Consider the following 72089-nt stretch of genomic DNA (forward strand, 5'->3'; position numbering starts at 1 on the left):
GCACAACAACTGGAAGCCGTTTCTGCTTGCACATCCCTGATATGAATCTCTTGGGCACAATAGGGATTATTTTCTCTCCTGAAAGAGCTCTGGCTGTTCCTAGTTCTGCTGTGCTGGGAGTATTCCGTGAGTAGGCCGGTGTTGCTGCCACATTGCTGGAATCACAGTGTGGCTCTCACAATAGGAAGGCAGTGGCTTAGAGAGTGCATAGGAAAGATGTGTTTACATCTAATAACCAGGAGGGATTAGCTCAGGACTTTTATGACTTCAAACTAAATCAAAATTAAATTGGCTGCTGCTCACACACAAACTATTTTAAGCTCCTAAGAGTAAAACAAAACTTGGCCCGGGGGAACAAGACGTTGATTTCGGTGCCAAGGACTACAAATAAAGCAAAAGCCAATTGCAGTGCAATCTAAATCTGGAGTAAGTGCAAGCGCGCAACATCGGCCGAATCACCTTATCACCATTTTACACTCTAGGGAGACATCAGGTGTTGTTTTAGCAACAACAATGGAAGCCTGATAACACGTGTGGCTGAGGAGCCACACACTTGGGGGCCCATTAGTGCTCTGAGATGGATCCCGACTCTGGAGATGCAATGGCAGCTCCTGTAAATGGTCCAGATCAATTATTCATGTTCTTTGTGTGAAGCCCTGATTGTTTTGGATTTGATTTTCTAGTTTTGATGGAGGAATGATGATGAGAGAACCTTTACACAGATTCAGACTTGGGATGGATCTGGAGAACTTCACAAGGTTTAGACAACCCCTAATCTTCATGCAGAAGGGAACAGACTTTATCTTGAACATTTGATAAATGTATAACTTTATGTTCCAGATGTTCTACTACAGTCTTGAGCCAAGATTTTTCAATTATTCACCCAATGAGTCAAGACAGAGTTGATTCCTTCCCTTGGCCATAAACAGTGAGTGAAACAATTCCTCCTAAGAGGTCCTAAAGAGGTCCTTTTTGAATCTTCTGCTGGTAGACCATAGAATAGGGACCATAACTTGGCCATGACGTACAACTGATATAGATATATATATTGTAGTTCTTCTGAGAGGTCCTAAGGAGGTCCTTTTGAATCTTCAGCTGGTAGACCATAGAATAGGGAAGACCATACCTTGGCCATGCCATATAACATAGAAATAAATCGGCAACCTGAACTCCAACTATCATGGAGATAATGGAGTGGCGAACCAACAAAATAGCCCGACAGCAGTTCAAAACACCACATGTTGGCCGCGAGGATGGCGTAAAACATCTTACTGTGATGAGCCTACATATATCTGTTATGTCAGTATTAGCCATTGACACAAGTCGTTTGGAAATGAAGGCTCCCTAAAAGACTGATGCTGGTAGACTCAATATCGAATGGCTTATTCTTAGCAAATTTTCATTCTGACTGCCTGTATTTACTAACATACCAAATGTATGGAGAAGGGAAGGAGAGTCACAAGGCTGCTCCAAATCGTGTCAGGAAAGGGCAGCGGAGATCACATTTCCCTGTGGTGCTGGTGTCGTGCTGATCTGGGACAGAACAAAACTTTCCCAGAGTTCTTTGGAAGGACGCCAACCCCTACACTCAGCATGCCTTGAAAATACATAAATGTCACAGAAACCTATAAATGTAAGAAATTCTGCAAAAAAATCAGATTTGCAGTGTCCCAAAGAAACCCAACTAGATTGAAGGAAACACAATCGGAAACAATTCCCGTGTCTCGTGTTAAAACTGAAGAAGCACCCAGACAAATCCCACCACTCTTCGCAGGACTCCAATATGGCTGAATCCTAAGTGTTCTGCAGAAATGGATTCTAAAGCTCTGGATTTCAAAATGAATGCAATTTTTTCAGCTCAGTGACATTTGCTATGAATATCTGCCTTTTGTGCACTGTAAATATCACCTTTAATGTTCATTAAAGGAGCAGTTCAGTATAAAAATAAAAACTGGGTAAACTGTGCAAAATACATTACATTTTTGGCTAACTATATTAGAAACATTTTTTATTTTGCACAGCCTATTTACCCAGTTTTTATTTTTACACCGAATTAATGAATTTAAAAGGAGCAGTTCTGCAGGTTCCATTTGGATAAGAAGGTTGAACGTGATTGATGCGTGACTTTTATCAGCCTCAGTTACTATGATATCAATTTCTCTGTCTGGACAATAGGAGATGACGATCAAGAGGGGAGAATCAGTGGAAAACATTTCTCCAGGCTTAAAAGTGAAAAGGAGGTGATGCAGTGCCGCCTAGAGTCAGACAACAGGTACTTTGAAAAGTGACTAAATCGAACTCCCTGCAACATCGGCCAAACATTACAGCAGAAAAGTGGTGGAGCAAAAATAGTCTCCGGAGTGTTATCATATAGGGTATAATAAATCTGTACCTAGACACAGACAACCGTTAAACTAGAACTCCACAAGGTTTTTTTTAATTAGAAACCAGACTACAAACTAAATTGTATTTACAGCTTCTCAATTGTACAAGGGGGGTGAAAATACTAATTAATAAAAAAAAAATCCCCAAACATCACAGAAGTTAATATTCACAGCAACATAGTAACAATATTAAATAACGAGGATCTACAGTATGAGGAATATAAACGACACGCCTATTATAAAAGCAATTGGTTACATTCCCTAAATTCTTCATAACAGGGATTACAATCTGCTCTGTTTTTTGGAACCCACAGCAACCAATCATAAAGCTTAACTTTTACTGGTCAGCTGTTACCAGGATAGTGTATGCAACCGTTTGATTGGCTGCTGTAAGTGGCCAGGGCAATTTTTATTTGGTATAACTCCAACAGCCCATTGTGTTTCAGGCTTGATGCTGGGTAAACAAAAAGGGGAATTTAGGAAAGACGTGAAAGTGAGAGACCAACAAATATCCCCCCAACATAAGGATTCTCTTGAATCTAGTAAGCGTTTCTATGCAGGTAAGAGAGCCAGCAAGCTTGCATGCTTGTGGGAACATCATTATCCACATTGCATAAATATTCTGTGCACCTACGAGGCCGAGGCTGGAGACACTACATTGAATAGACCAGAATATGCAGGACGAAGAGCTTGCACTTCAGCTGCACACGGCCAATGGGCAGTTGTAGATGTGGGCGACTGTGCAGGCTACAGACAGAGAGACGTGGGTACAGCTCTCACAGGGTCCATACATTATTGGACTAAGTATAGGATGTAGGAAGCCAGTGTCCCCCCCCAGTTGTTTCCCGGTCTTTGTTCTGCCACCAACAAATGGGCAAGTCCCTCCCATATGGGGTAAATTATTGAGAGTGAATCAGTAGCCATATTTCTCATTCAGATGTGTTTTCCCATCACCTGTTTGACCTGGGAGAAAATTGAAATAGATTCATTAATGAAACCAAAAATTTAATTATTTCTCTAGATCCATTATCCGAGTACAGAAGGATTTCAGTGGGAATTAGCAACACTGCTGTATGTAATAGCTGCATGTAGTACAGACAGGGTGTGGGGTACAAACAGGGATGTAACCCTATTCCCTTGCCTTGCTACCCCAAAACTCTGGTATAACCTAAATACCTGTAGGAGGCATCCACACGCAGTAATCTGGGTCGTCCTCTGGGTAGTGGGTGGTGGACAGGACACCTGTTGGGGGCTGAAAAAAAAGAAATATTTAGGGGAAGATTTATTAAGGGTCGAAGTGAAAATTCTAATTTTTTTTTTTTTTTTTTGGTCAAAACTCTACAATTCGAATTGTGAGTTTTAATTCGAGTTTTGAGATTTATCATACTCTGGCCCTAGTTTCTATTTGGAATTTCATCGAAGTTATGAATCATTAATGAATTTACAACATCAGTGATCGTTTCAAACAATCAATGGATATACGTCCTCATTAGCACTTTATACTCAATTAATTGGTCCCGATTAATTTTATTTATTAATGAACTGGATTAACTGCACTTTAATTCAAATTTTCTTTCACTTTATACATTTCTAAGATATTGAAGCAGGTATACATATTTCTTTCTTTATTGAGGTGCGATAAATTATTACTTTTTCAGTGATTACGTGATATTTGTTTGTTAGTTACAAATTGCTGTATAAGTCAATGGGAGAGGTCCAGGGATCATTTTGGTGATGTTTGCAGTAGAGATGCACCGAATCCAGGATTCTGTTTTTTTGAGGAGGATTCGGATTCGGCAGAATCCTTCTGCTCATCCGAACCTAATCCTAATTTGCATATGCAAATTAGGGAAGGGGAGGGAAATCACGTGACTTTTTGTCACAAAACAAGCAAATAAAAAATGTTTCCTCTTCCCACCCCTAATTTCCATTGCAAATTATTCGGATTCGGTATTTGGCCAAATCCAAACATAGTGGATTCGGTGCATCCCTAGTTTGCAACCTTCCTGACATTCGATTTTTTTCTGAGAAAAAAAAAAACTTGAATCAAGTTTTTTTAATTCGAATCTCATTCGATTTTGAGTATTCGGGTCGATCAAATTCATCCGAGCCGAGAAAATTCGATTTTAATTTCGACTGGTCGAATTTCTTGTTTATGGGAGTTTTAAAAAAAAACTCACTGAATTCAAAATTCGACCTTGATAAATGTGCCTCTTAGTGTGCCATCAATCTGCTCTGAATGCAATCAGTCACGTTGGTTATTATCATCAGGAGAACTGAATGGGGGCAACAAGTCTCACTTAGTGTATAGACTATACTGTCTGTCTCCTATGATGGGGCAATAAACAGATGTTGGACTTGCTGTTCCCTGGCTCCAGTCACTTGAGGCCAGATTCTAGACTAATAAAACGGCTGTTTGGCAGGGTCTTCCCACCACATTTAAAAGGGTTGTTCACCTTTGAGATAACTTAGTATGACGTAGAGAGTAAAATTATGACACAATTTGCAATTGGTTTTCATTTTTTATTATTTAAGGTTTTTGAGTTATTTAGCTTTTTGTTCAGCAGATCTTCAATTTATATTTTAAGCAATTTGGTAGCTAGGGTCCAAATTCCCCTAGCAACCATGCATTGATTTGAACAAGAGACTGGAATACGATTAGGAGAGGCCTGAATAGAAAATTGAGTAATATAAATCAGCAATAATGTACTTAAAGCCTTACAGATTTGTTTATTTTTTATTTATGCATTTATAACATACAAATATAAGACAACATTAAACAATACAACATTGGTTCCTTGACTTTTTGCATTCTCATTCCCAAAATATCTCAGATACATTGATTTAGTTGAAGATTAGCAGTTAACATGTGACATCATCAAGAATCTGGAGTACCAGGTACAGTCTCCCTATTTAGTCACAGGGGGGAGGGGCAACAAGATGTTAGTTTAAAGCTTTCACCCAATCACCCCAAACCTTATCATATTTTTGCGGGCACCCTCTTGCCATGTAAGTAAGCTGTATCAGTGGGAGATTCGCTCTCACTATATTGAGCCAACTGGTGAGTGTTGGAGAAGAGTGGGGCATCCACTGTAAAAGGATGGACTTGGCATAGAAAAGAAAGGTTCTAAACAGAGTACGTGCTGCAGAGTCTAAACCAATATCATCTATGATACCAAAAAGGCATGTCTTGGGTGCTAGTATTTTTGGCAGGGATTTTGTGTTCTGGATGAAGTTCAGAATTAGTTCCCAAAAGTGATAAATTTGTGGGCATAGCCATATTAGATGGAGGTAGTTAGCCTCAGAGTCTTTGCATTTAGGGCAGCGGGAGGAGTCACGAATCCCCATACAATGTAGTCGTAGAGGGGTCAGATGGAGTCTATGAATAATTTTGAATTGGATTAGCTTGTCTCTTGTAGAGATCAAGTAATCATATGCTTTATCCGTAGCCTCCTCCCGGTCCTCGTTGTCTAACTCTGGCAGGTCCTGGTGCCACATAGTGTAGGCTGTGGAAAAGGGGGACTGGAGTCTGGAGAGAAGCATAGAATACAGCGTAATGACCAACTTTTTGGAGGAGGGGTTCCGGAGAGTAATTTCAATGTTGGCGAGTGCAGACGGCACTAAAATTCTCTGTAATTGCTGCCGAAAGGTCTGCTGAAGTTGTAAGTATGAGAACCAGGGGAGTAGCTCTCCAGTTCTAGTGTGATTGATTTGATCTCTGGGCAGCAATTAGGGTTGCCACCTTTACTAAAAAATATTACCGGCCACTGGGGGGCGGGCACCAAAAGGGGGTGGTCTGTGATGCAAAAGGGGACGTAGCTACAAGGCGTGCCACAAAAGGGGCGGAGCAACATCGCAGCGATGTCCACAGCGCTGGAAAACCGGTAAGTTCTGTGCGAATGGGGGGCAGGCCAGGGGCTTTTTTTAAAGGGTATTACAAATTACCGGCAACTGCATTGGAAATGGGGCAGATAGGAATTTCTCCATAGTGGTCGGCCTGGAGATAGTGCAATTGTACAAGTTGAAACCACCAATTCTATCTTCTGCCATACTTTATAGGGGGTCATGATAATTGGATGATCCGTTTGAATTTCAGATATCTTACGGAACGGTATGTATTTCAATGACTCAATTGAGGTGGCTAGGGTTGCCTGTAGTGGAACATTTGGGTTAACGGGATCGGGGGAGAACCACCATTGAACATAGTACACCTGCGCTGCTAAGAAGTAAAATTGCCAGTGTGGGAGGCCTAGACCTCCCTCTGTAATTGGTGCCTCGGGCTTGGCTCTAGCAAACCTGGGGGGGGGGGTTTATTGGCCCAGAGGAAGGCGGTCTGCGCTTTATCCAAAGAGGTAAAAAATTGCAGTGGAATGAAGATTGGTGAGTTGTGGAAGATATAAAGAAATTTAGGGAGGAAGATCATTTTCAGCAAGTTAATTCTTCCCCAGATAGAGAAGGGGAGTTTAGTGAACATTTGTTTTTAAAAGCAGTCGGTGACGCCCAATTTAAAGCTGCAAAGTCAGAAGAAAAAGGCAAATAACCATAAAACTATAAATAATGCAGACCATTTGAAAAGTTGCTTAGAATTGGCCATTCTAGAACATACTAAAAGTTACCTTAAAGGTGAACCACCCCTAAGAGTTTCATATCTGTACTTCAATAATCAGTTACCATGGTCACTTGAAGTACCTTTAGAGCTTTGCTTTGTGGCAGAGGGACAAGTTTAACCCCACAATCAGAGAGGGCTCAAAGGCAAAGCATTAAAGGAACAGTTCAGCGTAAAAATAAAAACTGGGTAAATAGATAGGCTGTGTAAAATGTATTATTTAGGCAAAAATGTAATGTATAAAGACTGGAGTGACTGGATGTCTAACATAATAGCCAGAACACTCCTTCCTGTTTTTTAGCTCTCTAACTCTGAGTTAGTCAGCGACTTGAAGGAGGGCCACATGGGACATAACTGTTCAGTGAATTTGCAATTGATCCTCAGCATTCAGCTCAGATTCAAAAGCAACAGGTATGACCCATGTACCCCCCTGAAGTCTTTGATTGGTTACTGCCTGGTTACCAATCAGTGGAAACCAAGAGAGCTGAAAAGCAGGAAGTAGTGTTCTGGCTATTATGTTTGTTATTTTGCAGCCTTTATACATTACACTTTTGCCTAAATACTGTAACTATATTAGAAACATTTTTTATTTTGCAGAGCCTATTTATTTACACAGTTTTTACTGTTATACTGAACAATTCCTTTAATGCTGCACAGTCAATAACCAGAATGAACTTGGAAAAGCAAAGCCTGCATGGTTAGCATTTGTTGAGGGCTGGGTGGAGACAAAATAGACAAATAATGCACAAGATTTCACAATTCAAGCTTAGAGCTGAGATTTTAGCTTTGGTGACAGAATGGCTGAGAAACCCATACAATCAATTGACTTTTTGATTGTGTCTGTGATTCTACCACAACCCTGAGTGGTGCCTCAGTGAGCACAAATAACTGAACAGACAACTGGAGACCCAGCAGCATTCTGGGAAGCCTTACTTACCCTGCTTGGGCCATGTATCTTCCTTGTCTTAACTGCTCCCTCTTTTTGTTTGTCTTCTTCCTTCTGGGATACTGTAGGAACACAAAATCCCTTAATGAAGTCTCATGGAAGCTCCCCTGAGGCATTGGCAGCGTTGTAATATCACAGTGTGGTTTACATACAGTCTCTGCTGACTTGTTGTGACCATGCTACAAGCCATACATCAGTCGGGCCCCTTACTTATACCTGACTATACCGCTAAGCACATGCCTTGCTCTGCTATGTCTGTGTGCTATAGTCTGTCACATGCACATGCTCTGCAATATTCACTCTGAGCAGCTACCAACCGTATGTTATGGCTCTAGACAAACTGCTCTGTGCAGCTGCTGAAAATACTTATGGTTAATATTTTAAGGATTACAGAAAGAAAATGTATCTTCTTAATAATAACTCCCCAATTCAAATGGAAGGAGTTCTGCAGCCCCTAGCGTTTAGCTTCTGGCAGAGTGGCTGGGTAGAGGTGTAGTAAGCTTCCCTACATCTGCAAGACCAGACAATACATGTGTGACACAACGCAGAGAAATGATTGGTTGTACTGCTCACCTTGGGGACTTCTTTTGCCAGGGACTGGAGTATCGTCATCTGGCTCTGAATCCTTGGTCATCTTTGGTCCCGAGTGAGAAAGTTTTTCTTCCATTTCTGGAACTGTGTGCATAATAATGTATATAATTAAATGGGTAGTCCTTTATTATACTGAGCAAGACTGTGCTCTCTGCATATTATTATTCAAACATATGGGTAGGAGGTGCCATATTGTTTCCTAGACAGTACAATAGCAACTAAGAAGGAAAAGGCACCAGCATAAAGATCTGTTCCTGGGTTGCAGGGCACACAGCTAGGGTCATCCATACAGACAATATCAGAAATAATTGACATGTACATTTAACGCTAGTGAAGGTTGCTTAAAGGAGAACTAAACAGTAAAAATGAATATGGCTAAAAATGCCATATTTTATATACCGAACTTACTGCTCCAGCCTAAAGTTTCAGCTTGTCAATAGCAGCAATGATCCAGGACTTCAAACTTGTCACAGGGGGTCACCATCTTGGAAAGTGTCTGTGACACTCACATGCTCAGTGGGCTCTGAGCAGCTGTTGAGAAGCTAAGCTTAGGGGTTGTCAATTATCAAGCAGAAAATGAGGTTTGTCTGTAATATAAGCTGATGATACAGGACTGATTATTAAATTCTGATGCTAATTGCACTGGTTTCTGTGCTGCCATGTAGTAATTATCTGTATTAATTACTAATCAGCCTTATATTGTGACATTTCTATTCTATGTGTACTGTATATTGTGAGTGGGTCCCTAAGCTCAGTAAGTGACAGCAGCACAGAGCATGTGCAGTGAATCAGCAGAAAAGAAGACAGGGGGAGCTACTGGGGCATCTTTGGAGACACAGATCTTTACTGCTAAAGGACTGTGGTTGCCTTGGGCTGGTACAGAAGCACAAAACATAATGAACAACATTTCTACCTACCGTACTTCTTTAGTTAGGCTTTAGTTCTCCTTTAATACATTTAATAGCAGCCACAGATTATGTCACAAAAAGGTAAAGATTGGAGACACCATAAAGCCGGTTCTGTATTTATACTGGCACTGATGGCCCAAGAAACATGTGTGAATAGTTATCAAAAAGTATACTTTGAATATACTGCTGGGTTGTACAACTGTTGTATGTGGGGTTATATACATAAAAGTTAATTATTTTGCAGCCTCTATGGGAAAAATATATAAAGAGGAAAGCACTAGTGACTGGGACTTAAGGTGTGGTTAATAAGGAGTGACCAAAAGAAGTAACTTGCACTTGCTGCACCTACTTCCAAAATCAGATAAACTCTGCTACATACCTGACTTGCCATCAGCAGAAGATGGGGGTGAGCAGCCAGTTGTTTGAGGGGATCCTGGATCAGCTTCATTGCTCTGTGCTGGTTTCTCCCCAGAATCCTTTTCAGCAGCCTCCTGTTTACTTTCCATCTGCATTTCTTCCTCTTCGTCTTCTTCCACCTCATTCTCGTTGCCTTTCATATTAAAAAAGTTTTCTGGAATGTCTGTTCGCTTTGGAGGCAGTTTCTGTGGGAAAATTATAACATTTTACACCTACCTATATACAGACAGTCCCTCAGGCTATACTGTAAGGTGAACACTGCTTCGTGATTAAACAGAAAGAACTTACCCCAACTGTTCCAGTTTTCAGTTTAAATTTACTTCCTCCTTTCATAGCTCCGAACATTGGCAAGTTAGGCTTTTTCGATTTGGAATCTGGTGCCACTGGACTGAAAGAAGAACATTCAGCAACAAAGCATAAGATTTGACTGGCAGAGAGAAATAAGAACAGAAATACGATGATTGCACCCATCACGGTCGGCAACCTGAAGTCATATCGTGTCCACATGCCACTAAAATGATAACTGATTTTTAGCATTTGTATCTGGGGGGGGGGGGGGGAGTTGCAATTGCATCAGGTTTTATTTGGTGAAACAGTTCACTCAGATAGACTCTACTTAGAATAATGTTGGTCTTAGAAGTTAAAAACCCACCTGAAGTGAGCCCTTGTATCTAAACCTGACCAAAAATGAGCCCTTGTACCTAAACCTGACCTAAAGTGAGCCCTTGTACCTAAACCTGACCAGTGGCGTAACTAGATATTACTGGGCCCCACAGCAAATTATTTTTCAGGCCCCCAAAATGTTTAGAGGTTGACTTGTTTCTCCAATATTTATTGAAATTGTATATGAATTAGGGCCTCATGGGGCCCCTATACCTCCTGGGCCCCCCTGCAGCCGCAGGGTCTGCTTCCTCTATAGTTACGCCCCTGAACCTGACCTGTATCTAAACCTGACCTAAAGTGAGCCCTTGTATCTAAACCTGACCTAAAATGAGCCCTTGTACCTAAACCTGACCTAAAGTGAGCCCTTGTATCTAAACCTGACCTAAAGTGAGCCCTTGTATCTAAACCTGACCTAAAGTGAGCCCTTGTATCTAAACCTGACCTAAAATGAGCCCTTGTACCTAAACCTGATCTAGCGTGAGCCCTTGTATCTAAACCTGACCTAAAATGAGCCAGTGTACCTAAACCTGACCTAAAGTGAGCCCTTGTATCTTAACCTAAAATGAGCCCTTGTACCTAAACCTGACCTAAAGTGAGCCCTTGTACCTAAACCTGACCTACCTGAACAGAGTCCCAGGACCTAAACCCCGCCTGAATGGAGTCCCTAGATCAGTGATCCTCAACCAGTAGCTCGTGAGCAACATGTTGCTCTCCAACCCCTTGGATGTGCTCCCAGTGGCCTCAAAGCAGGAGCTTATTTTTGAATTCCAGGCTTGGAGGCAAGTTTTGGTTGTATAAAAACTAGATGTGCTTCCAAACAGAGCCTCAATGTAGGTTGACAATCCACATAGGGGCTACCAAATAGCCAATCATAGCCCTTATTTGGCACCCCAAGAACATTTTTCATGCATGTGTTGCTCCCCAACTCCTTTTACTTATGAATGTTGCTCACGGGTGAAAAAGGTTGGGGATCCCTGCCCTAGATGTAAATAAAATAGCAGTAACAATGAATTCCCTAAGGCATCCATAAAAAGGCATCGGACTCTGTGTCTGTCTCAGTGAAGGCTCTGTGTGTCCTACACAATAAGAAATAAATAGCCGGTGGCTCTGTGTGGATCCAGTGAAGGCTGGCAGAGAGAATATAAATATATGGGAAACATGCAGCAGTTTATAGGAAGGATCTCGCAGGCTTGGGAGTAGAGCGCTTACATCCGTAGCGCATGTGCTATCACAGGCAGCTCCCATCTGCTCCTCAATTTCAGATTTACTGCCCCCTTCAGAGTATCTGTAAATCTGAGGTTTCAAAGTCCAGGAAAGCATGGAGCAGACTGACACAGGCATTATTTTATATGAGCCAACTGCACTGGTGAGAATACGCATGACAGTCTGTGTACTTTGCAGGCAGCTGCTGTTCCAGGCAAATGGGAATTAATAAAGTAAGTGTTCAGTACTTTATAACCCTTCAGAAATGGCCTTACAGGCGATAAATATGGAGGGACGATGTCATGAGCATTTCCCGGGGGTACCATCTGGCTTACTGCTTTCTAGAAATGCATGTATGAAATGTTAAGGTTCAGCTCATCTACTTGCAAATTGGTCTACTTTTTTTTTATATTTGTTTTGTAGCTCTCCAGTGTAACAATTACATAGTTGTGAGGCTCACGGATCCTAGCAACGAGGCATTGGTTTGGGACACTATGGAAGATTTAAAGAAAAGAGAGAACCTGAATATTAAGAGGGCAGCATGGTGGCACTGTAGTTAGTATTGCTGCACCGGGGTCCTTTGTTCAATCTCAGCCAGGGCACTCAAAAATTGTGGATTTTAAGTATGTACGTGACGGTGATAGGGACATTGGATTATAAATTCCACTGCAAATAACCTACTGAAGTCTCTAACGCAATCAACCAAAGAGCAACTCCAACACACTGAAAGTTCATTTACTAGTACTTTTCCCCTCTACAAAGTTGATCCATATGGGTTTCCATGATTTCTGACCTGAGTTCCGGAAGTTTTGTTGGCTGCACAATCTTTATCAGCCCTTTCAGTCTCTGCTGTTCCTTCTTTAGCTCAAAAGAACGCAAGTGGAGCTTCTTGCGGGCAATGCTATCGAGTGTGGTTGCAGATTTTATTTCTGTCATGAAGGCATCCAGTGAGTCCTGAGCTGAGCTCTGAGAATCAGCTGTGGGGGAGAGAGGAAAATAAGAACAAAGCCATATTAAATAATGAAAAACGAAAATAACAGGTTTACCACAAATACCATATGGTCAGACATCTCAGGGTCTAAGCACACGGGCAGATTCTGAGAGATTTAGTCGCCTGGCGACTAATCGCCTCTTCTGTGCGGCGACAATCTCCCGAACTGCCTTCCGCCAGCCTGCTATAATGACAAACAACCAGTACCAATGCACCCGCGGCGCTTTGAGTTCCAAAGTCGCCTGGAGTTTCCTCGTGAGGCAACTTTGGGTGACTTCAGAAATCGAAGAGCCGCTAGTGCATTGTCGCTGTCTGTTTATCATTATAGCAGGCGGCAGGCAGTTTGGGGAGATTGTCGCCCCGCAGAAGAGGCGATTAGTCGCCAGACTCCGCGAATCTGGCCGTGTGCTTGAACGCTCAGAGAACAGAAATATTTATCAGTACTGTGAGCTCAGAACCCTGCTGTGCTCCAGAGATAAAAATAGTTAACACAAACTAGCAAGGGTACAACCACCATATTGTGCTAGAATTAATCGAACAGCAGAAATGTGACCAGCCCTGTGAAAACCAACACCCCAAGCCTTGGTGATACTCCGTGCTATCAAGAGCCCATTCATAAAACTGCACTGATCAAACTGCTTCTTCAGTAATTATCACAGTGAACTCATTCTCCTTCCAAAAGAGTTCAGCTGTTCTGCACTAAAGAAACGCCAATAAAATAAAGAGACGCATAGCAAAACGCCTGCCACAGGAGCAGCACTGCTTTTATTTCCCATACCCCCTGAGAAGGATTGAACTTACCTGCATGAGATGTTTGCAGCTTGGTGGCAACCTCAGAAAGCTCCTTTTCAACAGCATTTAACTTAGTCACCTTGAAAGAAAACACATTGATAAAAGTAGACAGCGTCAGTTTCAGAGTCGAATAGATAATGAAGAGCTTTTGAGCTTGGTTTGAATGGTTTGAAGGATGAATTTTTCTGAAAGAAAGGAAACATTTAAAGGAAAACTATACCCCCCAAATAATGTAGGTCTCTATACAAAGACATTGCATAAAACAGCTCATATGTAAAACCCTGCTTCATGTAAATAAACTATTTTCATAATTATATACTTTTCTAATAATATGTGCCATTGGGTAATCATAAATAGAAAATTGCCATTTTAAAAATAAGGGCCACCCCCTGGGATCATGCACACAAACATAACAACAAATGATACTTGTCTTTTGCTTCAACACTTCTACAGTTAGAGCTGCAGTATTTCTGGTCAGGTGATCTCTGAGGCAGCACACAGACCATCATGAAATGGGGGTTCAAGGGAAGAGATGTAAAAAGGCAAGATTTACTTAAATATATAGAACAGTTTGAGAAGATTCTTTAATATGCCACTTAATATGATATAAATTGTCTGTTGCTTATGTGTTCATTTTGGGGGTATGGTTTTCCTTTAAGTGAAACATTTACTTTAAAGGGAAATTTAAAGACACAGCACCAATTACAAAGAAAGTAGATTGCTGCTCCTCACTTTCATACTGACCAGCGGGAGGTCAGAGAGCAGGGGTCCCTAACCTTTTTTACCCATGAGCTACATGCAAGTATAAAATAATGTTGGAGAGCAACACAAGCATGCAAAAAGATATTGGGGCTTCCAAATGAGAGCTGTGATTGGGTATTGGTAGCCCTTATGTGGACTTGCAGTCAATGGGAGGCTCTATTGGCAGTCCACATTTTTTATGCAACTAAAGCTTGCCTTTAAGTCAGGAATTTAAAAATAAACACCTGTTTGGAGGCCACTGGGAGCAACATGTTGTTCATGAGCTACTGATTGGAGATCACTGTCATAGGAGGATAGAAGCACCAAAGAATACTGGCTTAGGCAGTGCGCTGGAATACCCATAGCTTGACTTAAATTACAAAGAAGGGTTCTGTTTCCCTTTGTAGTCCAACATTCCTGTATTTAACAGCAGACTATTTATTGAGCTTATTTTTAAGATAGGGGAAGATTCAGGACATCTTACAATGTTCCTTTCTCTTGGGAACACTCTCTCCAGCCAGCCAATGGAGAAGATCCCAGAATTATATTAGTTCACAGTTTCTGGATGCTCACAGGTTTGTCAACAATCAGATGTCACCTACCAGGGAGTCATATGTTTCTGGTTTTTCTTCAATCTTCCCAGCCTTTTTCATGCGGTTCATCCTCTTCTTTTCTACCAGTCCCGTGCGGTCGAGGAAGGTGTCGTCATCGCTGTCGTAGAAATCCTCATCCTCCCAATTTTTAGCTTTTCTCTTGCGAGCCACTGAATGAAAAAAAAAAACAAACAAAAAAAAAAAAGATTGCCGATCATCAATTTTCATTTGATCATGTTCACAATTTCTAGCCCACACATTCATAATCCTCCTAATCAGTCATAGCCTGTTCCTGTAAAGCGCTACAGATGGATGAGCAGAATTTCTTAAATGGTCCATAGTAGAGAAGCAATGCAGCGGACAGAGGGCCCAGCCTTGAGGTGAGATTTTGGGTTAATTTTAATAACTTTATTATACTAGGGTCTCTGGAATAACAGTGTTTTAGAAAACAACCTATAAAGTGGTGCAGCCCCTATTATGATTGCAATCTTCAAGCTCTAAGTTTAATATCACATTTCTCACCTGAATAAAGCCACACACTTATCATAACATATTCCCCATCACAGGCCAGACAGGCAATCTGGAAACTAGGGATGCACTGAATCCACGATTTTGGATTTGGCTGAATCTCCGAATCCTTCTGGAAACTTTATGTTAAGGCTATGTTGTAAGCAGCCACAGAGCAGTGCTTTATATTGGGCCTGTGTGTCACTGCCTTAAAGGAGAATTCAACAGTGTATAAAAAAAACTCATACACACCACCACAGGTAGACCCCCTCCCTCCTCTCAACAGGCTAAATGCCCCATACTTTATACTTACCCCTCGGCGCAGATTCTGCCAGCGGCGTTCCACACATCCATCTTCCGGGTCCTTTCCGTCCAATTCCGTGCATGCGCAGTTGTCGCAAACCGACAAACTGCTCCAACTGCACATGCCCCGAGATACCGATCTCCCAGTCATCTTACCGAGGACCCTGAAGATGGATGCGTGGAACTTCACTGGCAGAATCTGTGGAATTCTCCTTTAATCCTAGTCCTACATAAAGTGATTCAATCCTAGTCCAATCATAGTACATCATAAAGTGCTTTAATCCTAGTCCAATCATGCTACATCATAAAGGGCCTTAATCCTAGTCCAGACATGCTACATCATAAAGATCTTTAATCCTAGTCCAATCATGCTACATCATAAAGTGCTTTAATTCTAGTCCAGACATGCTAGATCATAAAAAGCCTTAATCCTAGCCCAGACATGCCACAACAACGCCTGCACAAGATTACAAGGAACAGCAAAGGGCACTTACCTGCCTCTTGGCGCAGCAGGCCTCTCATCTCCAGCATACGACAAGCTTCCAATGAACACACCACTGATGCTTCTTTCTTCTTCCCAGAATGCACAGCTTCTGCCACCAGCTGCTTCCCTGAAGCATCATCTACAGGCAACCTGTAAGCAAAGAAACCCAGACATTCAGAACCAACTGCAAAGAAGTGGGCAAATAAGAAAAATGAAACTAGCTCAGAAATAGATCTATTATATTCCAAGCCTGTATTTGAATGCATAATATGGGAGAAGCTCTAATGCATGTGGAGTAAACTTTAGAGAGCACCCAATAGAGACAAAACCCAAAACCTATACACAATAAGAGAGACTAGAACAATTAGCAGCAAGTTGGAAAATGCACCATTGGAAATATAATTAAAAGAAAGGCACCTGCCACTACATACTTGACTCTGCACAGCCACATGCCAGGGCCCTGTTCTTCATACTCATATTCCAGCTCTTCCCCTGGAAAAACCCAAACAGAAAGGACATGTTAAAATGCCATGAATGCCTTTAATCAGTACGATGGAGATATGCTGCCTCATTCTGTTATATACACATTATGGGACAGTATGCTATTCACAACTGGCTCTCGATTGGGTGTCTGGGAAGGCCAAGATGCAGCTACAAAGCACTAGGGCTTTTATATAGGATGCCTGCATTGCCTATGGATTTTATTGGCTTACTGTCATTAAGAAGAAAGGATAATACGCTGAAATGCAGCCTTTAAAGATACCAGAATCACTTTGGTTCTACAGCTCTCCAGTTTGGAATGTTGCTAAGGTAAATGCTGGAATGGAAGATGAATAGAAAAGGGTTTGATTATAAAAACAAGTGTTAAAAATATTAGCCTTAATAACCAGCCTCATCTGCTTTCTGGCTGCCAACATCACTGACCTTGACAACCAGACAGTATCATGTATTTTAGAGTGGAGAATTTAAAGGAAGAAAGTACAGACATCAAACATAATAAAAATAAAGGTCAGTTGGGAACTCTATCAGAATATTACTGCAAACATAACAATACATTTTAAGGTAAACGTACCCTTTAGAACTGAGGAAATTTGGATCTACATACTTCTAGTCTATAGAAAATCACGATACTGTCTTGATTTTTATGATGTTGTTTTTATTTCTAAATTACACTGTTTCATTAACTGCAAATAATTCACTCTACAATATAAAATTTAATTCCTGACCCAACAAGAGTATTTTTTGTAGTTGTAATATTGGTGTGTAGGTGCATCTCAGGTCATTTTGCCTGGTCATGTGCTTTCAGAAAGAGCCAGCACTTTAGGATGGAACTGCTTTCTGGCAGCCTGTTGTTTCTCCTACTCAATGGAACTGAATGTGTTGCAGTGGGACCAGGATTTTACTATTGAGTGCTGTTCTTAGATCTACCAGGCAGCTGTTATCTTGTGTTAGGGAGCTGCTATCTGGTTACCTTCCCATTGTTCTGTTAGGCTGCTGGGGAGGGGGGTGTTGATATCACTACAACTTGCAGTACAATAGTAAAAAGTGACTGAAGTTTATGAGAGCACAAGTCACATAACTGGGGCAGCTGGAAAACTAACAATTTGTCTAGCCCCATATCGGATTTAAAAAGCTGATTAAATTACCTTCCCTGTCGAAGAAGCCCTGGAGAGCTTTTTTGGGATTCTTCAAGTACAGAGCCTCCTTTTCTTCCTGAAATTCAGCTGCAATTGGGTTTTCCTCGTTATCTTCTTGGAGCGCATCCTCTCCTGCAACACACAAACCATCAGTGCTCCCAAAAAGGAAAGCAGAACCTTTGGGCTGCCCATTCTGGTACATTAACAAATGTGCCTTTTCAGAAATGCACAAAAGCCTCCAGCAAGAGTCACACGGGAAACCAGATCAATTCCATCTAATGTAGCTGGTGACGAATAGGCGCAAGCTACAAAACTGTTCACATGATACATGGGGGGGAGGGAGGGGCATTAGAAATAACACAAATAAACAGATAAATGTATACTGGCATAGGTTTTTATTAACAGAAATAAAGATATGGGACTGTAAATCCTAATTAAATTGCAATTCGCATTAAAACGACTTGGGCAAATAAGGCAGTAATATATTGCAGAATAAACCTTACCCATTCCCCACATGCATCCTGCATCATCCCCCAAACTCCCCGATTCCTTCACATTCTTGCTGTCTTCTGAACTTTCTTCATCATCAGAATCATCTCCCAGCATCCTCTTCTGCAGGCTCTCCTTCTGCCTCCGTGCTTCTTTTATCTGAGTTACTGTGAGCTCAGATTCTTCCTCCTGGTCGTCCTCAGGGCCCTAGCAGGTACACACAATGAGAAACATAAAAATCTGGGTCATGCTGCAGCTCAATGGGAAGAACGAGACTTGGGAGTTCTCCACATTGGGTTAGATGTGTAAATATTTAGGGCAGCAAGGGTCACCAAACAACTGACCCATGCATCACTAATACATGGGTATTGGATCTATTCTTGGGACCTGAGATTTTCTGCATAATTTGGAGCAGTATGCAAATCTTCAAATCATCTTTAAATTGCATGTTAGCACATAGTAGACAGTGGTATTCTCAGATCATTTACAAATTGTCTTTTTTTATTATCTTCATTTAGGTTTTTGTTCAGCAGGTCTCCAGTTTTGGAGCTAGGGTCCAATTTACCAGGCAGTGGTTTGAATAAGAGATTGGGGATGAATAGAAGACAGACTGAACAGAAAGATAAATAATACAAAGCAACAATTACAATAAACAGCAGCCTTACAGAACAATGGTTTTCTTTGTTGCTGGGGTCAGTCAGTGGGTCCCATTTGAATGCTATAACACACGAACCCCCAAATGTCATTTAAGGCACAACGTTTGCCAGGAGCAGTATCCAATAGCCCTTGCGGGTATTTATATGTGGGGCAGACTACCCGCATGATCAGAGACAGGATACGGGAACATAAGTCCGCGATAAGAAACAGATCAGGCGGTTGCAAGCCACTTTGTGGAAAAAGGCCATGGGGTCCAACAACTAAGGTTCCAAGTTATAGATAATGTGCCCAAACTTCGACGGGGAGGGGATAGAAATAATGAACTGCTAAAGAAAGAAGCATGGTGGATACGCTGCGTAGAAACTATGGAGCCCCATGGCCTTAACCGAGAATATGATCTACATTCTATATTCCGCTAAGTATGTTTTTAAACTGGATTTTTATTTATGTTTTTAATATTACAGATATTTGAACAAGGAAATAGCAGCATAGATGTGGAGAAGGAGGCTCCACCGACAAAATGTAGATATGATTAAATCTTTTGTTCTGTAGTTTATGATGTATTTAAGGATTGAACCACAAGATGGCGCTATACAAGGGTAAAATAAAAAACGTGTAACCATGTGTGAAACATTGACTTGATAAAGGGCCATGTGGCTTGAAACGTTGTTGCATTTGTTCAGATGATAAAGCCATGAAGTAACAATAAAGGCTTTTTTAAACAATTTTCACGACTGGTGCTGTCTACTACGATTTTGCAGTAACCAATAGCAACCAATTTTTATGTTTGCGTTTAAACAGGTGGCAAGTAAATGCTACCTGCTGATTGGTTGCTATAGGTTACTGCACCTGGGCAAACTTGGTGCCTTTTATTACATAAACCCATAAATGTAACCTAAAGCTGAACAACCCCATAAAAACAAGAAAACCAATAGGATGAAGCCAAGAGCCTTCTCTACACCAGTTATACTGTGGACTGGTGCAATTTTGGAAAAAGAGCAGAGCAACTTGAGTCACTGGGGGTTGTTAACAACTGGGATTCTCCCTTTTCTTTAATTTTGCTCAGCGTCTCAGGATTAAAGGGTGGGCTCCTCTCACTATACCCAGCTCCTTGTTGTTGTGCTGAAACAGTGTAAATCTGATTTAATAAGGTAAACACCATCCTGAAATTAATTGGCTCTCACCTGCAGTAAAAATAGGCGCGTGCTTCCCCCAAATTTCAGCACGTAGCCCACTCTAACACGACAGTAGGTTTTTGGTTGAACCCTCTGTTTGTTTAGGAAGGTCCCATGGGTGCTGCCCAAGTCATACACATAAAATCCAAGCTCCTCATCTGGGCCAGAACCTTGAACATGACGGTACTGCAGAACAGCATGGTAACGGGAAACAGAAGGGTGCTCCAGGGAGACGTGGCAGGAAGGGAGTCTGCCGAAAATAGTCCAACTCACATTGCTGATGTTCTTGGTAGACACGATGCTTCCCCCTTTCAGGATCTCCAAGCTGTAAAGGGCCTTGGGCACGCCGGACCAGGGAGGTTCCCTATAGGGAATGGCAGGGCAGGTTTGGTAGGCATCAGAGGGAAGCCTGGCACTGACATCCGAGGGCGTTTCAACATTGGGGGTTCTGTTGCGGCTGGGGGGAGAAGCCTGTGAAAGGGCTGCTGGTTTGTCTCTTGGCTCAGTTGCCTTTTTAGTGTCACTGGGACGGGCAGCAGTGACTGGTTTCTTAAAGGATTCGGTGACCTTGGTATCATTGGGCCTCTCCACGGGACTGTGCCTGGGCGGACTGCACCCAGAGTCTCCATCCTTACTGGGGCTCCTTGAGGCAATCTCCCCATAATTGGCCTGGGGACTAGGTTGTTCTTCTGGAGTGGTCCCGGCAAAATTGGGGGTCGTGGCACTGATGCTCCTGGGAGAACTGGATTCCTTGGGGGTACTGGTCCCAGAAGAAATGGCGCTCTCATCCTCATTGGTCCAGGAGCTGTGTCTCTTCTCCCCATCGGATTGGGTAACATGGGACCCCTGGCAGGGCCTGGAAGCCTGTTGGCATTCTGCATGGGCCCCTGTACGAGGGGAACTCTCATGCCTGTTACACTGGGGACCCCCAAGCCCCTCATCGGTATCCCTCGTCCCCTCATAGCTTCCGGTACAAACATCCCTGGTCCCCTCACAGTCCCCGGTCCCAACAGGCTCGGACTGTTCATTGGCCCCTGCCTCTGGGGACCTGCCCCCCTCATTGACATAGGGACCCCCACTCCTCTCAATAACCCTGGCCCCTGGACTCCGGGCCTCATCGGCGGTGGCGGACCCAGTATCGGTCGCGCCCCCTGTAGTGAGAGGTTCCTCACGGGCGCCCGTGCTGGGGGGATTCCCGGCATTATCGGGGCTCTCAGTACTCCCCCATTGTTTATTAATCCGGGACCCAGGGGCCCTCGTATTCCCGGCCTCCAAGGCAGCGGTCCTCGAGTGACAGGACGGTTCCCCGGCATCGGGGTCCAGGGGATAGGCCTCCATGTATCCAGCGCCACTTTCAACCTGTTTAAGAGGGGAATCCGGAACGCACAACACTAGCTTCCACTCTATGAACTACTGCGGCGCGGCCCACAGCTGCTTCCGGTCTCATGGAGGCGCCTGCTCATGAGGTCACTTCCGGCGTGCCCCCAGACTGCTACAGTGGAGCCGCAGTGAATGCAATAAGTGAATGTAAGACTTGTAAGTGATTGTAGAGAAGGTAAGTGAATGTGTGGGAGAACTGGGGAGATGGACTTTCAATATTAGAGGCCCTGGGCCGAATTACCCTAAGCAGCTGCAATTGTCTCCTGAGATCACAATGCCAGTGTTTGCATCCCTGTATTTCTTGCATTAAGTGCAGAGCAGTGTCATTGAAAGAAACACAGTTGCACTGGCAAATCGGCCACAATTGCCTTCCAGTTGCTTGCTGTGGCATTGATGGTGCACAAGTGCCTTTAGGTGATTGTTATAATAGGCAGTTAGGGATCATTTATCTCAGGTTACTCTCACAAGAAGAACCCAGACTTGCCCCCCTGTGCCTCTGCCTGTAGAACCTAGGGATGCACCGAATCCACTATTTGGGATTTGGCCGAATCCCTGAATCCTTGGTGAAAGATTTGGCCGAATCCGAACACTAATTTGCATATGCAAATTAGGGACAGAAAAGGAAAAAGTGGAAAAAATTCTTCTTTTGTGACGAAAAATCACAGCTTCTGGAGCGAGCACACACGCATGTCTGAAAGATTTAAAGGTCCTTTAAAGGGGAAATCACATGGGACATTCTCTTATAATCTGATAGAGTGAATTGCTATTCAAAGGGGAAGTAATATATCACATCACCGTTTCCCCATTTCAACACAGGGTGTCCAATTTGGAATATTCAAAATTACCATACTATATTTGGGTTTTGTTGTTTGTTTCTCCGTTGCCATAGGCGATGATCCTTTTTTTATTTGTGGAGCATTTTTACAGCTGACAGACTGGAATAGGACCGAAAGGAGTCAACGAAACTAAAAGGACTAAACTTTTTCCTCCCCTTTTTTCCTTCTTTATACTCCGCCTGTAGAATGTTGGTAATGTGTTGCATTCTCATTGTACCTTTTTGTAATTTTGTGCCACCCAGGAGTCCGGTGATAAAATCTGGGACTACGAGAAGCATCTCATGCTGCTGAAAGAAGCTCAGGACGAGATAAAGTAGATGATGCTATGGATTGAGAGCCCATTGATTTGGTAAATATAATCACTCACAGCAAGAGAGAAGATGATGCGCTACTGGGGTGAGATCCCAGTCGCCTCTGGGCAGACCAATAGAAGCTCCTTTGATCTCCTGCAGCGTGAGTTCCGAACAGTGGAAATGCAGGAGCCTCCCCTACACCAGCCTTCAGCCAATAAGCCCAGACCTACAACTATGCTGGACATTCCGTCTGAACCCTGCAGCCTCACCATCCACACCATTCAGCTCATCCAGCATAACCGCAGACTGCGTGGCCTTATTACCAGCGCTCAGGCTCAGAACCAGCAGCAGGTGGAAGGTATGAAGGTGGAGGAGAGTGAACCCCTTCCCCACAGGCCCACCTCTCCCACACTCCCAGATGATCTGTTGCCCCAGGACTGTAAGGTCCCCAAGCTGCCATTCCAGATACGACACAGCGACCCCGAGAGTGAATTTTATAGGTATGTATGTGTATTTTCAGTTATATGAATATATGAATACGCTCAATGTGGAATAATAAAGTCCCAGACTGATGTCTTCGTATTCTTCATTCTTTAGAGGCAAAGGGGAACCAGTCACAGAGCTCAGTTACCATTCCTGTCGTCAATTCATGTACCAGTCTGTAGCCACCATACTGGCCCACGCCGGCTTCGAATCTGCTAATGAAAGTGTTCTGGAAACCCTGACTGACATTGCCCACGAATACTGCCTGAAATTTACTAAGATGTTGCGATTTAACGTAGACCGTGAAGCCAGACTGGGGCAGACGCCCTTCCCGGATGCCATGGAGCAAGTCTTCCACGAAATGGGCATCGGGAGCGTTCTGTCTCTTCAGAAGTTTTGGCAGCAGCGTATTAAGGATTATCACACGTACATGTTGCAGGTAACCCATACAATATAGAATGCATGGTTAGTTGTATAACAATCATTTGTTTAATTCACTCTGCCCTCCACCCCTGCGCCTAAGATCTGGATATTTGCTCACGTACCTGAAGTATGTAGTCAGGACTTACCCTGGTGGTCTAGTGGGCAGTGGGGTCCACCGGCGCTCCTTCAGCGTGGACGCCCACTGCGCAGCTCCTTCCTTCCTGGTGCCGGTTTCCTCTAAGGCCCACGCGCTGCGCACGCTCGTTTCTTAAAGGCGCAGTGACGCTGGCGTGTGACGTCAGCGCGCAATGGCACCAAATTCAAACAGTATTTAAGGGGAATTTAGTTTTCAGCAAGTTGCCCGTTGTTAGGTTCAATTAGCTTGTTCCTGGGTGTTATTACTTGTGATTCCTGTTTTGATCTACTGTGTTTGACCCTTGTCTGCCTGCTACTACTCTGACCTCTCCAATCCTGACCTTGCCTGTCTGAAACTACATTGTTCTCTCCAATCCTGAAACCTTGCCTGTTCTCCGACTATTCTACGATCTCTAATCCTGATTCTGGCCTGTCTGACTATTCTAACGCTTGAGCTGGCCCGGCCTGCCTGTTCCTAGTGGCTTCCTATCTTCCAGCATCCTTGTAAACAGTCGTGCCCCATTGCCTGCCAGAACTTACGCCTTGGACCTCTTGTTAAGTCCAGGTGGCATCTGAGTAAGCAGAGGGCTTAGGCGGTCACTTAACTGGTGAAGTACGAGCCGAGACCAGGGTGCTTGGCATCTGTTCTGGTGTAGGGTGCCAACCGTGACATATGTGTGTCAAGAGCCATATTTGGAAACATTTAAAATGTGTATATAATATATGTAGCTTATATACACGTTTGTGCAGTTGGCAGTAATGTTGCACATTATTTTGTATTTGCTGCTACAGGTCAGCAAGCAGCTCTCAGAAGAATATGAGAACATTGTGCACCCAGAGAGGGTCTCTGAAGATACCAAGCCCGTGAAGATTAAAGAGGAACCTGTCACTGACATAACCTTCCCAATCAACGAGGAGCTGGAGGGTGACCTAGCACCCGGGGACCAGTCGTTGCCCGTGGGTGTTCTGGGAGCTCAAAGTGAGAGGTTTTCTGCTAACATTGAAGTTGACTCATCACCTCAGCCCTCTGGTAAGGAAGTGGCGGCACTAAAGCAATTAAATACAGTAACTCAGCGAGTGCTTTATTTCAATTTATTTCAGAAATTCAAGACTTCCAAAAGTTATGGAATGAGACAGTAAGTTTGCCTAGGAGTGGTGATCCATAGCAACCAATAAGCAGGTAGAATTTACTGGTCACCTGTTTAAAAGCAAACATCTAATTGGTTGCTACAAATCACAGCTACTGGGCCAACGTAGAGTCTTTTATTACATATGGGAGCGAGTGCAGATTTTCCAAAATGCCACAACTTTTTTTTAGAATTTGGCCTTAACTGTATCCTTGCTGCTTAGCGGAACCACCAAATCGAGTAGACGGGTTGGGATTCAGGGGTTTGGTGGAAATTTTTGCTGAATATGCAGTGTTCAGGCTAATTCAAATATCAAAGATTTAGTGTTTCTCTAATTTATATATCCTGACTGCTCTGTTACAATGATTAGATGCTTGCTGCGGTAGTATAGTCACTTTAAATAAGCCTTTTAGATAAACACTGCTAAGTCTTTGGGCACGGACATACATGCGGTTTTCGGGAAATACGATAACCTAGTGTGCCATTGCCTAAGCTTGAAACTGCTTAGCAAATTTACATATCGGACGGCTTTTTTTTTTTAAAACCGGTGCCGCGTTTCCGCACGGTAAAACCACGTGTGTCCTGGCCCTTATGAGACTGATGCCACGAGGATCCCTGCCATAAAGCAAGACATAGCTGCAGTTTTTCATAAGTACTAGGAAGCGCCCTCCCTCGTGCAAGCACAATACATTGCCCCACACATTATGCTATTTGACAAGGCCCTGGTACCAAATGGACTGGTCCTGTATGAATTCCATCACATGTCCTCCTGCTATTATTCTGTTCTGCTGTTGCTACTCTTTCCTTCCACATCGGCCATTGCACTTGCCATCATGGTACATGAGCAGAAGAAATTTTCGAACATACTGGATTATCTGCAATCCAACAGGATCACAGATCCAGACCTGCCATACATGTGTGTAGGTAACTATCTGCAAATAAAGCATTATTACATTTTATTTGGGTGCCCTGTTGTTTCTATTATTTTGTAAAATCCTTGGGTATCTCACAGGGGACCTCTGCAGCGAGCACCTAAATAGTATGACTAAAGTATTGTGGTGTGCACCATTAATTACCTTACTGCCATACATGTGCCGCATTGTGAAAATCAGCCAATATTTAAAGGAGAAGGAAAGCTACCGAGGCAGTTTATTGCCAATAGATGAACCACAACAGTGCAAGCTAGAATGCTACACTTATTCTGTAGAATGCTTTACTTTTAAATAGCTCTAGAAACACTCTACGTTTGTGTAGAATAGCAGCTGCCATATTAGCTTGGTGTGGCATCACTTCCTGTCTGAGTCCCTCCCTGCTCTCTTAGCTCTGGGCTCAGATTACAGCAGGGAGGGGAGGAGGGAAAAGGATGGGGGAGGGGGAGAGAGGAGCAAACTGAGCATGCTCAAGCCCTAGTCCTGGAGGTTTAAGATGAAAACAGGAAGTCTGATAGAGAAGCCCATTTGTACACAATAGAAGGAAAGAAATGCTGTGTTTCTTTTTTGACTCAGAGCAGCATTACTTTGAGGGTTTTATAATCACTGAGGAATGAATGAAATACCATACTTATTTTAGTCTAGTGGTTAGACTGTATCCTGTAGCTCATTTGTGGGGGGTTGCTGGGAGTTATAGCATCACAGTTGGTGAGACAAAAGTTGCAGATCTCTGTCCCTGTAGTTTTTGGGGGTTGCAGTGTTCTTGTACAGAACCGCACTCTTGTTATTCTGCGCTGATGAAAATCCGAGGGATAATATTGCCTATAATAGCACATGTATCAGCGTCGGTGCCTTTATCTATAAATGATCTAACTTAATAGCAGAGATGTATAGTATTATTCTCCCTGTTCCTACTATTAGTGCCATTAAATGTGAAGAGGCGCTGCCATACCTCTCCGTCCGAATGAAGCATGCTATTAAGCTGAAATGATGCTTAGCTGAAATTACTATGCAAACCCACTTATTTGCCTGCTAAAGTGGATTGGAGTTGAAATCAATTTGCTTTTCAATCAGCTCCAAAAAGCGATGGGTTGTGTTTTTTTTTTTTTTGGTTTCTGAATTTTTTCTCCTCGCCAGCATTGCAACAGGCTAATGAACCAAGCAGCACGCAGGGGCCCTCCGCTGATCATTGATTGCACGGAATGTTCTTCTGAGAGGCTTTGATTTCATAAGGCAGCGGCTCCTGCTGTTTATTGGATGCAGGCTGCTCAGAAATGGGTTTATTTACTGGCCTTAAAGGGAAAATACACCCTAAGGGAAAACAAAGAATGTACAGTATTGTGTAACAGCATTGACGTAGCTTATTGTGTGCCCAGAACATTCCTTCTCTGTATATTTGTATTTATACATATGGGTGGGAGCTGCCATATTCTTTCCCTTATACAGTACAGTATGAGGGTATAGCTTATTGTGTGCCCAGAACATTCCTTCTCTGTATATTTGTATTTATACATATGGGAGGAGGGAGATGCCATATTGATTCCCTTAGACAGTACAATATGAGGGTATAGCTTATTGTGTGCCCAGAACATTCCTTCTCTGTATATTTGTATTTATACATATTGGAGGAGGGAGGGGCCATATTGATTCCCTTAGACAGTACAATATGAGGGTATAGCTTATTGTGTGCCCAGAACATTCCTTATCTGTATATTTGTATTTATACATATGGTAGGAGGGAGGTGCCATATTGATTCCCTTAGACAGTATAGTATGGGGGTATAGCTTATTGTGTGCCCAGAACATTCCTTCTCTGTATATTTGTATTTATACATATGGGTGGGAGCTGCCATATTCTTTCCCTTATACAGTACAGTATGAGGGTATAGCTTATTGTGTGCCCAGAACATTCCTTCTCTGTATATTTGTATTTATACATATGGGTGGGAGGTGTCATATTGATTCCCTTAGACAATACAATATGAGGATATAGCTTATTGTGTGCCCAGAACATTCCTTCTCTGTATATTTGTATTTATACATATTGGAGGAGGGAGGGGCCATATTGATTCCCTTAGACAGTACAATATGAGGGTATAGCTTATTGTGTGCCCAGAACATTCCTTCTCTGTATATTTGTATTTATACATATTGGAGGAGGGAGGTGCCATATTGATTCCCTTAGACAGTACAGTATGGGGGTACAGCTTATTGTGTGCCCAGAACATTCCTTCTCTGTATATTGGTATTTTTGCTTATGGGAAGGAGCTGCCATATCTAAGACATAAGTATGTGCCTGACTCGGTAATTCTGTTAAATTGCAGGATCTGATGTGAATACCTCGCCGCTTTGGGGTCTGGCACAGGTTAAAATGGAGCCCCAGGAGAACGAGGAAGGAGCTGTACACGGACACAGCGTGCTGGGCAATGACGTGTTTGAGGAAGCCATGTCTGGGATGAGTGACTCTGCTATGCCGGGCAGCCCCAATGGATCAGAGGCCAGCTACTCCTCCCATTCCCCCGAAAGTTTCATGGGCTCCTCCCCTGTCTTTAACCAACGACCCAAGAAAAAGATGAGGAAAATGTGAAGAGAGTCCCAGGCGGCTCTGTGCAGAGACTCACTACTGCTCCTCCTGTTGGGGAGGCTAAATTACCACTGGAGACTGGCGCTGTTCTATTTCAGGAGAAATCATCTTTGTAGATATAAACAAAATACCGATGAAAATGAATGGGTTTTGTATTAAAATTAGGGATTTTCTTCTGCACCTTAAAGACATTTTTACTTTGATTATAAATGACACCACTTCATTGTGTAAATAGTATTTGCAGTTGTTACATAGTTAAATCAGGTTGAAAAAAAGACCATGAAATTCAACTCCTCCATATAAAGCCAGCATCCATAGACACTGACACTGACCCCTCCTTACACTCACATCAATTATATATACACATATCTATACTAAGGGGCATATTTATCAAGGCTTGAATTTCGATTGGAAAAACTTCTAAATTCGAATTCAAAAAGACTAACCGAAATTTAGTCAAAGTTTTTTTTTTTTTCTTCTGGTCGAATAGGTCCGTATTCGGCCTCATTAGATTCAAAGTTTATCCCAAAAAAACCTTTGATTTTTCAAAGTCCACCAATTGACTCCAAATAGGTTGTAGGAGGTCCCCCATAGGCTAAAATAGCAATTCGGCAAGTTTTAGATGGTCGAATTTCTATAGAGACAGTACAGGTATGGGATCCGTTATCCGGAAACCAGTTATCCAGAAAGTTCCGAAGTACGGAAAGGCCGTCTCCCATAGACTCAATTATAATCAAATAATCCAAAATTTTAAAAATGATTTCCTTTTTCTCTGTAGTAAGAAAACAGTAGCTTGTACTTGATCCCAACTAAGATATAATTAATCCTTATTGGAAGAAGGACCAGTCTATTGGGTTTATTTAATGTTTATATGATTTTCTAGTAGACTTAAGGTGTGAAGATCCAAATTACAGAAAGACCCTTTATCCGGAAAGGTCCCGATGATTCCGGATAATAGGTCCAATACCTGTACATGATAAATTTCGATATTTGAATTTTGATTTTTTTTTCAGTTAGAATCGAATTTGGACTATTCTCTAGTCGAAGTACACAAAAAACAGCTCGAAATTTGATTTTTTTTCATTCAAAAATTCACAATGAAAGTTCTTCTAGTTTGAGTTATTTAGCTTTTTATTCAACAGCTCTCCAGTTTGCAACTTCAGCAATCTGGTTGTTATGGTCCAAACGACCCTAGCAACCATGAATTGATATGAATAAAAGACAGGAATATGAATAGGAGAGGCCTGAATAGAAAGATGAGTAATAAAAAGTAGCAATACAAACAATATGTTTGTAGCCTTACCGAGCATTTGTTTTTTGGGGGTCAGTGACTCCCATTTGAAAGCTGGAGAGAGTCAGAAGAAGAAGTCAAATAATAAAAAAAAGCCTATAAAAAATGAATAAATAATGATCAGTTGAAAAGTTGCTTAGAATTAGCCATTCTATAACATACTAAAAGTTAACTTAAAGGTGAACCTCCCCTTTAATGATGCTAGCCCGCCTAGAGCACTGCTACAGCAAAGTATGGGATCTCTTAAGACTTTCCTGTAACATTTGGAGACACTTAGGGGCAAATTTATCGAATTGAAAAAACGTCGAAATTTTAATTCAAAAAGACCAACCGAAATGAAGTCAAAGTATTTTTTTTTTTGGTCGAACAGGTCCGTTTTTGATCTTATAGGTCCGAAATCGGCCAAATTCGAATTGTACGAATCGAAGAAATAGCGCATTCGATCGAATTTGATTCAAAGTGTTTCCCAAAAAAACCTTTGATTTTTCAAAGTCCACCGATTGGCTCCAAATAAGTTCTAAGAGGTCCCCCATAGCACAAAACAGCAATTCGGCAGGTTTTAGATGGCGAATGGTCGAATTCAAATTTTTAAAGAGACAATACAAGATAAATTTCGATATTCTAAGTTTTGAATCGAATTTGGACTATTCCCTAGTCGAAGTACACAAAAAATAGCTCGAAATTCGAAAATTCACTTCGACCTTTGATAAATCTGCCCCTAAATAATGCTACATTGTAACAAGCAACACCTATTTCTTACCCCCATATGTACCTACCTTGTACTTTGTGGCCATGTATAATAGGGATGCACCGAATCAAGGATTCGGTTTGGGATTCGGCCAAGATTCGGCCTTTTTCAGCAGGATTCGGATGAATCCTTGTGCCTGGCCTACCGAATCCTAATTTGCATATGCAAATTGTGGGGAGGGTGGTATTTCAGGTGACTTTTTGTTACAAAACAAGGAAGTAAACAAATTTTTTTCCACTTTTTCCTTCCCCGCCCCTTATTTGCATATGCAAATTATAATTCGGTTCGGGATTCGGCCAAATAGTCCAAGATGGATGGATCAAAATAGTGGATTCGGTGCATCCCTAATGTATAACCCAACAGATTAGGGGGGCAGTGGTTTGTAGATTGTCAGAGAACTGGGGCATTCCTCTGCTTTTACATTATAGAGGTGGCGTACAAGTAACGTTCTTTACTAATCCCTAGTTAAAGGGCACCTTTCATACTAAATTCTTCCCCGCCTGAGGTGCAGCTACTAGAGCCTCTCCTCCAGTTCGGGGAACAAGACAATACAGGCACATGTGCATAACGAATAGGCCTCCCAGCTCATAATGAGCATTTCTGTGACATCACACTTACATAAGAGTGAGCTGAGACACTACTCATTATTCACTTACTTCAAGGGGTGGTTCACCTTAAAGGGCACCTATCACAGCCAAAATCAAACACATATTAACAATCTGACCAGTACAAGCTAAACATATTTAATCAAACTACATATATAGTTTTTTGAAAAAACTGCAGGTTTTCAAAAAAATCCCTTACTTTTTCAAATGGGTTCTTTCACTGAGGGAGGCCATATTGAGACTCTAACAGAGACTCTAATGTGCAAATTTCAGGAGCATGCTCAGATTGTAACACTGCTTTGAGTATTCTACCCAGAATGCCTTGTTTTAGTAAACTCCTCCACTAGAAGTATCCCTGCTAACTTCCAGCAGGGGGCAGCACTACTGAACAGCAACTAACACACAGGTTTGGCTGATTTGAAAATAGCTTAGAAGGGTTGATAAGCAAACAAGGAATTTGAACTGAGCATGTGCGAGATTTCAGAGCTACAGTTGGCTGGGAAGATATAGGTAGGAGTAGCCAGTGAAATCCAAGATGGCTGCCTCAGCTAGAACTGCAGGGGAGATAGGGGAGATCTTGCAGAAGGAATAGTGAGCTGATCATTTACATTATACAAACAATTTTAACTGTTTTACAAATCGGATTTCTTGAACTTTCACATAGTGTATTTACTTAGTAAATGATTTTGGTCCTGATTGGTGCCCTTTAAAGTTAACTTTTAGTATGTTCTAAAATGTCCATTTCTAAGCAACTTTTCAATTGGTCTCCATTATTATTTTCTATAGTTTTTTTTAATTATTTGCCTTTTTCTTCTGACTCTTTCCAGCTTTCAAATGGGGGTCACTGACCCCATTTAAAAAAACAAATGCTCCATAAGGCTGCAAATGTATTGTTATTACTACTTTATATTATTTATTCAGCTCTCTCCTACTTATTCAAATCAGTACATGGTTGCTAGGGTAACTTGGACCCTAGCAACCAGATTGCTAACTTTGCAAACTGGAGGGCTGAAAAAACACAAATAATAAAAAATATAAACCAATTGCAAATTGTCAAATTGCTTGGATACAGGCTACAATTTGGGCACCTTTCTTAAAAAAAAATGACAGAACAGGGAAAGGTACAGAAAATGACAAGCAAATTAATTAGTCACAAAAGGGCTTCAGGACAGGCTCATTGTCTGTTGCTGGATCCTTACCAAGGCTATGGGTTTCATGCCTATGTGCAATTCAACTCGATAACTGGACGAAGAACTTGGAACCTCCCTCCAGCCCATCCAATCCTCATGCGGCTGTTGTTCACCTCTAAATTAACTTTTAGTATGAAGTAGAGAGTGATATTCTGAGACAATGTGCAATTGGTTTTCATTTTTTTTATTATTTATGGTTTTTGAGTTATTTAGCTTTTTATTCAGCAGCTTTTTAGTTTGCTGTTTCAGCAACCTGGTTGCTAGGGTTCGAATTATCCTAGCAACAATGCATTGATTTGAATATGAGAATGGAATATAAATAGGAGAGGAAAGATGAGTAATAAAAAGTAGCAATAATAATAAATGTGTAGCCTTACGGAGCATTTGCAATTTAGATGGGGACCCCTATTTGAAAGTCGGGAAGAGTCACAAGAAGAAGGCAAATATTTAAAAACCCATACAAAGCAAATAATGAAGACCAGTTGAAAGGTTGCTTAGAATTAGGCATTCTATAATATACTAAACGTTAAAGGAGACATAGGATGAATGGAAAAACCCTAATTTTGTAGGCAATTATGAGTAATATATGATGTTGCTTTTACATGGTGCTAAAAATTAATATTATCCCCTTTATTAGAGCTCCCTATAGATGTTCTCTGGTCCCTGTCTGTGTTTCAAATGAGGGGTGGGTGTGTCCTAACAATCCCTGCCAGAAGCAGAGTAGGAGGGGGACAGCCAATCACAGCCCTGCAGTCACACAAGACAGGCTACAGTTTCCTATCAGGTCCTGCTAGCTGCTGATTGGTTCCAGCCCTACAGTGCAGTGAGCTGAGAGCTGCCGGCTCCCCTGAACAGCCTGGGAATTCAGGGAGCAGGAAGTGGAAGGGAAGTGAGGGATTATGAGGGTTTTTGCAGAAATATTCAATCAATCAGCCTGAAATACTACTTTTAAGCACAATTCTTCTTTATCTTAATGAGTAGAATGTGCTGGTATGTTCTTATTTTTTACACAATATGTCTACTTTAACTTAAAGGTGAACCACCCCTTTAAGAGGGAGAAAACCCTTGGATTGGTTAAGCTGGAGGGTGAACGTCCCTCTAGTTTATTTAGTCTTCTTTCAGCTGTACTGGGACTGGAATATGCACACGAGGGAATTTAAGACAAAATCAAATGATAAGAGAAAGTAAAAAGCTAATCGGAGACTAGTGGGAGAGAAGAACAGAGGAAAGGGTTAAACAGAAGTGGGTGTGCAGGGGTTACAGATAATGGGAGACACACAGGCAGATACATGGAAGGATAATGGAGTAGGGGGAGCCAGGGGCATTAAAGGTAGGATTGCCAATTTTTTAGCAATAATTTACTGGCCACTGGGAAGGTGTGATTAAAGGAGGAGGGTGATCCTTTATGATAAAGAGGTGATGTGATGTCAGAAGGAGCTGGGCTGTGACGTCATAGACTACTCAAGGAGATTCGTGGAGGAGAAAGGGTACATTTCCGTTGGATATCGGGACGAATCAATGAGGGAGCAGACCAGGGGCTAAACTTCTTGATTCTGCATTGCTGGTAAATGTTTAATACTGGCCCAGTCTTGGCAGGTATTTTACCAGCGAGGCTAGTTAAACATTGGCCAGTGGCAACCCCTAATTACACAGCTCAGTGCTGACCTGAGACGGCCAAGTCAATGCCACCCACGATTGTGCTCTCTGAACTAGAAAAGCCGAAATTAAGATTTAAAAATCGGAATTTCTGCTCTTTAGAGCATTTTTTTTGCTGCCCCTGGTAACTTATGGGGTGTTGTTTCTCAACTCACCTTATGGCAGCAGGGCCCCTGGGTGGAGCAGCTTGGCACAGGCGAGTTGCTATCAGGGACCTGCCTGGAAGCTCATTATTTGCATTTTCAATTTAACAACCCCTTGTGATCTATAATCATGTGATACATTTAGGGTTCAGAATTGGTTCTACTAGGAGCCAGGATTCACCTGAATCCGAATGTTGAAAACACAAGGCTGGGATTGGGCCAAACCAAATTTAGGTTCCTTCCTATATGGATGTAATTACTAATGAGATCATCTGATTTGATGCAGTGTAATCAGTTCTCCGTGTCTGTTTATCAGCTGCTTCGACTACATTGTTTCAGGAGGCTCTGATGACAGTTTCCATTAAAAAGGAGCTGCTGTACTGTTTCATTTAAAGGAGAAGGAAAGGTTAAAACTAAGTAAGCCTTATCAGAAAGGTCCATCTAAATATACCAGTAAACCCTCAAAGTAATGCTGCTCTGAGTCCTCCGTCAAAAGAAACACTGCAATTCTTTCCTTCTATTGTGTACACATGGGCTTCTATATCAGACTTACTGTTTTCATCTTAAATCTCCTTGCCCCGGGCGTGAGCATGCTCAGTTTGTTCCTCTCTCCCCCTTTTCTGCTGTAATCTGAGCCCAAAGCTATAAGTGAGCAGAGAGAGACTCAGGCAGGAAGTGATGTCACACCAAGCTAATATGGCAGCTGCTATCCCGAACAAACAGAGAGAGCTTCTAGAGCTGTTTACTCAGGTATGGTAAAACATTCTACACAATAAATATAACATTGTAGCTTGCACTATTGCTTATTGCTATTAATCTATAGGCAATAAACTGCCTCCATGGCTTTCCTTCTCCTTTAAAGACAGAGGGTGTAGTTTATTGCATGGATAGAACATTAAAACTCCCAAAATAAACTATAATTACTGCAGATCGTGATGCAGATCAGCATCGGTCCCACTAGGTGGCAGTAGTGTTTTTTTTTTGGTTTTTTTTTGGCACATAAAAGATCTCAGCAGTCATTTGTCCAAAGTCTTTTTCTAGTTGGTATTTCCAAATAAAGATTAGCATCGCCTCCATTTGTTTCTATAGAAACGCTTGAAAGTAACAAAGGGAACTATGATATTGGGGTAATAAAAGGGGATATTCGCCAGGACTTATGTGTGTGTGTGTGTGTGGGGGGGGTTAATACCTGACCTGGTTTCCGGATTAGGTATAAATCTCAGATACAGTGTTACTGCTCATTCAGAGCTTTTATTTTTCTTTCAATAGCTGCAGAGATTTGTACAAATGCCTGTGTGCGGCAGCCCTGAGCAATAATAAGTACTCCATTCTCTGCTGACTCTATAGGACAGGTATTCCTTTGTGTTGCCTTCTGAGCTGTGTGTGTGTCGGGCACAGGAACAATTGCACTGACGCTCCTGGAAGTGAAAATGCTGAGCCTTGAATGTGCCCCATATATATTTAAAGGGGAAATCAACCCCAAAATAACATTTGCCTATTCAAAGCAATATTATTGTAAGCAATTTGCCAGTATACATTTATTACATATTACCAATGGATGGAAATGTTATTTATTATTTATAACTGTTGGTTCAGACACTTGCAAGTGTGGAGCAGAATTTAGCTCTCTTCCCACCAAGACTCCAGTTCCAGCAGTGCCTTGTGTGATCTGTGATTACCAGACCTGTGAAAGCAGAGTCTCTTGACACATGTAACATTCATAGTTATTGTACCAGAGGGTTAATTTAAAATATGAAGAGGAACAAAGTTGAGTCCCATATGACCAACCCACTGAGCACTTGTCCCATGGGATTTGCTGCTCTCTGCCCCTTGTACTGGCTACTCTACCTATTTATCTCTTTATCTCTTTATCCCTGAGTGACTGCAGGGAGCTGCGGAGCTACAACAGAGGCAAGCCAGGAGGAGAGAGTGGAGTCTGATGGCTGCAAGATGGCTGCTAACAGTGAGGAGCCTAGGAGCAGTGTGGCCCTGGAGGTTGCAGAAAGTGCTCTGACCAACCAGGAGATGGCTACAGACAACATGGAGCCTGGGTGCAGTATGGCCCTAGAGGTTGCAGAAAGTGCTCTGGGTGACCTGGAAATGGCGGCTGCCAGTGAGAAACATGGAAACCGTGTGGCCCTGGACACTGAGCAGGTAATGACTGTGACCCCCATGGGGAAAGCAGAAGTGAGTGAAGGGAATGTTCACAAAGTGACTGAGACTGTGATACAGTATGACACTATTATTAAAGCATTGAAGGACTTGAGGAGTTTGGAAGATAAACAAAACTGTTTAAGGGCTAGTCCACACGGGGAGATAGCGACGCGTTTGCGGTCGCGGCGACAAAGCGCCGCGACAGTCGCCGCGACCGGCGCAGGCGACAGTTTTGTATGGGCGCCTATGTAAAAACGCCTGTGCTAACCACACGAGGCGATGCGCTTTTCAACAGTCGCCTGAAAATGCCTCGCCAGGCTTTTTCAGGCGACTGTTGAAAAGCGCATCGCCTCGTGTGGTTAGCACAGGCGTTTTTACATTCTGAATGTTATTGAGCCATGGAAGGAGCTTTATGGCAACCGGCAGAGGTTTAAGGAGATGCAGGAAGGCAAAGTGACTCCTGAGACTCTGCTTAAAGTTGCTGAACTGCTTAATGAAACAGAGGGTTCAAAAACTGTTGCAGAATGTAGCAGTGCTACAGACATTGCACAATAAAATAGTGTTGAAAATAATACTGATAACCATACTGATAATGATAACCATACTGATAATGTGTGTGCAGCTGCTGTGAGTGCTGGGGGCAGTGAGGTGCAGGTGAATGCAGTTAATGCAATTAATACAATGCATGCGAGTGATGAGGCTGCTTTGGCTGAAGGGGGAGTGAGTGCAATGAATGCTGTGAGTGCTGGGGGGGAGTGTGGAGCAATTTGCAGAGAGAGGTGCAGCTGAGATGCATGTGGTTAATGTAATGCAAGTGAGTGGGGGAGGGGAAAAATGGTGTTTATTCTGCTGGGGAGAGCAATGTGCAAGGTGGGAGTGAGAGGGCTGCTGGAGGTAATGTTTGGGAAGGGAGGAGGTTCTTCGCACGTGAGAAGGAAGATGACTCTGATGATCAGATTGATAAGAGAATAAATGTAGTTAAAATTAAGTGGGAGAATGAGAGAGAGGATTTCCCGGGGCGCAGGTTTGTTGCCAGAAACATAATTAAACAGTTGTTGGATTTCACCCCACAAGATATTTATGCTCTAACAAGTGTCACAGATATTGAATTTGACGTCGGTTTTAAATTATCCCAAGGGTTAGAGGAATTCTGGAGGAGGTATCATCTGAAGAAAGAGGCCAAGGAGTGGGAGGGGTTTAGGGTAATACCTGTTTCCTGATCCTCACATGGCAGTGGTCACTGAAGGGTTAACGCCTGTTGACCCGTGAGGACAGGAAGTAGCAAGCGAATAAAACTCCCCCCCCAAGACTCCCACCTCGTCTTTTTTTTTATCCTGTTGAAGTGAGGATTATTCTACACACAACACCAGCAGCCTGCCTCCTCTGCTGAAGTCCTGGTGTAACGCTGATTCTGAACCGTTCCCAGGAGCCCTTGGTGACCTGGGCATATAGTGGTAACACACACAGGCTTTAAGTCCTATGAGGCATGCTTTACTGGGACCAGGGAACCTGCAGAGAAATGTAAGAGCCGATCACATCGGTAAGTAATGGAGATGCGGCTCACGCTGGAACGCATGATGCGCAACCGGAAGTCCGGTTTTGACTGCGGAAGAGATTAAATTCGCAGCGCAAACATGCTGGCGCTGCTTCAGCGTTCTTTCAGCGTTTTTTCTTCAGCGTTCCTGCTATGCTCTGCCCGCCATCTGCTCTGACTAGCCTCACAGTAAGTGCCAATCTAGGTCTGTCCTATGTCACAGACTGGGCTTGGATTTCCTTATCTCAAAATACTGCCATTTCTCTTGCAGCTATGAGTTCCCACAGAAGGTCACACTCTTCTCACAGAGGGTGAGTTACTCTACTCTGAGGCGCTTAGCGCATGTATGTACTGCACCTACATTGTATATTCCTACATTGGAGGCCTAACATGTCCTTATTTCTGTCAGGGACGCCAGAGATGACTGTGAACAGGAGGAACACAGAAAGAAAAGAAAGCAATGTGAAGCTTGCAGCAATCATGCCTTGGAACACAAAAGACTCTGCCGTGACTGCTTATCCAATGCAGCTGGTCCCAGTACTTCCGACCAAATCTCCCATCTCATGAATTGGATGCAGACATCTTTTGTAGACTCTATGGCTTCTGCCATATCCAAAGGCACTGAAAAAGCTGTCAAAACCATGTCACTCAGCGCACCCAGTAAATCCGCTAGAACCCCTATATCTTTAACCGATTCGGAATCAGGGGAATATCTATCAGGAGATAGTCTCACAGATGTATACTCAGACAAGGACACAGAATCCAACTTTGACCTAGAAAAAGTGGAACCACTTATTTTGGCGCTCAGGAAAGTCTTGGATCTGGACCCTGAGGAAGGTCCCTCCACTAATCGGGACAAAATGTTTAAAGGTCGAAAGAAGACTTCTCACCTATTACCCATACACAAAGTGATCAAAGAAGAAATCAAGTCTGAATGGGATCAGCCAGATCAGAAGTTTTTCGTCACCAAAAAGATCAATAAAATGTACCCTTTCGATACTGAAGAAATCAAAGATTGGGAGGAACCCCCTAAAGTGGACGCAGCTATCACCAGGGTAGCTCGCAAAACCACTCTACCGGTAGATGAGGGCATTTCTCTCAGGGATGCAATGGAGAGAAGACAGGATAATACATTAAAAAAGGCCTACACGGTTGCAGGATCCACATGCAAACCCGCTGTAGCTATTACATCGGTTGCCAGAGCCATGAAGCTATGGCTACACAACTTGGAAGAAGCTTTGAACAATCGAACCAGCAGAGAGCAAATCCTAGAAGACCTACAGATTGTAAAACTGGCCACAGACTACATAGCCGAAGCATCTTTGGATGCAATAAGATGGTCAGCTAAAAGCATGGGATTAGCTGTTGCAGCTAGAAGATCACTCTGGCTCAAACATTGGCAAGCCGACAACCCTTCCAAACACAACCTGTGTAAACTACCTTTTCAAGGCCAACTACTATTTGGGACGAAACTAGATGACATCATTTCCAAAGCTTCAGCTGGGAAAAGTTCTTTTCTTCCCCAAGACAAAAGAGGGAGAAGATTCTTCAGAAATCCCAGAGATAAACAGTCTTTCCAGGAAGCAAAATCCTATCGTCCAGGTAAAAGAACCTACAACCAACCCCCTTGGAAGAAACCATTTGGGGGAAACAACTCCTTTCGTCCCTTCAGAAGGGAAGACAAGGATAACAAAAAACAAGCATGAAGATACGCAGGCCCAATCATCCATGATAGGAGGAAGACTCTCAAAATTTCAAGATGTTTGGGCCACCACCACTTCAGACAGTTGGGTGAAAAACATTATCTCGAAGGGATACTCTCTGGAATTCAAACTTCAACCAAAGAAAGATTTTTTCACGAGATCAAATTCCCCAAAGAATCCCAAAATGCGGAGTCAATTGAGGAAAATCTTGAAGAATTACTTAAAGAAACAGATCATTTCAAGAGTAGAGGAAAACCAACACTTCAAGGGAATTTATTCAATTCTATTCGTGAAGAAGAAAACTTCAGGAGAAGGCAGACCCATTCTAGACCTTCGCACAATAAACGAAACCCTCAACGTCCAGACCTTCCGGATGGAATCCATCAGAACTATTGCATTAGAGATCCAACAAGGAGACTGGATGGCAAAGATAGATTTAACAGATGCTTATCTTCATATCCCTATCAACATAAAACACCAGAAATTTCTTCGATTCTTCATTTTAAACCAGCACTTTCAGTTCAAAGCTCTTCCCTTCGGTCTGTCAACCGCTCCCAGGACTTTTACAAAAGTCTTAGCACCTGTGATCGCTTACCTGAGACTCCAAGGCATACAAGTTTACTCTTATCTAGACGACATCCTAGTGAAAAGTCAAAATCCTACAGCTCTGACAGTTCACATTCAATTTGTACTGAAGACATTACAAGCACACGGTTGGCTAATAAATCTAAGGAAATCTCATCTACTCCCTTCTCAGACTTTGAACTACCTGGGAGTAATTTTCAACACAAAGAAGGAAACTATAGCTCTTCCGAAACAGAAAATTACATCCATCACAGAAACCATCAAAACGTTCAGGATGGACAAACACAAATCGGTAAAACAATGCCAACATATGATAGGGAAGCTTATCTCCACGACGGATTCAGTCAAGTGGGCCATGGGCCACACAAGGATACTACAAAAAGAGTTCTTAGCACAATGGAACAAAACCGACAATTCCACACAGATCATAACCCTAAGTGGGAACACTCTAGAAGACTTATCTTGGTGGGAGAACCCCTCCAACCTCAAACAAGCCATAAGTCTGAGGGAACCAAATTGGCTAAAAATCACCACAGATGCAAGTGCCACAGGCTGGGGAGCTCACCTAGATGGAGTTTTTGTCCAGGGAACTTGGAAACAACAGGCAAAGAAGTGGTCCTCCAACAAAAGAGAATTAATGGCGGTATGGGAAGCCATTCTAGCTTTCCAAAAACGAATTCGGGGGAAACCAGTCAAAATTGTATCAGACAACTCTACAGTAGTCAAATACATAAGCAAAACAGGGAGGAACGAGGAGCACGTCCTTACTCCACATCACCCTCAAAATCCTTTATTGGGCAGAAAGTCATCTGACCAATCTTACAGCCATCCACATCCCAGGGAAACTGAATATAGAAGCAGATTTCCTCAGCAGAAGGCAGATTCACCCAGGGGAATGGACTTTGAATCAGAAGATATTCCAGAGGTTAACAGAGATTTGGGGGATTCCCCAAATAGACCTGATGGCTACCTCAGAGAACACGAAAGTGGAAAAGTTCTGTTCCAGATCTCCACAGGAAAAAGCCCTGTTTGTGGATGCTTTCTCGAGGAAATGGAACTTCCCTCTAGCCTACATTTTCCCTCCATTTCCTGTAATTCAGAAAGTCCTCAGGAAAATCCGTCAGGACAATGCGGATGTGATCATTGTATTACCGTGGTGGCCGAGGAGACCGTGGTTTCCTCAATTACTTCTAATGGCCCTGGATCACCCATTGAAACTCCCATTGAATCACAACCTACTGTCTCAAGGACCTCTCATGCACCCCAATCTGGAAAAACTATCTTTAACGGCCTGGAGATTGAAAGGCAGATCATGAAAAAGAAAGGCCTTTCTGACAAAGCTATTAACACTCTATTAGCTTCTAGGAAAGCCTCTACTTCCACGACTTACTACAGGATTTGGGGAGTATTTTTTGATTGGTGCAACTCTAATGGAGAGAATTTCCTCCAACCTACCTCTGAATCCATAGTAGAATTTCTACAACAGGGACTGGATAAAGGACTCAGTCTCAATACACTGAAAGGACATATTTCGGCTTTATCTGCCCTAACCTCAATTCAGTGGGCTTCCCATTCCTTAATAATCAGATTCTTTCAGGCCATTAAGCATCTCAAGCCCAGCTACAGAAACAAGGTTCCCCCATGGGATCTTCCCCTTGTTCTAAGAGTGTTGATGTCTGACCCCTTCGAACCTATTGAAGAAATACCTCTGAGCACCTTAACTTTAAAAGTTGTCTTCCTACTGGCCATAGTCTCAGCCAAAAGAGTAAGCGAATTGCACGCTCTCTCTACATCGGAAGCAAACCTCTCATTCTTTTCCGACAAAGCGGTATTAAAGCTGAGTGACGAATTTCTCCCTAAAGTGGTTTCTGACTTCCACCTCAACCAACCGGTGGTATTGCCTACTTTTTTCCCAAATCCTCAGAACGATGAACAACTTCTCTGGCACAACCTGGATGTTGTCAGGTGTCTAAAATGCTACCTGAAAAGAACAGAAACTATCAGAAGCACTACATCTCTCTTCGTTTTTCCAGAAGGAATCAGAAAGGGGAAAAAAGCTTCTAAAAATATCCTAGCAAAATGGATCAAGGACTGCATCAGCAGAGCTTATTCCCTCAATAATAAGGCTAGTCCCGAAAATTTAAGGGCTCATTCTACCAGAGCATTATCAACGTCCTGGGCATTCAGGGCCCAGGTCTCTTCAGAGGAGATCTGCAAAGCAGCTGCGTCGTCTTCAGTTAACACCTTTATATCTCATTATAAAGTGGATGTATTTTCAGCTGCCCAGGCAAATTTTGGGCATAAAGTTCTGGAGTCTGTTTCATCTACTTAATAAAATTTATTTGCATTCCCTCCCTTATTTCTTGTGAGATTTGGTATTTCCCTTCAGTGACCACTGCCATGTGAGGATCAGGAAAACAGAAAATTTAAAACATACTTACCGAAATTTTCCTTTCCTTTTTTTTTTTAACAATTCTTTTATTGAAACAATTGTACATGCAACCAACATCACTGTTACAAACACAATTTTTGTACCGTTTTATACACGTACCATGCAAGCATTTTGTTACAAAATAAAACATAAACTAAAAAACAATTACACGGTGTCATTGTCATTCTATAAATTCTTGCATTATTCCTGCATTTGATCGTGATTTCTTTGCCATAGCTTTAGAATTAGACCCATGCAGTTCTATCACAGCACATCAAGTTAACCATAAGTGTAACTGTAACAAGTATCGAAAACTGCCATTGTTTCCCGTCATGACTCAATTTAAACACACAGTACTAATCCCATCCCGACTTTGTCCCGCATACCTTTGTCTCCCAACCATAGTAAGAGCAGACTGTGTAAGAGGTAGTGAACCAATAGTTAGGCCTATGACATTCCCACATCCCATCCATATAAAATGCACAAACAATGGATAACAGGAGCACAATGTGTGCTGTTAATGAGTCAAGGTGGATCCAGATCAGGGTCTTCTTCAATCCACAAGCCCCATATCTTAGCAAATTTCTCAGGACAACCCCTTTTCATATACGTAAGTTTGTACAACGGTAAGGATTTTTCTATGATCTGTACCCATTCTTGAACAGTAGGCCCTCCGCTAGATTTCCAGTTGATTGCAATCACTTTTTTAGCATACATACAGAGTATGGACAGTAATGTGCGATGAGCCCTCCTCGGAGAGACGTCCTCTACCTGACTTAGTAAAATTATTCTAGGTTCTAGTGGCACGAAGAGGTCAGTCTTATCTGCAATGAGTTGCACAATCGCCCGCCAATATATCTTTATCACTGGACAATCCCACACCATATGAAAAAAGTCCGCTGGAGAGTGATGACATCTGGGGCACTCTGAACTAATAGCTGGGTCTATTTTATGCAATCGCTGTGGGGTAGAAATTTTCCTTTCCTGATACGTAACATGGCAGTGGTCACGATCCCTCCCCTTGAATTCCTCCAACTACAACAGTATAATAAAGACGAGGTGGGAGTCTTGGGGGGGGGAGTTTTATTCGCTTGCTACTTCCTGTCCTCACGGGTCAACAGGCGTTAACCCTTCAGTGACCACTGCCATGTTACGTATCAGGAAAGGAAAATTTCGGTAAGTATGTTTTAAATTTTCTGTTTTCCAAACCTGAAACTAAAGTAGTGACTATAATGATGAAGAATGAGACGGTACATGAGCAGGACGTCCTCATATGGCTCAGGCGCCAGTGCTCTGTCTTATCCCCCTGGTGCGACTGTTTGATGAGGAGGGTTTCTGGACGGGGGGATATAAAGTCCAAGCTAAACTGCATGTTGAGCACAATGTTCAGAGTCATCTCCCAAATTCGTTTTTCATTGGGAAAACAAGGGGTGTCTGCTTCTATGTGGGTCAGCCCAGACTATGCTATAAATGTGGGTCCAACAGGCATTATGCCATGAAATGTAATGTACAGAAATGTGCTTTGTGTGGGGAGACTGGGCACCCGAGCAAAGAATGTGTCCAGGAAATAAAATGTAACCTGTGCATGGTCAGGCCATGCTTATAGATCATGCCCGAAGCCTGGCGCAACATTCAGCGAGCTTGTCCCAATTTGGCACAGGAGATGAGCACCCCAATGCCAGGGGAGAACCTGCCACAGACTGAGACAAGGGGGGATGAGAGGCAGGGCCGGAACTAGGGGTAGGCACAAGAGGCATGTGCCTAGGGCGCAAAGCTTCGGGGCGCCAGGCACTTACCTTATATGCAGCCTACCCCTAGTCCAGCAACTGTTACCCCAAGTGTGAAATCAAAATGCCTTGCGCCCCATTGCGCATGCTCGTCCTCGGTTACGCACGGTTGCGCACAATTACGCACGCGCGCACTTGGTTACGCACGATCACGCACGCAAGCTCTTGGTTATGCACGATTACGCAGGCGCGTCCTTGGTTACGCACACGCGGTCTCTATTGCGCGCGGTTACGCACAGCTGCGTCGTTGCGCACAGCTGCGGTGGGGACTTAAGTTGCTAATGGCCAGTTGGGTTGATGACAGACCTAGCCCGGCACTGGTTACCCCCTTGCTCTTGCCTCCATGCTGGCACAGAACTGTGCTGTTGTGGGCGCTTCCAGAATCAGGTGTATGGGCTGCAGGAGCAGGGTTTGGGGGTGTGTGATTGGTAGGGGCATTCTGGTATCTATGGTTATGTGCCTTCTTTTTCTTTACCATCTCTCTGTTTTCTTCAACCCCCTTTTATTTCTTCTGCCCTGTCTCTGTTCTCCTTCAGTTCTATACCCTCCTGTGCAGGTAGGGTTGCCACCAGGCCTGGCCTGTAAAAATGATGGTTGATCCCAATGTTATTAATAGTGAAAAAAGATAAATATATAGGTAGGCCAGTATTTTTTTCCAGAAAACCTGGCAACCCTACCTGCACGGGTGATCCGACACCTAGCACGTGCCTAGGGGCAAAGGTGGAGGGGAGCCAGGCACGTACTTACTCCTACCCCTAGTCTGGTCCCTTCTCTGCCGACCACCCACTTGTTTTCATCTGAGTGAGTGCGCATGCGCTGAAGCGTCTTTTCGCGCGTGAGCAGAAGCGTCTTTTCGCACATGCGCAGATGTGTCTTTTCGCGCATGCGCACAATTGCCTATTCGCACACATGCAAACATCTAGTTTGCAAGCATGCATGCAACCAGACGGCGCAGCAACCAGGCAGGCTGCCTAGGGCGCCTGCCCGACTTGGCCTGGCTCTGATGAGAGGACAGAAGGGGTAAGAGAAACATCTAGAGGGCGCCAAATAGAGGGGAAGGAGGCAGAGAAAGATGGAAGGAAAAGTGACACAGGGAAGAGTGAAGGGAATAAAAAGACAAAGGTACTGATGTCCCATGAGAAGGGGAGAGGAAGGGATGAGTGGAAAGTGGTGGGCAGCAAATCAAAGAAGAAAGTTAAAGAGAATAAGTGCCCTGGTGTAATTACCATTGAAACTGAAAATAGGTTTATCTAGTATAGGTCAATCTAAAAACAACTGGACTTGCTAAGTAATCAATGAAGACGTTTCACTACTCATCCGAGCAGCTTCTTCAGTTCAACTGACTGGTGTGGGAAGTTCTCGGCATATAAACTCTTCCACTAATCCATTTACAATGGCACATTGTAACTCTTCAAAGAGGTGACATCTGAAGAAATTCACAGAGGTGTTGATTCTGTGTAGTTACCGTGATAGGATTATCCAATGTGTCATGGAACTCCTAGAAAGAGGTGTTACTTGTGAGAGTTGCATGAATGGATGTGTGAAGTGTTTTGAAACCGTCGGGGTACAGATGTTAGAACAGCATTGTATGTAGCAGACAGGTGGTGTCGAAGGCCCCCGCCTCTGTTCAGAGATGGTCTCTCCACCTTGACATGAATCGCCTCTTTCACGCCTCGTTCAAACCAGCGGTCTTCTTTATCCAAGATTTGGACCTTGCTGTCTTCAAAGGAGTGTCCCTTGTCTTTTAAGTGTAGAAAGACAGCTAAGTTTTGCCCTGTAGAGTTCGCCCTCCTGTGCTGAGCCATTCGCTTGGAGAGCAGTTGTTTTGTCTCCCCAATGTATAGATCTGTGCACTCCTCACTACACTGGACTGCGTATACCACATTGCTTTGTTTTTCTTTTGGTGTTGGATCCTTTGGGTGAACCAGTTTTTGTCTCAGTGTGTTGCTAGGTTTGAAAAACACAGGGACGTGGTGTTTGTTGAAAATCCTCCTGAGTTTCTCTGACACTCCAGCTACATATGGGATGACTATGTTTCGCCTGCTATGTGTCTCCGGGCTGTTATTTCTATTGGTGTTCCTGTTGGGCTTGGTTGCTGCTGTTTTGACAAAGGCCCAGTCTGGGTAGCCACACGCTTTCAAAGCTCCTCTGAGATGTTTTGCCACCTGTCTGCTACATACAATGCTGTTCTAACATCTGTACCCCGGCGGATTCAGAACACTTCACACATCCATTCATGCAACTCTCACAAGTAACACCTGTATCTAGGAGTTGCATGACACATTGGATAATCCTATCACAACTACACACAATCAACACCTCTGTGAGTTTCTTCAGATGTCACCTCTTTGAAGAGTTACAATGTGCCATTGTAAATGGATTAGTGGAAGAGTTTATATGCCGAGAATTTCCCACACCAGTCAGTTGAACTGAAGAAGCTGCTCGGATGAGTAGTGAAACGTCTTCATTGATTACTCAGCAAGTCCAGTTGTTTTTAGATTGACCTATACTAGATATACTATGACCTGGATGAATGAAAATCTTCATAGTCATATGAAAATAGGTTTGTTTTGCCAGGGGGGAAATCATGGGGGGAATTGGCAGAGGAAGAAGAGGGAGAATAGAGGAAACACCCGAGAAAAGGAAAAGTCTCCCTTCCGTTATTTCCAGTAGTTCAAAAGAGTAAGAGGGAAGAGATTTCTGAATCCCAGGAGGCACATTGGGAGTCCCTTGAGGAGGAGGAGGAGGAGGAGGAAGGAGGGATTGTGAGCCATAAGACAGGTATAAGGATTCAGGTGAAAAGATCAGGAGGCAAAAGTTCTGACAAGTCTTTAAATAAGAAACATAAAGATGGCTCTTGATATGCATTATATGAACATAACCAGAATGTTAAATCTTGTTTATAGGTTGATGGGTGCAGGGAGGGAAAATGGTGTGGAAAGGGAAACCTTGTATATAATTTCAATGGTGATAAGGACTCTTGGACAGACAAAGGATCCTGCAGAACATGTTGCAAAATGTATTGTGAGTGAACTGCTTTTCATTAAGACAAAGGAAACTGAGAAATCTGTCGGAAACTTGATGCTTTGCAGGAATGTTTATTTTTCCTTTTTGATGTATTATTGATTTATTGCTTCTGATCTGATTGAAATGTAATTGTATTTATTTTGTAATTGTTTAATATTTAAATAAAATTCTCTCCCTACTATAACAACTATCCCACAGTCACACTCCCTTCCCAGAGACTATTATCCCACTGTTACTATAGGTGCCATCTCTCCCTACTATACCTGCTATCCCACAGTCACACTCCCTTCCCAGAGACTATTATCCCACTGTTACTATAGGCACCATCTCTCCCTACTGTACCTGCTATCCCACAGTCACACTCCCTTCCCAGAGACTATTATCCCATTGTTACTATAGGCACCATCTCTCCCTACTATACCTGCTATCCCACAGTCACACTCCCTTCCCAGAGACTATTATCCCACTGTTACTATAGACACCATCTCTCCCTACTATACCTGCTATCCCACAGTCACACTCCCTTCCCAGAGACTATTATCCCACTGTTACTATAGACACCGTCTCTCCCTACTATACCTGCTATCCCACAGTCACACTCCCTTCCCAGAGACTATTATCCACTGTTACTATAGGCACCATCTCTCCCTACTATACCTGCTATCCCACAGTCACACTCCCTTCCCAGAGACTATTATCCACTGTTACTATAGGCACCATCTCTCCCTACTATACCTGCTATCCCACAGTCACACTCCCTTCTAGAGATGTCGCGAACTGTTCGCCGGCGAACTTGTTCGCGCGAACATCGGGTGTTCGCGCTCGCCGGAAGTTCGCGAACGTCGCGCGACGTTCGCCATTTTGGGTTCGCCATTGTTGGCGCTTTTTTTTGCCCTCTCACCCCAGACCAGCAGGTACATGGCAGCCAATCAGGAAGCTCTCCCCTGGACCACTCCCCTTCCCTATAAAAACCGAAGCCCTGCAGCGTTTTTTCACTCTGCCTGTGTGTGCTGAAGAGATAGTGTAGGGAGAGAGCTGCTGCCTGTTAGTGATTTCAGGGACAGTTGAAAGTTTGCTGGCTAGTAATCGTTTTGATACTGCTCTGTTATTGGAGGGACAGAAGTCTGCAGGGGTTTGAGGGACATTTAAGCTTAGGTAGCTTTGCTGGCTAGTAATCTACCTTCTACTGCAGTGCTCTGTATGTAGCTGCAGTGGGCAGCTGTCCTGCTTCTGATCTCATCTGCTGACTGCTGCAATAACAGTAGTCCTTGTAAGGACTGCTTTTATTTATTTTTTGTTGTTTTACTACTACTACTACTACTACTACTATAAGAGCCCAGTGCTATTAGTCTAGCAGTGTTGGGGAGTGGGACTGGTGTGCTAATCTGCTGCTCCTAGTAGTTCAGCAGCACCCAACTTTAATTTTTTTTTTTAATATTCATTTTTTTTTATTTTACTTTTTTTATTTTACTACCGCTGTAGTAGTGTATAAGTTGACCTTTTAGGCATTATTTGCCCTGTAGGCATTATTTGCACACTGTTTTCTTCAACCCGCCATCGAGCTGTGTGACCTTGTTCACATTCTGTCTAAATATCCATAATATTACCGTCTCCAGAAAAAACACCGGAGTCACTTTTTTCAAGCAGCCATAATATATTTTACGTAATCCGTATCCACCGCTGTAGTAGTGTATACGTTGGCCTTGTAGGCATTATTTGCACACTGTTTTCTTCAACCCGCCATCGAGCTGTGTGACCTTGTTCCCATTCTGTCTAAATATCCATAATATTACCGTCTCCAGAAAAAACACCGGAGTCACTTTTTTCAAGCAGCATTCATATATTTTACGTAATCCGTATCCACCGCTGTAGTAGTGTATACGTTGGCCTTGTAGGCATTATTTGCACACTGTTTTCTTCAACCCGCCATCGAGCTGTGTGACCTTGTTCCCATTCTGTCTAAATATCCATAATATTACCGTCTCCAGAAAAAACACCGGAGTCACTTTTTTCAAGCAGCATTCATATATTTTACGTAATCCGTATCCACCGCTGTAGTAGTGTATACGTTGACCTTGTAGGCATTATTTGCACACTGTTTTCTTCAACCCGCCATCGAGCTGTGTGAGCTTGTTCACATTTTGTCTAAATATTGATAATATTATCGTCTCTAGAAAAACCACTTGAGTTACTTTTTTCAAGCAGCATTCATATATTTTACGTAATCCGTATCCACCGCTGTAGTAGTGTATACGTTGACCTTGTAGGCATTATTTGCACACTGTTTTCTTCAACCCGCCATCGAGCTGTGTGACCTTGTTCACATTTTGTCTAAATATTGATAATATTATCGTCTCTAGAAAAACCACTTGAGTTACTTTTTTTCAAGCAGCATTCATATATTTTACGTAATCCGTATCCACCGCTGTAGTAGTGTATACGTTGACCTTGTAGGCATTATTTGCACACTGTTTTCTTCAACCCGCCATCGAGCTGTGTGAGCTTGTTCACATTTTGTCTAAATATTGATAATATTATCGTCTCTAGAAAAACCACTTGAGTTACTTTTTTTCAAGCAGCATTCATATATTTTACGTAATCCGTATCCACCGCTGTAGTAGTGTATACGTTGACCTTGTAGGCATTATTTGCACACTGTTTTCTTCAACCCGCCATCGAGCTGTGTGACCTTGTTCACATTTTGTCTAAATATTGATAATATTATCGTCTCTAGAAAAACCACTTGAGTTACTTTTTTTCAAGCAGCATTCATATATTTTACGTAATCCGTATCCACCGCTGTAGTAGTGTATACGTTGACTTTGTAGGCATTATTTGCACAGTGTTTTCTTCAACCCGCCATCTAGCTGTGTGTATTATCGTTTCCAGAAAAACCAACTGAGTTTTTGTTGTTGTTGTTGTTTTTTTAAAAATAATGCCAGGCAAAGGCAGGCCGCCACGCAGAGGCCGTGCTAGGGGCCGTGCTGCTATGCAATCCTGTGGCCCTAGCAAATTGCCCAGTTTTAAAAAGCCAATGACCCTGAACTCCCAAAATGCTGAAGAGGTAGTTGACTGGCTTACACAGCACACCCCATCCTCTACCGTTTCTAACTTTACCACAACATCCTCCTCATCCTCCACTGCTATGGCCACCCCACGTAACACTTCCTCCACCACCGGTGCCCCTTCTTCACTGGGGTCAGAGGAGTTATTTTCCAATGAGTTTCTTGAACTGAGTAATGCGCAACCATTATTGCCAGAAGAAGATGAAGGAGATGAGGACCTTACACCAGATTTAATTCTGGCAGAGAACACGATAGAGATGGACATAATGAGTGATGAGGAGGAGGTCCCCGCTGCTGCTTCCTTCTGTGATGTGTCAGAAGAAATTGATGCATCTGAGGAGAATGATGATGAGGAGATTGATGTTTTGTGGGTGCCTAGTAGAAGAGAGCAAGAGGAGGGTAGTTCAGATGGAGAGACGGAGAGTCAGAGAGGCAGTAGGAGAATAAGACTTAGAAGAAGCAGGGAGGACAGCCCGCAGGGATCAGCAGGGCAACAACATGTATCGGCACCTGTGTTCAGCCGGCCAACGCACCCGCCATTGCCGCCAATACCGCCAACTCCGCCAACTCCGCCAACTTCTACTGTTACCGCCAGATCGCACACTTCCAAAAAGTCAGCAGTGTGGGATTTTTTTAATGTGTGTGCCTCTGACAAAAGCATTGTAATTTGCAATGAGTGCAGTCAGAAACTGAGCCTTGGTAAGCCCAACAGCCACATAGGTACAACTTCTATGCGAAGGCACATGAGCGGCAAGCACAAAGCACTTTGGGAGCAACACCTCAAAGGCAACAGGCAAACTAAAAGCCACACTCCTTCTGGTCCAGCATCTTACTGCTCTACCTCTGCTCTCCTTGACCCGTCTGAACCACCCTCCACTCCGCCTTCCACCTTGACCACCTGTTCCCATTCCCAGTCATCTGCCACCAGCCAAGTTTCTGTGAAGGCCATGTTTGAGCGTAAGAAGCCAATGTCTGACTGTCACCCCCTTGCCCGGCGTCTGACAGCTGGCTTGTCTGCACTCTTAGCCCGCCAGCTTTTACCATACCAGCTGGTGGACTCTGAGGCCTTCCGCAAATTGTAGCAATTGGGACACCGCAGTGGAAGGTACCCAGCCGCAATTTTTTTTCTAAAAAGGGAATACCACACCTGTACCAACATGTGCAGAGCCAAGTTACCCGCATCTCTGTCACTTAGTGTTGGGCCAAAGGTCCATATGACTACTGACGCATGGTCCTCCAAGCATGGTCAGGGCAGGTATGTCACCTACACTGCCCACTGGGTGAACTTGGTAATGGCTGGGAAGCAGGGAATGGGTAGCTCAACAACAACAGTGGAGTTGGTGTCACCGCCACGGATTGCACGCGGTTCTGCCACCACCTCTACTCCTCCATCGCTCTCTACCTCGTCTTCTTCTTCTTCTTACTCTGCTGCTGGGTCCTCCTTCTCCTCCTCCACACCTGTGCACCCCCAGCTCCCCCTAGGCTATTCGACGTGCAGGTACGCCGTTGTCACGCTGTCTTGGGGATGACGTGCCTGGAAAGCAAAAACCATACCGGATCTGTACTCCTGTCATCTCTGCAGTCACAGGCCGATCGGTGGCTGACCCCACGCCAACTGCAGATCGGAAAAGTGGTGTGTGACAATGGAAGCAATCTGTTGGCAGCGTTGAGACTAGGCAATTTAACACATGTGCCCTGCATGGCACATGTGTTAAATTTAATAGTCCAACGTTTTGTCTCCAAGTACCCAGGATTCCAGGACGTTCTCACCCAGTCCAGAAAGGTGTCGGCCCATTTCAGACGTTCCTACACAGCCATGGCACGCCTTGCTGACATTCAGCAGCGCTACAACATGCCAGTCAGGCGTTTGATTTCTGACAGCCAGACTCGCTGGAATTCAACGCTCCTTATGTTGGAACGTCTGCTGCAACAACAAAGGGCCGTCAACGAGTACCTTTTTGAACTGGGGTGGTAGGACTGGATCTGCACAGCTGGGGATTTTTTTCCCCCGTTACTGGGTGCTTATGCGCGATGCCTGCAGGCTCATGCGACCTTTTGAAGAGGTGACAAATATGGTCAGTCGCACCGAAGGCACCATCAGCGACCTAATACCCTTCGCTTTCTTCCTGGAGCGTGCCGTGCGACGAGTGACAGATGAGGCTGTAGACCAGCGTGAACGAGGAGCTGGAAGCGCATGATTTCTGGTCGGAATCACCAGAACGAACCCAGGCACCTGCTGCAACGCAGGGAGAGGTGCCAGAAGTGGAGTCAGAGGAGGAAGGTGGCTTTGTGGAGGAGGAGGAGGAGGACCAACAGGAGCAGGCTTCCCAGGGGGCTAGTGGTGACCTTTTGGGGACCCCTGGTCTTGTACGTGGCTGGGGGGAGGAGACCGTGGATGATGCAGTCCTTGATAATGAGGAAGCGGAGATGGATAGCTCTGCATCCAACCTTGTGAGAATGGGGTCTTTCATGCTGTCATGCCTGTTGAAGGACCCCCGTATCAAGAGGCTTAAGGAGAAGGACCTGTACTGGGTCGCAACGCTACTAGACCCTCGGTACAAGCATAAAGTGTCAGAAATGTTACCAACATACCACAAGTCCGAAAAGATGCGGCATTTACAAACCAGCCTGCAAAACATGTTGTACAATGCTTTTAAGGGTGATGTCACTTCAGGAACTCATCAACATTCCAGGGGCAGAGGTGCCAGTAATCCTGCCACGAGCACACCTGCAAGGACAAAGCCCTTTGGCCAGTCTGTAACGTCAGACATGCAAATGTTTTTCTGTCCAAGGCAGCGCCACAACCCTTCTGGATCCACCCTCAAAGAACGCCTCGACCGGCAGGTAGCGGACTACCTGGCATTAACTGCAGATATCGACACTCTGAGGAGCGATGAACCCCTGGACTACTGGGTGCGCAGGCTTGATCTGTGGCCAGAGCTGTCACAATTTGCCATGAACCTCTTGTCTTGCCCAGCCTCAAGTGTGCTCTCAGAAAGGACCTTCAGTGCAGCAGGAGGGATTGTAACTGAGAAGAGAACTCGCCTAGGTCACAAAAGTGTCGATTACCTGACCTTTATTAAAATGAATGAGGGGTGGATCTCGGAGGGTTACTGCACGCCGGAAGACTTGTTCTGACTTCTATGCAGCTGTCCTTCTCTTCAAGCCTCATGACTCCACACACAGCTGTCCTTTAGCGTCCTCCTCCTCCCTCCGCCACCGTTACAAACTAGGGTGCAAACCCTACTGGTTTAATTTTTTCTGGCCTCTGTGCTTCAGTGGCTGCAACCAAAAAAACTGGGCAAACAATGTCTACAAGGTCAACGTATGGCAAAAAATGACTATTTTCAGCATTTATATGGCATATTTTTTCTGGCAACTGTGCTTCAGTGGCTGCATCCAAAAAAATGCATATTTTCTGCATTTATATGGCATAATTTTTCTGGCCTCTGTGCTTCAGTGGCTGCAACCAAAAAAATGCATATTTTCTGCATTTATATGGCATAATTTTTCTGGCCTCTGTGCTTCAGTGGCTGCAACCAAAAAAATTTATATTTTCAGCATTTATATGGCATAATTTTTCTGGCAACTGTGCTTCAGTGGCTGCGACCAAAAAAATGACTATTTTCAGCATTTATATGGCATATTTTTTCTGGCCTCTGTGCTTCAGTGGCTGCGGCCAAAAAAACTGGGCAAACAATGCCTACAAGGTCAACGACGTTGACCTTGTAGGCATTGTTTGCCCAGTTTTTTTGGCCGCAGCCACTGAAGCACAGAGGCCAGAAAAAATATGCCATATAAATGCTGAAAATAGTCATTTTTTGCCATACGTTGACTCAACGTATATGGCAAAAAAATGACTATTTTCAGCATTTATATGGCATATTTTTTCTGGCAACTGTGCTTCAGTGGCTGCGACCAAAAAAATGCATATTTTCTGCATTTATATGGCATAATTTTTCTGGCCTCTGTGCTTCAGTGGCTGCAACCAAAAAAATTTATATTTTCAGCATTTATATGGCATAATTTTTCTGTCAACTGTGCTTCAGTGGCTGCGACCAAAAAAATGCATGTTTTCTGCATTTATATGGCATAATTTTTCTGGCCTCTGTGCTTCAGTGGCTGCAACCAAAAAAGTTTATATTTTCAGCATTTATATGGCATAATTTTTCTGTCAACTGTGCTTCAGTGGCTGCGACCAAAAAAATGCATATTTTCTGCATTTATATGGCATAATTTTTCTGGCCTCTGTGCTTCAGTGGCTGCAACCAAAAAAATTTATATTTTCAGCATTTATATGGCATAATTTTTCTGGCAACTGTGCTTCAGTGGCTGCGTCCAAAAAAACTGGGCAAACAATGTCTACAAGGTCAACGTATGGCGAAAAATGACTATTTTCAGCATTTATATGGCATATTTTTTCTGGCAACTGTGGCTTCAGTGGCTGCGTCCAAAAAAACTGGGCAAACAATGCCTACAAGGTCAACGTATGGCAGTTGTTTAAAGAGAACAGCAGATTACTAGCCAGCAAAGCTACCTAAGCTAAATGTCCCTCAAATCCCTGCAGACTTCTGTCCCTCCAATACAGAGCAGTATCAAGCAGATTACTAGCCAGCAAACTTACTATCATCTGTCCCTGAAATCACTAACAGCTCTCCCCCTACACTATCTCTTCCAAGCACACACAGGCAGATTTTTCAGATACATTTTTGCCCTTGATCCCCCTCTGGCATGCCACTGTCCAGGTCGTTGCACCCTTTAAACAACTTTAAAATCATTTTTCTGGCCAGAAATGTCTTTTCTAGATGTTAAAGTTCGCCTTCCCATTGAAGTCTATGGGGTTCGCGAACCGTTCGCGAACCGCTCGCGTTTTTGCGCAAGTTCGCGAATATGTTCGCGAACTTTTTTTCCGACGTTCGCTACATCCCTACTCCCTTCCCAGAGACTATTATCCCACTGTTACTATAGACACCATCTCTCCCTACTATACCTGCTATCCCACAGTCACACTCCCTTCCCAGAGACTATTATCCCACTGTTACTATAGACACCATCTCTCCCTACTATACCTGCTATCCCACAGTCACACTCCCTTCCCAGAGACTATTATCCACTGTTATTATAGGCACCATCTCTCCCTACTATACCTGCTATCCCACAGTCACACTCCCTTCCCAGAGACTATTATCCCATTGTTACTATAGACACCATCTCTCCCTACTATACCTGCTATCCCACAGTCACACTCCCTTCCCAGAGACTATTATCCACTGTTACTATAGGCACCATCTCTCCCTACTATACCTGCTATCCCACAGTCATACTCCCTTCCCAGAGACTATTATGCCACTGTTACTATAGACACCATCTCTCCCTACTATACCTGCTATCCCACAGTCACACTCCCTTCCCAGAGACTATTATCCCACTGTTACTATAGACACCATCTCTCCCTACTATACCTGCTATCCCACAGTCACACTCCCTTCCCAGAGACTATTATCCACTGTTACTATAGGCACCATCTCTCCCTACTATACCTGCTATCCCACAGTCACAAAAATGGATGTGTACCATTTTCCCCAAGAAGGGCTGATTCTCTTTCCAGCAATTCTCCTCGCACTGCTGTTTAAAGCTTGGTTTAATAAAGCACTAAGAGTCATTCCAGACAGTATCACCTCCCACTGTTTTTACAGTGCATTACCAGCTCTGAGCTTGGAGAGTATCTCTTTTCTTATTAAAACAAGATTGCTTGTGCAGGGAGCAAATTGCTTATCCTCAATGCGGCCTTTAGTCGTGTGTTTCTTCCTCATGCATTTAACCCTCACGCTATCAGTTATGTAGGGACACCCTGAAATGTTATCGCCAATGTATCGGTGTATTGAGTAAATGACAAATTAGTGGATGGTCACATTATGATTAGAATATTCAGCTGAGACCTTCTAAATGAGTGTAGAAATTATGTATTTTTGTCCCTGTGGCAACATTGTTTCAACTCTCATAATGGTTTATTTATAAAGCACTGTCATATTCCCCAGAGTTGTACAATAAATGGGTGTATTCACTGAGCGTACAGATTGCACACAGAAATACAAGAGGTCCAATAGGCTCAATGGAGCTTACAATCAGTGCTGTATTAAAGTCCTGCCCCACCGTAGGCAACTGATCTATGAGCAACTCCCGGGAGATGATGTTATTTCTGCTGGGAACGGCAAATATGCCCTTCATACCCCTCACCCCAGAGCTTAGCTGCCAGATTTATGCAAAAGTCTCTGGCGGCTGGGAGTTTTCTTTTTTTCTCAAAAAAAAAAATAAATAAATTATATCCAGGTACAGGCCCCCCTGTTCCCTAGGCTTCCTCTAAAGCAGGGGTCCCCAACCTTTTTCACCCATGAGCAACATTCAGATATAAGAAGAGTTGGGGAGCAACGCAAGCAGGGTCGGACTGGGGGGTCCAGGGCCCACCGGGACTAATGTCCAGGGCCCCCTCCAACCCCCCATGATGTGCCAAGCGCACAGCCTGCGTGAAGGTGCTGCAGTGCTCCTAAATCAACAGGTGCTGTGCACATGTGCAGATGGCATTGTGCGGCGCCTGAAAATTTTTTTCCCCCCAGAATCGGGTGAGGGGACTGGGACTGATCGGAAGAGGTGACTGCCCCATTAAGGGTCGGGGCCCACTGGGTTTTTTCCCAGTGTCCTGCTGGGCCAGTCCGACACTACGCACGCATTTTATAATATATTAAAAGTTAACTTAAAGGTGAATGGCTGGTTGGAAAGCATTACGGGGAGATTGGTTGCCCGCAGTAGCGTAAATTTAAATGAGGGTGACAAATCTCTCCATGTGCCAGTACCCTTAATGTGTAATGATAGATATGGGTGGGACTCGGGGGCTTGGCAAAAAATTTAAAAAAGAATAAAACGTGACTCTTGTGTTTGGCCAGAATCGTTTATTAAGATGCATTTCCTTACACACAATGTGCTTGTTCCGGAGTCGGCACGCGGGGTACTTGGCCAGTGTTACACCTCACCCCATAATTATTCTAACGGATCTATTAATTGCTGATGGATGCCTCATTTATGAACCTCAAGCTGATTTGCATGGAGCGCTCTGCCAAATGAGAACGTATTGTGCAAATTCCGCGGGCAGCCTAATGTATTTCCAAGTGCTCATATATTTTAATTACAATGTTTTTTTCCTCCTCTTAATTGCGCCGTTCTCAGCAGTGCCCTGCCATCCGTCTCTTCTTACCTCTGAAACCCCAAATTACTCACCCTGTGGAGTTTTTGTGAGTCTTTTATAATTAAGAAGTCACGCTGAAAGATATTTGCAGGATGCTTCGGACTGCACAGGAGAATGGGGTCATCAATAATGGGGTCACTTAATGTTCTTAGTGCAAAGTATTTCTATTGGTGCATGTTAAGTAATGATAACTTGTTCAGCGGGTACCAGCAGCAGGGAAATGGCTATAATGCCTGTCTGGACTGCAGCCTTGTGTCTTTATATGGTCACAGAACAACCCCTCAGTGACTTCTAATATCCTTATAATTTACAGTAAGGGGCATATTATCCCTTATAATACATGAGTGATATTCAGAGTTCTCTGTATAACTCAGCCTGCAGCCTTGTGCCTTTATATGGTCACAGAACCCCTCAGTGACTTCTAATATCCTTATCATTTACAGTAGGGGGTACATTATCCCTTATAATACATGAGTGATACTCAGAGTTCCCTGTATAACTCATCCTTGTGCCTTGTGCCTTTATATGGTCACAAAACAACCCCTCAGTGACTTCTAATATCCTTATCATTTACAGTAGGGGGTACATTATCCCTTATAATACACAAGTGATACTCAGAGCTCCCTGTATAACTCAGCCTGCAGCCTTGTGCCTTTATATGGTCACAGGACCCCTCAGTGACTTCTAATATCCTTATCATTTACAGTAGGGGGTACATTATCACTTGTATTAAATGAGTGATACTCAGAGTTCTCTGTCTGTATAACTCAGCCTGCAGCCTTGTGCCTTGATATGGTCACAGAACCCCTCAGTGACTTCTAATATCCTTATAATTTACAGTAGGGGGTACATTATCCCTTATAATACATGAGTGATACTCAGAGTTCCCTGTATAACTCAGCCTGCAGCCTTGTGCCTTTATATGGTCACAGAACCCCTCAGTGACTTCTAATATCCTTATCATTTACAGTAGGGGGTACATTATCCCTTATAATACATGAGTGATACTCAGAGATCAGGCATTAACAGAATCAGCCATCACATCATCACCTGGCAGAACATTCTCCAGCTTTAGTGCCCTCACTGTAAAGAACCCCCTACACTGCTTAAAATGAAAGGTCTTTTCTTCTGATCTAAAGAGGTGGTCTCTAGGGCATTAATCTTTTCTATGGGATAAAAGCCCCCCCCCCTCTATCTGACTATAATGGCCTCTAATGTACTTGGAAAGAGTAATCATGTCCCCTCGCAAGTGTCTTTTTTCAGAGAAACATCCCCAACCTTGACATCCTCCATCTCTATAAGCAGTTTAGTAATACAGAGATGTATAATAAGCACAGAATTAACGCCAAACATTCAAGTACGATCATTGTGAGTATCTAAATGCACATTCTTTCCTATATTCCAGAATATGAGGCCGACAGGCACAAAGAAATGCAGCACACACATAGTAGGGCAATGTACACTGATCGAGACAAGTTGCACCAGGTCAGGAGCAGTCAGTGTGAGATGGTTTCCTATGTGCCTGTTGAACTGCATTGGGCTTTCTCTCCCTTACCCTGGATGTCTGGGACAGAATTTTGTCTTGTATATGTGAGAATAATCTTGCTGGACAAAAAAGGGCTGGGATGTGATAAAAAATTTTCGGGGGATCATCAGGGACATATAGGGCACCAATCTCTCTTTTTTATTTTTTGTGCACACTTTTTGAAAGTATGTGCCAGGGAGGCAAATGGGTCTAAGTCAATACTGAATAATCTGTACATTCCACAGCACATAGATGCCTTATTAAAGGACATGGTATGGACAGATGGCTTGGGGTAAACACTGAACTGTCTTAATATTTGGAAATTAGGAATTAAGTGAGTAGTATGAGCAAAACATGACCCAACAACCTTACCTTAGAATTAGGGACATGCTAATCGGTTCTGGATTCGGCTGAATCCAAGCTTTTTTACTGGATTTGGCCGAACCAAATCTGAACCTTGCGCCAGCTTTTCCAATGCAGAAGAAGGGTTCAGATTTGTAGATTTGGCCAAACCCCTACTTACAATGCTTTGAAAATGATACATTCCCCTTAAAATGGGCACCAGAATGAACACCCTACATTATAACTATTATATTTGCGTTAATATTCATTAAAAAAAAAAAGCTTTTAAACAGATCTTTCCCTCATTCAGAACTCAGGCTGGAAATAGTGACCCATAGCCGTGCCGCACTGACTCCTTACTTGTTCCCCCCACCATCCCGCTCCTCTTTTATACTTTGTATTCATCCCTTTTTGCTTCATTTGACCTTTTCATGATATTTTTGGTGTCTCTGTTCAAGAGGAAGAAATGAAAATGTTAAAATCAGATTCCTTAGTGCAATTCCTTGTTCTCGCGCCAGTGCGGATATCAATATTTAATAACGGATGCCAGCCCATCCCCTGCTGCCTATTTTCATTTATTTTTCTCATTTCTCAGTTTTTTACCTTTTTTCTCTATTTTTTTTTCCTGTAACATCTCTCAGTTGAAATGTATTTGCTGTCAGTCTCTAGTTTTGGGCATGGCATCAGTTGTGGAGTCTTGCTGGTGAGGAGTTGTATTTCTTCATCTCTTGCCCAGCTGCTCTATCGGCCCTTATCTGCGCTCCTTTATCTCTGTTGTCTTGGCAGCGCCGCCTGGAAATCTGGAAACTGCACATTTGCCGTAAACCTTGCAAAACTTCCAACACCCGGTGATTAGACCCTGCATGAGTCGCACTTACACAGAGAGCACCAGTATGTTTTACTGTGCCGCACAGCAAGGGCTGCCACATGTCTGAGAAGAAAACAACAAAAGGAATGAAACCTCATCAATAACTGGGAAGAGCCTTCTGTCCATGTGTTTGATTTTTTTTTTTTTAAATTAACTTATTTTTCACTATTTTTACTACTTTTTTAAAACTTGTAGGAATGGGGATCTTAGGGTCTATCAATAGTTCCCTGAACCCCCTCCCCCCAACTTCCTATGAGCAGGGCTTATAAAGGAACCATAAAGTGAATGGGAAATGATCTAGAGTGAATGAGAAACAGAGAAACTTTGAGATTCCCTAATAAAAAGCTGTGCTAAATACTGGCACAACACATGAAGCCTCATAGATATATCACTGTGTCAATGGGGCCCCTACTGTCTGAATGCTACCTTGTTGCTTTATCTTCTACATCTATGTCTATTCCCAGAGTTCCCAGGTGCCAGATTTGGCTATCAATCGTCACATGCAGACTTATACTGATTTTACTAGGCTTGTTAATGGCCCTCTAAAGGGATTCATATAAAACATGTGTTTTTTTTTTACAAAATTAATCAGTTAATACTATAGTTACATAGTTACATAGCTAAATCGGGTTGAAAAAAGACAAAGTCCATCAAGTTCATCCCCTCCAAATGAAAACCCAGCATCCATACACACACCCCTCTCTACTTTCACATAAATGATATATACCCATACCTATACTAACTATAGAGTTTAATATCACAATACTATAGCGCTTCTAAAGCAGAATCCTGCACTGAAATCAAATTTTCAAAAAAGCAAACAGAATTATTAATGTTAGTCACTTTTACTACTGCAGTGCAAGTTGGAGTGATATTACCCCATCCCTTTCCCCCCCCATCAGTCTCAATCAACAGAAAATGGGAAGGTAACAACAACTCCCTGACACCTGCATTGCTCCCGAGTGGTAGATATGAGAATAGTAAAACACCCAAGCCCCACCAGGACTCCTTTGGTTACACTGAGTAGGAGAAACAATAGCTTATCTAAGAGCAGTTCCATTATGACATTCTGACTGTTTCTGAAAGCACAGGATCAGGTACAATGCACTGAGATGGTTGCCTACACACCAATATTACAACTACATAAAATACATTTATTGGTTCAAGAATAACTTTTAAAACGGTAGATTGAATTATTTGAAATATACACCATGTAATTGAGTAATAATAAAAAAATACACCGTAAAAACCATGACAGAATCCCTTCAATTTTCTGTAGTTTGGAGAATGTGTTGTGTTTGCAGAATGTGAGCTCCGAGCAAAAACACATGGCTAAAAGGTAAGAGAAAATAAACTTCTATTCATTTCTGTGTAGGAGGGTAAAGGCTTTACAAACCTTTAATCCTGATAATTTCCCCGGGATGGTTCTTAGCCAGCTAGATTGGGTCATTTATGACAGCTTAGAAGGTGTCAGGGTTCCATCATGTTTTAAATAGGGAAGCACACATGCTTTTTCTCTTTTGGTTGCCCCACTTTCTGGAGGTGGTGTGGTGTGCTCCATAGGGTCTGGAACAGAGGAATATTTCAGTAAAAGAGAAGTTAAGTGCAAGGGTAGATTAGTTTATTCTAGGGTTAGGAGTCAGGCTGAAGGCAGTTAGTAAAGCAGCCAGAGGCTCCGACGAGGAGACCAGAAAGGGTTAGTACCCTCCGGTGTCAATGCTGCAGTACAGTGACCCAAGTGGACTCGGGTATAGAGAGATCCTTGGAGCATGGGGCCACTGATTATTTATCTCACCCCCTAAAAGCAGAGTGGATTTGCAGTCAGAAATGTAAGTCTATTGACGAGAGTTAAAGGGGAAGTAAAGTCTAAAACAGAATAAGGCTAGAAATGCTGTGTTTTGTATATTAAACATGAACATGAACTTACTGCACCAGTAGCCTAATCAAACAAATGATTTATGTTTTCAAAGTTGGCCACAGGGGGTCACCACCACAGTTGGGAGGTTAAGTTTAGGGATCGTCATAAATTATCAAAACAGCACAAGTCAAATAATATCAAAAAAGCCGATACAGCAAGACTGATTAATAATCAGAATATACAGACTGCACTGGGTCCTGTGTTGTCATGTAATCTAATGTGGATTTCATAGTTTTTCTATTGTTTAATACAAACTTTCTCCAACTCTGCAGAACCAGTGCCTGTAGCAAAATAATCCTCCAAATAGAATCCCAGTTTATCTGTTTAAATCTGGCTCCATGATCTTTGTCCCTGCAGCTGGCGTTGGAAACAGTAAAGGGGATGTAAAGGCAAAAATGTATCCAATACAAATCTCTACACAGTCGCAGACTGCTCTACAGGGAAGTTCTGCATGGCTGGGAAGTAAGGCCGGAGCTCCCCCTGCTGTTCATAAGTATGATTGTTTCCCTGTAGTACAGTTAGGAACCATCTGACAATTCCTATCCACAGCAGTAAATGAAGGGAGAATTTTCCTGCATACAATCAGGTTTCTTGTAAAACCAGTACACATTTTTTAATTAAAGTATATTGGACATAGTTTTCTTTTTCATTAAAGTAAACGAAAGTAAAGTAAAAATGGGATTTTTTTTTTTTTTTTGCCTTTACGTCTTTCCTTTATATAAACATTAAGGCTGACTGTGTCCCCTCATTACCTGAGCTTGTTTATCAGAATCTCCAATATTCTGTGGCTCCCGGGGGAAAAATGGGCCATAGACAGCATTGGATTTTGTTAGGTTGACTGTAACAAGGTCTTCATGTCAGTAAAACAAATACAACGAGGCAACGCGTTCCTGCTCGGAATGTAACAAACATCAACAAAACTTGTCGTCAGAAACGATGATTCAGCATCTTCAACCAAGTGAATGTGTTATCAGCTCGTCTGGAAACTCATTTTAATGAGTACAGCGATGGTGGACAGAGATCTCTCTAGGGGGAAGAAGTACAATGACAATTTGATGATCCTGCAGATTGCAAGCAGCAACCCCTTAATAATAACCTGCTGACCAAGAGACGGGCATTGTTCTTATTGCTCCCTGACCTCGGCTTTATTGTGGGTCGCATAGGACCTGCCTTGTGTATCATGAGAAACACTATCACTGTAATTAATCCCGTATTAAATTGAGACAATTTACACAACACTAACAAAGCTACCCAGCGAGCACAGATATGCTCCAATCCACCCAGACCAATGTCCATCTTCCAGCTGGTCTGCATTTTGGACCAACTAAATTGCAACTATTGTTTGGGAGATCACCTGTTGAAAGCAAACATTTGTCTGGTTGCTATGGGTTACTAGATGTGGTACAAGCATTGTACTCAAAGGTTAATTTGAGTCTGTCTGTAGCCCTTAAATCCCAGCCATGACTGAATCTCACAGTTTTTATTAGGTTGATGTTCTTTCAAAATGAAATATCACTGCTAGAGGGTCTCTATGGGACGGTGGAGAAAATTGCCTATTACTCTCTTTTCTATTAATGAGGAGCTGAGTCCCTTCCCAGTTATAATGAGCCCGCTGCCCTGCACATTAACATGAACTCACATGACGTTCCCCCGATATTAAAAAGTTATAAAGACTACGACTTGGATTCATAAGTAGGTTGGTTAAATAGAAGAAACAGGAGTAAATCTTATGTATCAGATTTTTCTCTGCCCCATTACTACAACCAGATCTAGTAATCAAACAAGACTTTTTTATTAGCGGTACTAAAGCAAGTGGAAAATGTGCTAATATAAGTGGTGAAGGGACTGTGACTGTGGGACAGCAGGTATAGTAGGGACAGATGGTGCCTATAGTAACAGTGGGATAATAGTCTCTGGGAAGGGAGTGTGACTGTGGGATAGCAGGTATAGTAGGGAGAGATGGTGTCTATAGTAACAGTGGATAATAGTCTCTGGGAAGGGAGTGTGACTGTGGGATAGCAGGTATAGTAGGGAGAGATGGTGCCTATAGTAACAGTGGATAATAGTCTCTGGGAAGGGAGTGTGACTGTGGGATAGCAGGTATAGTAGGGAGAGATGGTGTCTATAGTAACAGTGGATAATAGTCTCTGGGAAGGGAGTGTGACTGTGGGATAGCAGGTATAGTAGGGAGAGATGGTGTCTATAGTAACAGTGGGATAATAGTCTCTGGGAAGGGAGTGTGACTGTGGGATAGCAGGTATAGTAGGGAGAGATGGTGCCTATAGTAACAGTGGATAATAGTCTCTGGGAAGGGAGTGTGACTGTGGGAAAGCAGGTATAGTATAGTAACAGTGGGATAATAGTCTCTGGGAAGGGAGTGTGACTGTGGGATAGCAGGTATAGTAGGGAGAGATGGTGCCTATAGTAACAGTGGATAATAGTCTCTGGGAAGGGAGTGTGACTGTGGGATAGCAGGTATAGTAGGGAGAGATGGTGTCTATAGTAACAGTGGATAATAGTCTCTGGGAAGGGAGTGTGACTGTGGGATAGCAGGTATAGTAGGGAGAGATGGTGTCTATAGTAACAGTGGATAATAGTCTCTGGGAAGGGAGTGTGACTGTGGGATAGCAGGTATAGTAGGGAGAGATGGTGTCTATAGTAACAGTGGATAATAGTCTCTGGGAAGGGAGTGTGACTGTGGGATAGCAGGTATAGTAGGGACAGATGGTTCCTATAGTAACAGTGGATAATAGTCTCTGGGAAGGGAGTATGACTGTGGGATAGCAGGTATAGTAGGGAGAGATGGTGCCTATAGTAACAGTGGGATAATAGTCTCTAGGAAGGGACTGTGACTGTGGGATAGCAGGTATAGTAGGGAGAGATGGTGCCTATAGTAACAGTGGGATAATAGTCTCTAGGAAGGGACTGTGACTGTGGAATAGCAGGTATAGTATGGAGAGATGGTGCCTATAGTAACAGTGGGATAATAGTCTCTGGGAAGGGAGTGTGACTGTGGGATAGCAGGTATAGTAGGGAGAGATGGTGTCTATAGTAACAGTGGGATAATAGTCTCTGGGAAGGGAATGTGATTGTGGGATAGCAGGTATAGTAGGGAGAGATGGTGCCTATAGTAACAGTGGGATAATAGTCTCTAGGAAGGGACTGTGACTGTGGGATAGCAGGTATAGTAGGGAGAGATGGTGCCTATAGTAACAGTGGGATAATAGTCTCTGGGAAGGGAGTGTGACTGTGTGATAACACGTATAGTAGGGAGAGATGGTGCCTATAGTAACAGTGGGATAATAGTCTCTGGGAAGGGAGTGTGACTGTGTGATAACACGTATAGTAGGGAGAGATGGTGCCTATAGTAACAATGGGATAATAGTCTCTGGGAAGGGAGTGTGACTGTGGGATAGCAGGTATAGTAGGGAGAGATGGTGTCTATAGTAACAGTGGATAATAGTCTCTGGGAAGGGAGTGTGACTGTGGGATAGCAGGTATAGTAGGGAGAGATGGTGCCTATAGTAACAGTGGATAATAGTCTCTGGGAAGGGAGTGTGACTGTGGGATAGCAGGTATAGTAGGGAGAGATGGTGTCTATAGTAACAGTGGATAATAGTCTCTGGGAAGGGAGTGTGACTGTGGGATAGCAGGTATAGTAGGGATAGATGGTGTCTATAGTAACAGTGGATAATAGTCTCTGGGAAGGGAGTGTGACTGTGGGATAGCAGGTATAGTAGGGAGAGATGGTGCCTATAGTAACAGTGGATAATAGTCTCTGGGAAGGGAGTGTGACTGTGGGATAGCAGGTATAGTATAGTAACAGTGGGATAATAGTCTCTGGGAAGGGAGTGTGACTGTGGGATAGCAGGTATAGTAGGGAGAGATGGTGCCTATAGTAACAGTGGATAATAGTCTCTGGGAAGGGAGTGTGACTGTGGGATAGCAGGTATAGTAGGGAGAGATGGTGTCTATAGTAACAGTGGATAATAGTCTCTGGGAAGGGAGTGTGACTGTGGGATAGCAGGTATAGTAGGGAGAGATGGTGTCTATAGTAACAGTGGATAATAGTCTCTGGGAAGGGAGTGTGACTGTGGGATAGCAGGTATAGTAGGGACAGATGGTTCCTATAGTAACAGTGGATAATAGTCTCTGGGAAGGGAGTATGACTGTGGGATAGCAGGTATAGTAGGGAGAGATGGTGCCTATAGTAACAGTGGGATAATAGTCTCTAGGAAGGGACTGTGACTGTGGGATAGCAGGTATAGTAGGGAGAGATGGTGCCTATAGTAACAGTGGGATAATAGTCTCTAGGAAGGGACTGTGACTGTGGAATAGCAGGTATAGTATGGAGAGATGGTGCCTATAGTAACAGTGGGATAATAGTCTCTGGGAAGGGAGTGTGACTGTGGGATAGCAGGTATAGTAGGGAGAGATGGTGCCTATAGTAACAGTGGGATAATAGTCTCTAGGAAGGGACTGTGACTGTGGGATAGCAGGTATAGTAGGGAGAGATGGTGCCTATAGTAACAGTGGGATAATAGTCTCTGGGAAGGGAGTGTGACTGTGTGATAACACGTATAGTAGGGAGAGATGGTGCCTATAGTAACAGTGGGATAATAGTCTCTGGGAAGGGAGTGTGACTGTGTGATAACACGTATAGTAGGGAGAGATGGTGCCTATAGTAACAATGGGATAATAGTCTCTGGGAAGGGAGTGTGACTGTGGGATAGCAGGTATAGTAGGGAGAGATGGTGTCTATAGTAACAGTGGATAATAGTCTCTGGGAAGGGAGTGTGACTGTGGGATAGCAGGTATAGTAGGGAGAGATGGTGCCTATAGTAACAGTGGATAATAGTCTCTGGGAAGGGAGTGTGACTGTGGGATAGCAGGTATAGTAGGGAGAGATGGTGTCTATAGTAACAGTGGATAATAGTCTCTGGGAAGGGAGTGTGACTGTGGGATAGCAGGTATAGTAGGGATAGATGGTGTCTATAGTAACAGTGGATAATAGTCTCTGGGAAGGGAGTGTGACTGTGGGATAGCAGGTATAGTAGGGAGAGATGGTGCCTATAGTAACAGTGGATAATAGTCTCTGGGAAGGGAGTGTGACTGTGGGATAGCAGGTATAGTATAGTAACAGTGGGATAATAGTCTCTGGGAAGGGAGTGTGACTGTGGGATAGCAGGTATAGTAGGGAGAGATGGTGCCTATAGTAACAGTGGATAATAGTCTCTGGGAAGGGAGTGTGACTGTGGGATAGCAGGTATAGTAGGGAGAGATGGTGTCTATAGTAACAGTGGATAATAGTCTCTGGGAAGGGAGTGTGACTGTGGGATAGCAGGTATAGTAGGGAGAGATGGTGTCTATAGTAACAGTGGATAATAGTCTCTGGGAAGGGAGTGTGACTGTGGGATAGCAGGTATAGTAGGGACAGATGGTTCCTATAGTAACAGTGGATAATAGTCTCTGGGAAGGGAGTATGACTGTGGGATAGCAGGTATAGTAGGGAGAGATGGTGCCTATAGTAACAGTGGGATAATAGTCTCTAGGAAGGGACTGTGACTGTGGGATAGCAGGTATAGTAGGGAGAGATGGTGCCTATAGTAACAGTGGGATAATAGTCTCTAGGAAGGGACTGTGACTGTGGAATAGCAGGTATAGTATGGAGAGATGGTGCCTATAGTAACAGTGGGATAATAGTCTCTGGGAAGGGAGTGTGACTGTGGGATAGCAGGTATAGTAGGGAGAGATGGTGCCTATAGTAACAGTGGGATAATAGTCTCTAGGAAGGGACTGTGACTGTGGGATAGCAGGTATAGTAGGGAGAGATGGTGCCTATAGTAACAGTGGGATAATAGTCTCTGGGAAGGGAGTGTGACTGTGTGATAACACGTATAGTAGGGAGAGATGGTGCCTATAGTAACAGTGGGATAATAGTCTCTGGGAAGGGAGTGTGACTGTGTGATAACACGTATAGTAGGGAGAGATGGTGCCTATAGTAACAATGGGATAATAGTCTCTGGGAAGGGAGTGTGACTGTGGGATAGCAGGTATAGTAGGGAGAGATGGTGTCTATAGTAACAGTGGATAATAGTCTCTGGGAAGGGAGTGTGACTGTGGGATAGCAGGTATAGTAGGGAGAGATGGTGCCTATAGTAACAGTGGATAATAGTCTCTGGGAAGGGAGTGTGACTGTGGGATAGCAGGTATAGTAGGGAGAGATGGTGTCTATAGTAACAGTGGATAATAGTCTCTGGGAAGGGAGTGTGACTGTGGGATAGCAGGTATAGTAGGGATAGATGGTGTCTATAGTAACAGTGGATAATAGTCTCTGGGAAGGGAGTGTGACTGTGGGATAGCAGGTATAGTAGGGAGAGATGGTGCCTATAGTAACAGTGGATAATAGTCTCTGGAAGGGAGTGTGACTGTGGGATAGCAGGTATAGTATAGTAACAGTGGGATAATAGTCTCTGGGAAGGGAGTGTGACTGTGGGATAGCAGGTATAGTAGGGAGAGATGGTGCCTATAGTAACAGTGGATAATAGTCTCTGGGAAGGGAGTGTGACTGTGGGATAGCAGGTATAGTAGGGAGAGATGGTGTCTATAGTAACAGTGGATAATAGTCTCTGGGAAGGGAGTGTGACTGTGGGATAGCAGGTATAGTAGGGAGAGATGGTGTCTATAGTAACAGTGGATAATAGTCTCTGGGAAGGGAGTGTGACTGTGGGATAGCAGGTATAGTAGGGACAGATGGTTCCTATAGTAACAGTGGATAATAGTCTCTGGGAAGGGAGTATGACTGTGGGATAGCAGGTATAGTAGGGAGAGATGGTGCCTATAGTAACAGTGGGATAATAGTCTCTAGGAAGGGACTGTGACTGTGGGATAGCAGGTATAGTAGGGAGAGATGGTGCCTATAGTAACAGTGGGATAATAGTCTCTAGGAAGGGACTGTGACTGTGGAATAGCAGGTATAGTATGGAGAGATGGTGCCTATAGTAACAGTGGGATAATAGTCTCTGGGAAGGGAGTGTGACTGTGGGATAGCAGGTATAGTAGGGAGAGATGGTGCCTATAGTAACAGTGGGATAATAGTCTCTAGGAAGGGACTGTGACTGTGGGATAGCAGGTATAGTAGGGAGAGATGGTGCCTATAGTAACAGTGGGATAATAGTCTCTGGGAAGGGAGTGTGACTGTGTGATAACACGTATAGTAGGGAGAGATGGTGCCTATAGTAACAGTGGGATAATAGTCTCTGGGAAGGGAGTGTGACTGTGTGATAACACGTATAGTAGGGAGAGATGGTGCCTATAGTAACAGTGGGATAATAGTCTCTGGGAAGGGAGTGTGACTGTGGGATAGCAGGTATAGTAGGGAGAGGTGGTGCTTATAGCAGCGGTAGGATAATTGCATTGTGGCGCATTGTGAAGTTTAATTTAGGTTAATTTAGGGAGACTGTACATCGCTGTGAAATATGTTGGCGTTATATAAATACAGTACATGTTATTAATAATAATAATGCCTATTTGTTCTCCTAGATACACTGGAACAAAGGTTAGTTAGGGGTGAGATTTGTGCTGAAAATATTTTTGCTGCCCTAGATATTCTTGAAACAAAGGGCTGATATATCAATGTTTTCCTATATGTGTAACCTTGCTATGAATTAAGATGATTCTGAGCAAAGGCTGGAGCTTGAAACATAAAAGTTCAACATGTACTGCTATACACCCTGTTGTGGCCCTTGATGTGCAATTAGAGAAGGTATACTGTACATAAGAGCATTAGATAGTAAATAGTCATTTCTGACACCACCTTGTCTGTTTGGGAGTGAGAACCAGTCACTATAATTCACCTACAAAACCTCAGTAGATCTAAATGCTGTTCCCTGGGTGTAAGGCTGCAAGTCACTGCTGCTAGTCACTCCTAAAATATTTATACCTGAGTGTAGCCAATGCCCCCGTCACACATATGGGGCTGCATAAACAAAGAGATTCAATGGAACTTGACGGTCACATCAGCACAGAAATCTACAGTTATCTCTATATAATGAGGTGTGACTCAGCTGCGCCCATGCAATTCCCTGTTAATGTCACAATGGTCAGGCCTGCTCTCTGCGTGACTCAATATAAAGAAAGGCTGTTCCCCAGAGAGCATCAGAATTTACTTTAATAACTCAGCAGTTTGCTACGGCTGAAGAATTTTATTTTAAAGGACAAGTGATTCTCCTGGTGAATGAAAATGACTCTGATCTGGTTTAACTCACTCTGGGTTGGTACTGACTTGCAGCTTTCAGTATTCAGCATTAAAGTTAGTTTTAGTATGTTATAGAATGGCTAATTCTAAGCAACTTTTCAATTGCCCATCATTTTTATTTATTTTATACTTTTTTTTAATTATTTGCCTTCTTCTTCTGACTCTTTCCAGCCTTCAAATGCTCTCAAAGGCTACAAATCTATTGTTATTGCTATTTATACTTATGCTATAAATATTATTACTCATTTTTCTATTCAGGCCCTCTCCTAGTCATAATCCAGTTTCTCATTCAAATCAAAGTATGGTTGCAAGGGTAATTTGGTCCCTAGCAACCATATTGTTGAAATTATATATGAAGGAGGGAAAGTGCTATTATTATCTTTCACTCTGCCAGTAATTGGACAATGGAAAAAGCAGAATTCTGGATCCTGTCTCTCCCCAGCGAGGGCAGAATTCTCGCCTCTGCCAAACATAAAAGATCCATCATTCTCTCTCGTTATGGTGCCTGAAATTATCAACTCCTGCTGTCAGGAATAGGGAAGAAAGAGCAGTAACTATGTAACAGGCTGGGAAACTGAAATGAGATTTTTACTTACTGGAAACAAATCTTGCTAAGGACCATTGAGATTCTGGGGCAAATTCACTAAGCCGCGAAGCGCCGAACGCTAGCGTTAATTCGCTAGCGTTTGGCATTTTCACTACTGCGCAAATTCACTAACGAACGCTGGCGTAGTTTCGCTAGTGTTACTTCGCAACCTTACGCCAGGCGAAGTTTCGCTAGCGCCGAAACTACGCAAATTCACTAACTTGCGCAGTGTACTGAATGCTACCTTTTACGCTAGACTTCCTTCGCCACCTCAGACCTGGTGAAGCGCAATAGAGTAGATAGGGATTGTTTAAAAAAAAGTCAATTTTTTTCTAAGTCACAAAAAAACGCTGGCGTGTTTTCTACATGATGGCTGATAGGCTGAAAAAGATCGAAAATTTTTTGGGGCTCCCCTCCTTCCCCCCTACATTTCCTGACTCATGGCAACTTACCTAGACAGTGGGCACATGTGTAGGGCAAAATTTTAATTTGCTGATTTGAAGGTTTTCTAGGCATTTGTAGTGCAGACACGTGTTCCTCCATTGAAATTTGAGTTTCGCGCCGTAAGCGAATCAACGCTAGCGCAACTCCGCAACCTTACGCTACCCCTGTGCGCAACTTCGGATTTTAGTGAATTTGCAGAGCCCTGGCGAAACTACGCCTGGCGAAGTGCGGCGAAGTGCGGCGAAGTCGCATCTTAGTGAATTTGCCCCTCTGTGTTTAATAGCATACTTTGCTTTAAAGTTTTAGTACAGTAAAATAACCATGAACAAACTTTGGGGGCTGTTCCTGCTGAATTGTGCTTTGTACAGGGAATACCTATGCTGCTATAGTTTTATGTTATCTTTCTGTACCGACTGTGCAAATTTAGGTGGCTGTTCCTGCTAAAATGTTCTTAGTACAGGGGAATATGTATGCTGCCATAGTTTTATGGTATCTCTCTCTGTATAGGCTATGAGTAAACTTAGGGGCTGTTCCTGCCGAATTGTGCTTAGTACAGCGAATACCTATGCTGCTATAGTTTTATGGGATCTCTCTGTACAGACTATGAGCAAACTTAGGGGACTGTTCCTGCTGAATTGTGCTTAGTACAGGGGAATACCTATGCTGCCATAGTTTTATGAGATCTCTCTGCACAGACTATGAGCAAATTTAGG

The 72089-nt window shown here is 43.2% G+C and overlaps 2 protein-coding genes across 5 annotated transcripts; one reads left to right on the forward strand and one right to left on the reverse strand.

Annotated features, from left to right (window-relative positions):
* Nucleotides 1-2421: 2421 nt before the first annotated feature.
* On the reverse strand, nt 2422-21425 carry slc4a1ap.L (solute carrier family 4 member 1 adaptor protein L homeolog). 2 transcript variants are annotated; one of them, XM_041562590.1, is made up of 14 exons: nt 20361-21425; nt 18270-18462; nt 17776-17898; nt 16561-16621; nt 16140-16279; nt 14845-15005; nt 13511-13580; nt 12512-12695; nt 10141-10240; nt 9815-10037; nt 8510-8611; nt 7928-7998; nt 3561-3636; nt 2422-3347 (listed from the first exon to the last, which is right to left on the reverse strand). In XM_041562590.1, exons 1-14 carry the CDS (start codon nt 21423-21425, stop codon nt 3298-3300), a joined length of 2619 nt encoding a protein of 872 aa, XP_041418524.1. In that variant the 3' UTR covers nt 2422-3297. The 2 variants fall into 2 exon arrangements, with proteins under 2 accessions (XP_041418524.1, XP_018118184.1); XM_018262695.2 differs by having other exon boundaries at nt 20097-21425.
* A 67-nt stretch (nt 21426-21492) lies between these two features.
* supt7l.L (SPT7 like, STAGA complex gamma subunit) lies at nt 21493-28464 on the forward strand. Of its 3 annotated transcripts, none has more exons than XM_018262107.2 (5): nt 21493-21623; nt 22546-23096; nt 23194-23518; nt 24430-24667; nt 28018-28457. In XM_018262107.2, the coding sequence occupies exons 2-5, from the start codon at nt 22684-22686 to the stop codon at nt 28278-28280; spliced, it is 1239 nt and encodes a 412-aa protein (XP_018117596.1). In that variant the 5' UTR covers nt 21493-21623; nt 22546-22683; the 3' UTR covers nt 28281-28457.
* The last annotated feature ends 43625 nt before the right edge of the window (nt 28465-72089 follow it).

This window comes from Xenopus laevis, chromosome 5L, assembly GCF_017654675.1.
Source record: "Xenopus laevis strain J_2021 chromosome 5L, Xenopus_laevis_v10.1, whole genome shotgun sequence".
Lineage (NCBI taxonomy): Eukaryota > Metazoa > Chordata > Amphibia > Anura > Pipidae > Xenopus > Xenopus laevis.

Excerpts from the sequence above, each read along its gene's own strand:
- supt7l.L (XM_018262107.2), top strand. The coding sequence starts at position 22,684 with ATGATGCGCTACTGGGGTGAGATCCCAGTCGCCTCTGGGCAGACCAAT. Across the intron at positions 23,519-24,429 it reads ATCACACGTACATGTTGCAG|GTCAGCAAGCAGCTCTCAGA; the intron begins GTAACCCATACA and ends TTGCTGCTACAG. Across the intron at positions 24,668-28,017 it reads CTCATCACCTCAGCCCTCTG|GATCTGATGTGAATACCTCG; the intron begins GTAAGGAAGTGG and ends GTTAAATTGCAG.
- slc4a1ap.L (XM_018262695.2), bottom strand. The coding sequence starts at position 21,425 with ATGGAGGCCTATCCCCTGGACCCCGATGCCGGGGAACCGTCCTGTCAC. Across the intron at positions 16,622-17,775 it reads GGGCTTCTTCGACAGGGAAG|GGGAAGAGCTGGAATATGAG; the intron begins GTAATTTAATCA and ends GGGTTTTTCCAG. Across the intron at positions 16,280-16,560 it reads ATGTGGCTGTGCAGAGTCAA|GTTGCCTGTAGATGATGCTT; the intron begins GTATGTAGTGGC and ends CTTTGCTTACAG.